A 72,089-nucleotide genomic window follows, 5' to 3' on the forward strand; every position below is an offset into this window, starting at 1 on the left:
AGGGTGGAGCCCAGAGCGTGGGAAGTTAGATCAGCCTCCAATCTGAACAAACAGTGTTCTTCAGTTCCCCCAGGAGATCCCAGTTTACCAAGTTCCACCTTTGTCAGAGGTTTTCTGATTCTTACTAGTAATAAAGTGTGCACAGCTGCCATATCCTGCAGCGCTGAGCACCCGGGCGGGGGCGAAACCTGCATCTGCACCTAAGGGCTTAGCAGCCTCAAAGGCCAGACAGAGGCTTGTCTACAGCCCGAGGCAGATAGGATCCTTCCGTCCTGGTTCCTCAGAGAACGTGCTCTGCCAAGACAAACAAGGAGCTGGGTTTTGGCCCGGAGCAGGGACGGGGCTGTTCCTCGGTCTTCCCTGAGCACACCTACGGAGCACGCAGCAGCACAGAGCTGTGGAGCGACCTGACCAGTGCGGGGAGAGGGTGGGCGGCCCCCCGCCTGTCGGGCAGGAACGCAGCCCCTGATCGTGGTGCTGGGAGGGGGTGCGACCTGCCCTCCTACCTGGCCAGTCTGCAACATCTGACTGCAGCATCGGGAGGGGCAGTGACCCGCTCGCCCACAGCAAAGGAGAGCTGCACCTGATCCAATGTTGGGAGGGAGCACGAGCTGCATGCTGACAGGCACTGGGAGCAGCACAGACGAAGGTGCCAAGGGAGGGCTTCTGGAAACAGTAAGCTGAGCTTCCAAAACAGGGCGAAGACAGAAAGACTTCACATTAAGAGCATACAGTCTCCAGGAGAACACCCCCCCTTTTTTTTTAAATCTGTTTTTACCTGTTCTATTTTCTATTACCCTTTTAATTTTTACTTCTTAAAACAATTATATATACTCCCAGTTTTAATCCCTTTTAAATTTTTTAAAAATATTTTTATTATTATTTTTTTTAAAAATCCATGTCATTTCATTTTTATTTCTCTTGGTTTTGATGTTCCGTTACTGATTATACACAGGTTTCAAATACATTTTTTCCCTCTTTTCTCCCATTTAAAAGGTTTTTAAAAGATGTCTCAACCAGATTGCTATTCTGCTTCAACTTGCTCTTCTATTATTCATTATACAGTTTTCAAACCCTTTTTTCTCCCTTCTTTTAAAATTCTCTCTCTCTTTTTTTTAAGTGTTATTCCTACATAGGCATTAGATAGATAAATAAATAAACTCCATAAGGACCACAATAGATAACTGATACTCCATAAACCACAGTGCCAGAGAGGTATGAGCAAGATGAAGAAGCAGAGAAACCATTCCCAAATTTTTTGTTTTTGGTAGGATGGGTTTGAGATCATGTTACTATCAGTTTAATAAAAACAGTTATAGTAATGGGCTAATAGACTTACCAAGAAGGGTAACCACAAGCCAAAAACTTACAAGGGAGTCACAAAAACTAAATAAAATCCATGATTAAAAAAAAAAGAAAAAAAAGAAAATAGATATAGACTAAAGAGCATAATAAGAAAATGACTTAGAAGTAGATTGCATCTTTATCTCTTAATAGTGGCCTTGTGTGAGGGTCAGCATAGCATAGCTGTTAAGAACATGGACTTTAGACTGAGTTTGAATCTTGCCACATGGTGACTTACCGTCTGTGTAACCCTTGGCAAACTCCTTAACTTTTCTGTGCCATAATTTTGCTTATATGAAAAATAGAGATGATAATAGTTATGCGTACCTCACAGGACTGTCATGAGGATTACGAATTAGTATTTGTAAGCACTATGCAAATGTAAAATTAAACATAAGTATCGTTCTTCCAAATGTAGACTCTCACTAATTCATATACATGATGTATATCAAATAGTTGTTTCTTCAACTCAAAGTGTCTACGTAAAACCCCACATTATTAGATAATTAATAAATTAGATGAAAATTCAAGTAAAAAAAAATCCATGATAATACAAAGGAAAATTACCAAACCACAAAAGGAAGAAGAAAGGAACAAAGAGGAAATACCAAATCAACTGCAAAGTTAAGTTCAAAATGGCAATAAACACACATCTATTATTAATTACTGTAAATGTTAATGGACTAAATGCTCCAGTCAAAAGACATAGAGTGGGGGGGACGGAGAAGATGGCGGAGTAGAAGGACGCTCGTAAGTCACCCTCTCCCACAAATACACCAAGACCCACATCTACAGACCCACTCAGCCAACCAGAGCACCTGCGGAACTCCAACAGATCATCGCCCTCTTCAAAAGATAAAGACACCAAAAATCTGGTAGGAGAAAAGGAAAAAAGAAAGAACAAAAGGCAAAGCAGCGCGGGACGGGTCCCGCGGGGAGGGAGCGGCAAAGGAGTACTGGCGCTCGCTCGCTGGGTCTCCCCTCTCCAACCGAGAGGCCAGCGGGACGGAGGGGGACCCTCCGAGGCTCGGATCTGTACAGAGCAGCCCTTGTCTGACAGAACTAAGTTAAACGGGCACAGAGCGTTCCCCCGACACCAAGCCTGAGACGCGGGCCGGCAGCGGCGGGCAGGGCCGGGCTGCACAAGCCGGGCGGAGGACGGGGGCGGCTGCAGGGAGGCAGCCCCGGGGGACTGCAAGGGGCTGGGCGCCGTGGCTGTGCGTGCACAGGGCAGAACAACCTGGGCCTCCATAAAACAGCAAGGTTGATGTGCTCTCGGGGGGAGGGTGCATACCCCCATCTCTGAAAACCCGCGGAAACTTTTCAGGGGAAGAGAGGCGGGGCCCAGGCACAGCCGCCATATCCTCCGGCGCTCAGCACCCAGGCGGGGGCGGGGGCGAAACCTGCATCCGCACAGAAGGGCTTAGCAGCCTCAAGGGCCAGACTGAGACGGGCCTACAGCCCGGGGCAGATAGGAATCTTCCATCCTGGTCCCTCAGAGAACTTGCTCCACAGGGACAAACAAGGAGCTGGGTCTTGGCTCGGAGCAGGGACGAGGCTGTCCCTCAGTCTTCCCCAAGCCCACCCGCGGAGCGCCGACCAGGGCGGAGCGCCGCGGAGCTCACAGCCACACAGAGCAGCGGAGCTACCGGCGGCGCAGGCAGAGGGAGAGCGGCCCCCCGCCTGTCGGGCAGGAACACAGCCCCTGACCGAGGTGCTGGGAGGGGGCACGACCCGCCCCCCTGCCTGGCTAGTCTGCAACATCTGACTGCGGCATCCGGAGGGGCAGTGACCCGCCCGCCGACAGCAGAGGAGAGCTGCACCTGACCCCCTGTTAGGAGGAGGCGGGATCTGCTTGCTGACAGGTGCTGGGAGCAGCACAGACGAGGGCGCCAACGGAGGCCCTCTGAAAACAGCAAGCTGAGCTTCCAAAACAGGACAAAGACAGAAAGACTTCACATTAAAAGCACACAGACTCCAGGAGAACACCGACAACCCCCCCTTTTTTTAAAAAATCTGTTTTTACCTGTTCTATTTTCTATTACTCTCTTAATTTTTACTTCTTAATTCATTTCTATTTCTCTTGGGTTTTGATGTCCTGTTATTGATTAGACACAGGTTTCAAATACATCTATTCATCTCCCCCCCTTTTTTTTAAAGGTTTTAAAAGGACGTCTCAACCCGATTAATACTCTGCTTCAACTCGCTCTTCTATTATTCATTATACACTGTTTTCAAACCCTCTTTCTCCCTTCTTTTAAAATTCTTTCTCTCGCTCTCTTTTTTCTTTTTTTCTAAATTCTATTCCTAAATAGGCATTAGATAGATAAAATCCTTAAGATCCAAAATAGACAACTGATACTCCATAAACCACAGTGCCAGAGAGGTATGAGCAAGATGAAGAAGCAGAGAAACCTTTCCCAATTAAAAGAAAAGAGAAATCCCCTGAAAGAAAGATCAATGAAATAGACATCAATAGCCTACTAGATCAAGATTTCAAAAGGAGTGATCAAATTGCTGAAGGAATTAAAAGAGATAGTGTTTAGAGATATAAAATATGTCAAAAGTGAAATTGAAGCTATAAAGAAGAGCCAAGTAGAATGGGTAAACTCATTGACAGAGATGAGGAATGATCTAATAGCTGTGCCAAGCCGACTAGATAATGCAGAGGAACGAATTAGTGATCTAGAAGACAGGGCAATAGAAAGCACCCATTCAGAAGAACTACAAGATAAGCAAATAAAAAATAATGAAAATAGCATAAGGGACCTATGGGATAATATAAAGCATCCCAATCTTTGCATAATAGGGGTCCCAGAAAGGGAAGAAGGATCAAAGGGGATTGAAAAGGTTTTTGAAGAAATCATGACTGAAAACTTCCCAAACTTAAAGAAGGAATCAGATATCCAAGTATAGGAAGCTCAGAGGGTCCCAAACAGGAAGAATCCAAATAGACCCACACCAAGACATATCATAATCAAGATGGCCAGAGTCAAGGATAAAGAAATGATCCTAAAGGCAGCAAGAGAAAAACAAAGAGTGAGTTACAAGGGAACCCCCATAAGGCTCTCAGCTGATTTTGCTACACAAACACTACAGGCCAGAAGGGAGTGGCAAGATATATTCAAAGCCCTGAATGAAAAAAAGATGCAGCCTAGGATACTTTATCCAGCAAGGCTATCCTTTAGGATAGAAGGAGAAATAAAGAGTTTCACAGACAAAAAAAAAGCTGCAGGAGTTTAGCAACACTAAACCCACACTAAAAGAAATATTGAAAGGGCTATTCTAAATAGAAAAGCAGCAGGATGCTACAGAAATGAGAAACTCACAACTGGAAAGGTGATAACTCATGAATTACAAATAAAAACACGAAATTATAAAAGAAGACATACAAATCGCTGAGAGTGGGAGAGGGAGGCAGGAAAATACAGAATTTTTTTTCTTTCTTTTTTAAATTTTTTGTTCTCGGTAGGATGGGTTTGAGATCATGTTACTATCGGTTTAATAAAAACAATTATAGTAATGGGTTAATAGATTTACAAAAAAGGGTAACCACAAGTCAAAAATTTACAAGGGAGTCACAAAAATTAAATAAAATCCATGATAATACAAAGGAAAATTACCAAACCACAAAAGGAAGAAGAAAGGAACAAAGAGGATATACCAATTCAACTGCAAAGATAAGTTCAAAATGGCAAAAAACACACATCTATCATTAATTACTGTAAATGTTAATGGACTAAATGCTCCAGTCAAAAGACATAGAGTGGCAGACTGGATAATAAAGCAAGAACCTTCAATATGCTGCATACAAGAGACCCACTTTAGGGAGAAGGACACATATAGATTGAGAGTGAAAGGATGGAAAAGGATATTCCATGCAAATGGAAAAGCCAAAAAAGCAGGTGTTGCAGTACTGATTTCAGACAAAATAGACTTTAAAACAAAGGCCATAAAGAAAGATAAAGAAGGACATTTTATAATGATTAAAGAAGTGATACAAGATGAAGATATTACACTCATTAATATATATGCACCCAATATAGGAGCACCTAAGTACATACAAGAATTACTAACAGAGATAAAGGGGGATATTGATGGGAATACAATCATAGTTGGAGATTTTAACACTGCATTAACATCACTAGACAGATCTTCCAGACAGAAAATAAACAAGGCAACAGAGAAATTAAATACTACAATAGAAAAACTGGATTTGGTGGATGTTTTCAGAGCATTACACCCCCCAAAAATAGGATATACATTCTTTTCAAGTGCACGTGGAACATTTTCCAGGATCGATCATGTACTTGGGCACAAAAGAAACCTCAACAATTTTAAGAAGATAGAAATTATCTCAAGCATCTTTACTGACCACAATGCCATGAAACTGGAAATCAACAACAGAGAAACAAAGGAGAAAAAAAGGAAAGCATGGAGATTAGACAATATGTTATTGAAAAAACAATGGATCAATGAGGAAATCAAAGCTGAAATTAAAAAATACCTTGAGACAAATGATAATGAAAGCACAACCACTCAAAACCTATGGGACACAGCAAAGGCAGTGCTAAGAGGGAAGTTTATAGCGATACAGGCCTTCCTCAAAAAAGAAGAACAATCTCAAATAAACAAATTAACCCACCACCTGAATCAATTAGAAAAAGAAGAACAAAAAGCCCCAAAAAGCAGCAGAAGGAAGGAAATAATAAGGATCAGAGAGGAATTAAATACAATAGAGATTAACAAGACCATAGAAAAAATCAACCAAACCAAAAGCTGGTTTTTTGAAAAAGTAAATAAAATCGACAAACCTCTGGCCAAACTCACAAAGAAGAAAAAAGAGAGAGCACAAATTAGCAAAATAAGAAAGGAAAATGGAGAAATTACAACAAACAAAATAGAAATACAGAATATCATACGAGAATATTATGAAAAACTATATGGAACCAAACTGGATAACCTAGAGGAGATGGACAAGTTTCTGGAAACATACTGTCCACCAAAACTGAATCAAGAAGAAACTGAACACTTGAACAATCCGATCACTAGAAAGGAAATAGAAATAGCAATTAAAAACCTCCCTACAAATGAAAGTCCAGGACCGGATGGCTTCACCAGGGAATTCTACCAAACATACAAAGAAGAACTCATACCAGTCCTTCTCAAACGCTTCCAGATGATTCAAAAGGAGGGAATACTCCCAAACTCATTCTATGAAGCCACCATCACCCTGATACCAAAACCAGGCAAAGACACTACAAAAAAAGAGAATTATAGCCCAATATCACTGATGAACATAGACGCCAAAATCCTCACCAAAATTTTAGCAAATAGAATCCAACAACACATAAAAAAGATTATACATCATGACCAAGTGGGGTTCATCCCAGGGACACAAGGCTGGTTCAACATATGCAAATCAATCAATGTAATACATCACATCAAGAAGAGAAAGGACAAAAACCACATGATCATCTCAATAGATGCAGAAAAAGCATTTGATAAAATTCAACATCCATTTATGATAAAAACTCTCGCCAAAGTGGGTATAGAGGGAACATATCTCAACATAATAAAAGCTATATATGACAAACCTACAGCCAGCATAGTACTCAACGGTGAAAAACTCAAAAGCTTACCACTAAAATCTGGGACAAGACAAGGATGCCCACTATCACCACTCCTATTCAACATAGTCCTGGAAGTCCTAGCCACAGCAGTCAGGCAAGAGAAAGAAATAAAAGGGATCCAAATTGGAAAAGAAGAGGTAAAAGTTTCATTATATGCTGATGACATGTTACTATATATAGAAAACCCTAAGAGGTCCACACAAAAGCTACTAGAGCTGATTGAAGAATTCAGCAAGGTAGCAGGTTACAAAATTAACGTTCAAAAATCAGTTGCATTTCTTTACACTAACGATAAATCAACAGAAAAAGAAAGTAAAGAAAAAATTCCCTTTAAAATAGCACCCAAAGTAATAAAATATCTGGGAATAAATCTAACCAAGGAGGTGAAAGAATTATACACAGAAAACTATAAACCATTGATGAAGGAAATTAAAGAAGACTTTAAAAAATGGAAAGATATTCCATGCTCCTGGATTGGAAGAATCAATATTGTTAAAATGGTCACACTGCCCAAGGCAATCTACAGATTTAATGCAATCCCTATCCAATTACCCAGGACATATTTCACAGAACTAGAACAAATCATAATAAAATTTATATGGAACCATCAAAGACCTAGAATTGCCAAAGCATTACTGAAGAGAAAGAAAGAGGCTGGAGGAATAACTCTCCCAGACTTCAGACAATACTATAGAGCTACAGTCATCAAGACAGCATGGTATTGGTACCAAAACAGACATATAGACCAATGGAACAGAATAGAGAGCCCAGAAATGAACCCACAAACTTTTGGTCAACTCATCTTCGACAAAGAAGGCAAGAATATACGATGGAATAAAGACAGTCTCTTCAGCAAATGGTGTTGGGAAAACTGGACAGCAGCATGTAAAACAATGAAGCTAGAACACTCCCTTACACCATATACAAAAATCAACTCAAAATGGATTAAAGACTTAAACATAAGACAAGATACAATAAACCTCCTAGAGGAAAACATAGGCAAAACATTATCTGACATACATTTCAAAAATTTTCTCCTAGAAGAAATAAAAGCAAGAATAAACAAATGGGACCTAATGAAACTTACAAGCTTCTGCACAGCAAAGGAAACCAGAAGTAAAACAAGAAGAAAACCTACAGAATGGGAGAAAATTTTTGCAAGTGAAACCGACGAAGGCTTGATCTCCAGAATATATAAGCAGCTCATACGACTCAATAAGAAAAAAATAAACAACCCAATCCAAAAATGGGCAGAAGACCTAAACAAGCAATTCTCCAAGGAAGACATACAAATGATTGAAAAGCACATGAAAAAATGCTCAATATCACTAATTATCAGAGAAATGCAAATCAAAACTACAATGAGGTATCACCTCACACCAGTCAGAATGGCCATCACTCAAAAATCCACAAATGACAAATGCTGGAGAGGCTGTGGAGAAAGGGGAACCCACCTACACTGCTGGTGGGAATGCAGTTTGGTGCAGCCACTATGGAAAACAGTGTGGAGAGTCCTCAAAAGACTAGGAATAGACTTACCGTATGACCCAGGAATCCCACTCCTGGGCTTGTATCCAGAAGGAAATCTACTTCAGGATGACACCTGCACCCCAATGTTCATAGCAGCACTACTTACAATAGCCAAGACATGGAGACAGCCTACATGTCCATCAACAGATGACTGGATAAAGAAGATGTGGTATATTTATACAATGGAATACTACTCAGCCATAAAAACCAACAACATAATGCCATTTGCAGCAACATGGATGCTCCTGGAGAATGTCATTCTAAGTGAAGTAAGCCAGAAAGAGAAAGAAAAATACCATATGAGATCGCTCATATGTGGAATCTAAAAAAAAAAACACACACACACAAACAAAACATAAATACAAAACAGAAATAGACTCATAGACATAGAATACAAACTTGTGGTTGCCACGTGGTGGGGGTGGAAAGGGATAGACTGGGATTTCAAAATTGTAGAATAGATAAACAAGATTATACTGTATAGCACAGGGAAATATATACAAGATCTTATGGTAGCTCACAGTGAAAAAAAATGTGACAATGAATATATGTATGTTCATGTATAGCTGAAAAATTGTGCTCTACACTGGAATTTGATACACCATTGTAAAATGATTATAAATCAATAAAAAAGTTTAAATAAATAAGTAAACACACTCGCAAAAAAGTGTGCAACTATAACTCAATAAAAAGTTATAAAAAATTTAAAAATTTAAAAATTTTTAAAAAATATGTGCACTTTCCTGCTGTGTCTCCTGTGTAGTGTGTATCTGGGGGCAGGTTTGCTCAGAAGCAGCAGTTTAAATCTGCCTCTTCCCTCCATCCCTCTGAGGTGAAGGAAAGGCCAACCTCATTCAGTACTGAAGGACCTCACCTCATCCTGCAAGTTACACAAGAACGGGAGGGCGGAGGGTATTCTACAGGGTCTTCACTCCACTGTGATTGTCCCTGCTCCCCTCACTGTCCAAGTCCACATGGTCCCTTGAAGGCGGGCATCTCGGCTACTCCTAGGCCCGTGGGGCACGAGAGGTGAGGTGAGGAGGGGGCTTCTGCCTAGGCTGGGAGCCCTTCTGCCTGGTGTCCAGCCTCCCTACATGCACCAAGAAGCCATTTCCCTGAGGCCCTGCCTCCCAGAGGTCCCTCGGACAGAAATTTCTCTCCTGCCTTTCTGCCCTGCAAGGCACTGTCCCCTCCCTCCTATGTAGAATTCCATCAAGGTTCTCAGGATTCTGGCTACCTGCCTGGTATAGAGACCGGGATGGGGCAGAGAACAGAAGCCATCCTGCCCCACCAGCATTCCCTCTTCCCTCAGAGTCGTAATTACGGGGAAGCCTTGGCTACTTGGGAGGGCACTGGGGAGGAAGGGGACCTTTGGGGACATCAACCCAAAGCTGGGTGTTCTGGGTTGGAGGCTGGTTTTGCAATACTCTTGTGTGCGCTGTTAGCTCCCTGGAAGTCTGGGAGGATGGGACACAGATGAGACTTGGGAATGTTATAGTACATTTTAATCTGTCAGGTCTCAATGCATGGTTTCTGAATCAGCAGCTTCAGGATCAACTGGGAACTTATTACAAATGCAAATTCTCAAGCTCCTCCTCAGACCTCCTGACTCCAGAAGTTCTGCAGGGTGGGGGCTAACAGGTGTTTCCAGTGCTTATTAAAGTTCTGGAACCTGTTTCTAATCCATAGTGTAAAGTGAAGAAATCACCCTGGATCTTGTGATGGTTGGTTCATTTAGGGCTTCACAACACACTCTGATGTCCATTGGAATGTCTGTAGCTCTATATGAAAGAAGACTCTCTGGGCATAACTCTTCCATAGCTCAATGTGATCACCTAATATTTCAGGGCTGACTTTTTTCATAGCAACCTGCATTGAATCTTTGTCCAGAATCATTGAGGCTGTCAATTATCCCTTCATTCTAGGCAGGATACATGCAGGTAAAGGCAGTAAGTTGTTTAAAGGAAGAGCCTGGGCTTTGGAGCCAGAGATACCTAGATTCATACACCTGCTTGGCCATTCACTAATTGTGTGACCTTGAACAAGCTACTGAATTTCTCTGATCCCCAAAAAGTGTTGGCTCCCTTCCTCTGCGCTTAGGGTTCTGCTTTGTGATGATGGGGTAATGGGCTAAAGGATACCCAGTGTGTGCCTTATACCACTGAGTGACACTCTATGGCCATTATCTCATTGGTGACCATCACAGCTCTGTAGAGATATAATAGATACTTCTATTAATAGCTCAAGGATGATATTTTACTCCCATTTTTACAAAGGTGGCAGCTCACTAAGTTACCCAGAGCCATTCAGTTGGGAGTTGGTGAAGCCTGGGTTCTAACCCCAGTCTGCCTGGCACCAAGCTCCCTGCCCTTTCTACTATATCACAGAGCTTCAACCTTTTACCCTTACCAATTAACAGCAGTTATCACGGTCTGTCAGTACCTTGATGGATGTAATTGGCTATAATGGAAGGACTCTGAGTCAAATAGGCAGTCTGGTGGAGAGGGAAGTGGAGATGGCAAGAGAGTCAGGCTTGGTTGCCGCGGAGTGTTGGTGCTAGAAAAGAAGGTGCTGGAAGAAGAGGAGCGTTGACATGGCTCCAGGGGTGTCAGCCTGGTAAAAGCAGCAGAGACAGAAATGCAGGAAGCGGAGCAGCATGCAGTGGCTGACATGTTCCCCGCCCACCTCCACAGAGCCCCTTGCCATCAACAGTTCCACTCCCATTTGTCTCACTCAGCTGCAGAGGCAGTGGCTCCAATCCCAGCCTTCCTGCGGGGGGCCTCTGCAGGCAGCATGTGGAAAGCACAGGGATGAGGAGAAGCACCTCTCAGGTGTCACAGGAGGCAACAAAAGACCGATGACAGATGTGCCTCTGTATCCTTGGCGAGTGAGATGTGCATGATGCATGGTAAAGGCAAGCTCTCCGGACTAATGAGCAATGTCAAATAAAACAAAGTTTTCTTTGATAAAAACAAGTTTCAAATGAGGGGAGAGCCCTGATACCTGGTAGGAGTGGATGCTTTGCTGTCTCACAGAGCCAACTTTTATTTATGAGCAGAATGCAAGAGAGAACCAAGGAGACTCAAAACCCACTCCCTTGAGAAATCATTTTCCTGAGGCCCTTTCTGATGATCAAAGTAAACTGGATTCACCAAAACAGAAGTAGGAAAGGCAATTAAAGCCAAGCACAATCCCAAAACCTGGAGGTGACTGCTGTTTAGCTTTTATTTACTTTATACACACATCTATGTATATGTATACACACATACATACATATGAAGACACGATATGGTACATACCTTTTTGTAGCCTCTTGAACTGTAGAAGTAGTGGCTCCAATCTGGATCTCATCTGTGGTGGGCTCTGCACCCAGCATCGGAGAAATGTAGGGATCGGGAGAAGCACCTCTTGGGTGGCAGAGCAGTTACAGATGTATATAGATTTATTTACCAAAACAGAGTAATGGTGCATATTTCTTTCCAACATTTGTTTTCCACTTAACAGTAAGACATGAATGTTGTCTCATATTTGTATTATTTGAGAATGTGATTTTAAATAGTCATGGAACATGCTCTCATGTCAGTGTTTCAACTTACTTAACCAGTTCCATCTTATTTGGCATTCAGTTTCCAAATTTTCATTTTCACTTCCAACGCCATGTTAGTGTGCACTTTTCTCTACCATGCCCAAGAGTAAATATCATCATTAAAAACATCTTAACCAGTTTGAAAGATGTCTTGTTTTGACTTACATTTCTTTGCTTATAAGGAAGATGGAATATTTTTTCAAATTACTTATCCATTTGTATTTCTTCTGTCATGATTTAGTTATTCATGTCCCTATTCGAGTATACTCATGGACTATTCATCTTATCTTGTTCTGTATTTATTTGATAGTAAGGATATTAACCTAACCCTTTGTAAGTATTTTCCCTTGTTTGTATTTATATTTAAATTTGTGTCTGGTGGCCTTTTGATGGTCAGATTAAATTTTTATACATTGAAATCTTTTCCAGTCACTTTTTTTTCTTTTCTTCTTAGGAAGGCCTTTATTTTGAGGTAAAATACAGCCAATCTATATTTGATTCTGTATCTTTTATAGTTTTTTTAAAATTTAACTCTTTAATCATCCTTGAATTTATTTTGGTACTTTTTGTGAGGTAGGTCTCAATGTATTTTTTCCCAAAATAATCTAGTATCTCAGCACCATTTTTCAACATTCCATTCTTTCCCCGTTGATCTGAAAAGAGCATCTTTATCAAATACTAAATACACACTGTGTGTGTCTGTGTGTGTATTGTCCATTAAATTGTTGCTCTATTATTATACCCATCTAACATTTGATCCTAGCTTTATAACACATTTTAATAAATGCAGTACACTCATTATTCACTTTTTTCTAAACTTTCTTGGTAGTCATCACCATTATTCTCAGCTGAAGCTTTATAATTTAACTCTATTCCTTTGAGTACCAAATGTACTCCCTTCAATTGGATTCTGTGAGACTTACCCAATCACTTCATAATTCTTTCCTCTTTTTAAACCTAGTTTGAGTGGATTTCTGTTCCTTAAGGCTTTATCTCAGCCCTATTCTCCCGCTTCACTTGCTCCTTCTGTGATCGTGTCTAAACATTTGACATCTATCATCTTTAGCAAGAAGGTCCCAATCTATCATTTTTTAAAAAGCTCATGTTTATTGCTTTCTACACATATCTGGTGGCATTATCTTATTTAACTCCCTTTAAAACCCTACAAGATAGGTAGTAGTACCATCTACATCTTACAGAGAAGGCTTAGAGAGGCTAAGTAACTTGTCCAAGGTCACACCGCTACTGTGTGGTTAAGAGCCAGGATTCAAATTCTGCTCTGATATACTTGCCATGCTATACTGTGTAGCATTTAAAAGAAGGAAACATGAATATTAAATATTCTGTCTCCTTTAAAATTGAAAATCATAGCAACCACAGATACAGACTTCTGTTTTTGGAACTGAAGATGACACAAGAAGCAGTATGTCACACTAAAGGGAGGTTGTAATGGCAGAGTGCTTAAAGGCATTGACTCGGACTGCTTGGGTCTGAATCCCAGATGCATTCAATGGATTAATGGTAGGTGTTATAATTCATGCACAACTCTCCATAGTGCCTGGGACGTAGTGACTCTAAGATGTACATTTTTTTTCACATTTTTGAAACCAGTTGGCCTCTTACAGTTTAATTGGCAGTATTTGTCTTACAACTGATGACATCTTAGATTTGATGAAATAAGATATTAAGTGCCTAATAAGTGTTTAGCTATTACACAAGATGACCACTCATCCATCAGTAAATGCTTATTCAGTGTGAACTGTGTCAGGCACTGTTCTAGGGACTGGGAGAGAGTAGTAAACACAGCACAAATTCCTGCTCTCATGAAGTTTACCTCCTAGTGGGAGACACGCGTGAAATACAGATTAACAAATAAAATATATCATGTCAGATGGCAGTAGGTAGTAAGTAATAAGTGAAACAGAGCAAGGGGAGTGGGACGTGGTGGGGGCAGGGAGGGCTATATTAGATTGAATGGTCAGGCAATGCTTCATGGACCAGGTGATGTGAAGAGACCTGAATGGGACGAGAGGGTGAGCCATGAGGACAGCTGGGGGAAGATATTTCCAGGGAGAAGGCAGAGCAAGTGTAAGGACCTTGAAGTGAAGGCACCCTTAGGGTCTTTGAGGAGTAGCAAGAGGGCCAGTATGGCAGCAGTGGAGTGAGTACAGAACAGAGGACGTGGGAGAGGGGATGTCGCAGATTATGGCTGGAAACTTCTAAGTATGTAGATAACGGTTTCTTGAACCCCTGTGAAAAAGGCTCTAGATGTAAGAGTAGGAACTGTGCATTGGGGCTCAGAGGTATCTAGCAAGGACTGCTGAGTGTCATGGGTACACTGCACTTAAAGCTGGGACACGGCGTGGGGGTTGGCATGGCATTAATTTAGGCAAAGTAAGGAGAGAGGCAGTTCCATTTAGTCTCTTAAACACACTAATGCACAGTCCAAATGATTCATGGTGCAGAACAGTTTGAGGGCAGAATGATAATGATACGTGATCAGAATAACTGGATGAGCCTACTCCGCAAAAAAGTGACATTCAGGGCTTAACATTACTGATGGCGTGTAGCACAAACCAGCCTTGGTTTGGTCTTTCAGAAGGCACAACCTCCGTCTTCCCCTCGAGCAGGCTGGACAAAATTCAGGTTATTTTAAGAATACTGAAGAACATGCATAGGGAGACTACGTGCAGGACAGAAGAGTACAGAAGTCAGGCTTCTGTCATCATTTAATGCAAGCCATAAGGTTTTTAAAAAATCTTTTTTCAGATTCCACATGTGATATCATATATTTCTCTTTGTCTGACTTACTTCACTTAATATGATAATCTCTAAGTTCATCCATGGTGCGAGGACCTACTCTATAGCACAGGGAACTATACTCAATTTCTTATAATAAGCTATAATGGAAAAGAATCTGAAAATATATGTATATATATGTATGTGTATGTATAACTGAATTGCTTTGCTACATACCTGAAACTAACATTGTAAATCAATAAAAAATAAAATTAAAAAAATCTATGGTTTCCTAGAAGCCAGGATGCACAGTGGCTAAGAGCAATGTTCTTTGAAGGCAGACAGAGCTGGGCTCAAATGTCAGTCTTGTCACTTACTCTTTGTGGGACTTTGGTTAAGTAACCAACTCAAGCCTGTTACCTCCTCTGTAAATTGCAAATGATACCACCCAACCTGAGTTGCTGTGAGGGTTAAATGAAATGTGTGTAAAGTGCACAGCACTGTAACTGCTCAATAAAACTACCGCTGCCTTTTCCTACTAAAAATGTGTTGTGTACCAGGATTTCTCCTGTTTATTATCTCTTGAAATAAAGGGACTCAAATTTACCCTGCCATCAAAATACATAGACATCAAGAGCAAAGAGAAAGCAAGTTTCCTTAGAATGCTAAAAGCAGTTGTAGCATTCACAGTATACACACTGAACTGTTAAAGATGGATGTCCAACTTGACTTTTTAGATACATGGCAACATGCGTAGAATCACTCTTCTTGCTTAAATCTTACAGTGCTTCTTTCAGAGGCCCTGTGAGGTGCAGTTGTGAAATATATTCAGCGAAGAAGCTGAGACAAGAAAGACAGGTTCTATTGAGAATTCCCTCCCTAGTCCCACAAATGCAAGGTAAGGCCATTTTTTGACTGAATTAAAAGCCATTAAACATTTAACAATCAGAAAATGAAACTCTGTTACTCAGGAACTATGGAGAGATCCAAAGTTTACTTCCTTCTCCCACCAAAAATGCCTCATGTAAAAAAGAATGTCATCATTTAATCCAAGCATATAACATTTGAGCATTAGACTGGATTATAAGGAATTTAAAGGAATTTTCAGAAAATGGATAGCTCTTCCTGTGCCCCTCCCATATCCCTGAGGTCTATCTTGCTCCAAATGGAATGAATTTCAACAGTGAGTAGTTTATCAATGCAGACATATGCTAAAAGTACATTTATTATGAAACTCTTACATTTGTTAGATTTCCATATTTTACTTCCAATGTTTTCTTGGAATTTTCATGACCACATAGGCCCCCACATTTGAAGTGTCTGCACTAAAGGTTCTAATGTCTTCTTAATGATGGCACTTGGTAATTTGCAGACCTAAGAGATCACATGAGTCCTACTGACAATTCAAGAAACAAGAACTTGAGGAACTTAGATGATACAAATTAATCCAAGCTCTTAATACTAAGAACATGGAATAAAAATAAAGTTATCCATAGTGATATAGATTATATCTTTATTATATTTTAATCCATCAATCTAAAAATCACACATATCAGATCAAACAGGAGTACCACAGTATGCTTTATTTAGCAGGTATTAATTAGTTCACTATATTGATACATCCAAAACTTTAGGTAGCAGCAAGCATCAGTCCTTCCAAAGAAGCTTGGGTGAAAAACAATTCTTTATATTCATGAGTTCAAAGTCCTACTATCTGATCCATTGTTGTACTGACATAAAAATGAACTCAGTGAGCAAAGCTAACTGAACACTCAGTTCGTAGATTTTGGGATTCCTATTTTATTGGAGTTGAAGCAACTTTTGTTTTAACCTTCTGTTAATATTTTGTGTTTTTCATCTTAATTCTCAAAGAAGAGTTAAACACACATTTGCTAATTATCTAAGATAAAAATCATGATACCTAATGAAGAATTACTTATACTAGTCTCCTACCCAAAAGGTAGAAAAAAACTTTTAAATGAAACCATAATTCTGAATGTATATGAACTTTCCAATCCACATACCTAGCAAGGTCACAAGCTGATTTAAATAATCGGGCTTTTAGACAATCATCTCAAAAATATTTATTGAAACGAAGCCACTGTTCTTTATGGTGCCATCTTTTGACAAAATAACAAATAAGCAATTGTTTTCAAAGGAGAACATTTTAAAAGAAAATATTCTTTATATACTTAGCAAATAGAGAAGAGCTTGAGTCTGCAAGTCAGAGTTCTAAGGGAAACATCATTGAGCAATCTGACTTCCTACTCCAGTTTGGAATATATGCTTTTGAGATGCACATATGAAGACAGTAAAGAAAGATGTTGATGAATTTTCTTTTTTTTTAAACAAAATTTTCCAATTCCAATTATTGCCAAAGAATTTTGGCATCAGTTAATGGCAGCAATACAGTGGTGAGCATCTGAATTTTGCTGAGAGGTAGATGGGAACCAAATCCTTGGATTTAATAACTAACTTAAGATTTAAGCTTAATTTTTTAATCCAAGGAACATTTTAAAAGTGAAGGCAGGTCTTTGGAAACTGTTGTTTTTTAGTTATATAGAGATAAAACAGCTCGATAAAACAAACATCTGCCTTATGCTAATAACAAGTGTGCAAAGCAACCATTTGGACACTACAGAAATACAACGCTGTGCTTCCAAATCAAAAGACAATTCACTAGCCTAGCCAATCAAGCAGACACTGGGATGAGTGGTCTCTAGTACCTTACTCCAGCAGCCAGAGCCATTAGAGGTCCCTTTAGGGATAGAAAGCTGTATCAAGATCAACAAATTACAGAATAATCCTGGTCCAGCTTTGGCCAGGCAGTCATCTCATGATGACACTTCAGGGCCCACTAGCCTCTAGAGTTAGCACTTGGCTGCTGCAAGAAAAAAAAAAGAAACCAATACATTAAAAATATCAGTCAAAACTTATTCATACAGGGGATGAGAGAGTGCAAGAGGCACACAAAACAGAGACACTTCGTTTTGTTTTACTGGAGGATGAATTAACTTTCTGAACAAGTTAAGGCTCTAAGAAAAAAAAAACTCTAAATCATAACTCTAAAAGACCATAACCCATTCTATGTCAACACCTTAAAAAAAAGCTGAAGATCTTAGCATAAATGGCAAATCTGTGATAATCGATATATTCCAAACTCCAGTAGGTCCCCCCACAAAAAGCATCATTGTTAAAATGTAGTAGCTACTAACTGTAATGAAAATAACCAGACTTTTGCTATTAAACACAGTACTATGAAGCCCTTTCTTTTCTTTTTTTTAACTAGCAGAAAAACAGATTTAAATCACCTTGATTAGGCGATGGAGAAACTGAGTCATATTATCACAAACCAAATTTTATGGTTGCCACCAATGAAAATGAATTCACTGTGTTCCTGAACTTATTTCCTGAAGCAAGGTAAATTCTCTAACAGCTTTGATTTTGCAAATAATGTCAAAGAAGCAAAATACAAGAAACTGCAACATATAAAATCATACTTCAGTAGAAATGCTTTCATAATTGCATCCAGAGGCTTAAAATCATTATTTACTAAAAACCATATTCTAAGCCACAATTTTTCTTTCAATTACACTTTTACAAAGGAAGAGAAAATAGGAAAAAAAAAAGGAAGAAATTGGTCCTAATACATTTTTTTTTCTTAAAGAGTGCTACTCATGCCCAAGCTAGCTAGCAACTCACTTAGGTTAATCTGTGTATCTTAAACAATCGATTGCACAGCATTTCCTGGCTTTTAGCCAATTGAAACGTAACTTGATGGCCAAAAAAAAAAAAAGCACTAGATTTAATTGATTACACAGACTGATAACCAGTACGACTTTTCCTTCTTCCAATCATATAAGAGATAAAGACAACAATTATAAGGAAGCCCAAGGCTACACCCACTGCAACAGGAATAAGAAAGTTGAGGTCAGAGTCAGCAGAACATTCTTCAGCTGTTAGAAAAGAGACAGAAAGCAAGGAAAGGAAATTAGTAAGGAATGCAATTAAGCAGAAACAAACAAACAAGGAACAAGCATTTTGAGAGTGTACATAGGTTAGTCTTTCAGAGCATTACCCCCTATTTTCTTATTTTCACTATATCCACCCAAATATTTCCAAGCAACTGATCTGCCTGTATCTGTCACTTCATCTCAAATCACACCTAATTCCTTAGTATAAAAAGCAGAAGGTAAGGGAAGAATGGGAAAGGGTCCAAAACAGAATTGTGCTTGCCTAATATGGGAAGATTTTATGGTGAATTGTCTAATGGCACCAGGGGGAAAAGGCTAACATCTTCACTTAAAAACCACTGCCTGCATATTTCCCCATTCCCTTTCTCCCCTGCCACGACCATCATGAAAATATAAATAATTCTGTATGGGTAATAAAAATAAAATTTAAGTTAAAAAGGATTTAGGATCAAGAAAATGCAGTATAATTTTTCCACACAAGTATTAGGTAGCTATCAGGTTATATATAATTCTTTTCAGCTGAATAGTGGCCTGGGCAGATAATAGCAAAGTTCAGTGGACATTGCAGTCCACTCCACTGGACCACCAGGAAGGCGGTGTGCACGTGCAATGTCGATTTTGAGCTCTGGATTCAGACAGAACTGAATTTGAATCTTGACTCTTTCAATTACTAGCTAATGGGCCTTGGTCAAGGTATTAACTGGGCTTCATTTTCCTCATCTGTAAAAGGGGGATAATAATACCTATATTATAAGATATCTGAGGATTCAAAACAACTTTATTTCTAACGTATGTGATGCATATCTCCCATGTTTTTGATCCCATCCAAGGTTCAGGTTTTGAAGTAGCAAACAGATCAAAATAGGAGCCACTGAAAAAGCCAATATTCAGTACTTTTAAAAATACTTAAGCAAACAAAGTTGGTATGATGTGTCATTTATTGAAGTAGTACTTAGTGCAGGAACTCAAAGTGCCCAATTCCGACCTCACAGTTTCAAGCTTAAACTAGTTTTACTACTGAGTGACTAGGTTTCATTGGGACAATTTTTATCAAAATGCTAATAATGGTTTTGTTGCCCACTAGATATGTAACCGCAGTGAAGTCACTCTTCTTTCTGTAAAAATTATGGGGTTAGAGTAAATAATCTTTAAGCTCCTTTCCAGCATAAGTCTAATGCAATTAACAAAATGTGATGTTTGGTGTGATTTATGATTGAATAATAACTTGCATTTTTTACTCTAATTTTATTTTTTCCTCCTCTTGCAATTTTGTCATTCATTAAAAAAAAGTTGCTAAGGTTCTGAGTATACATCATGAATTTCAGTAATGACATTAGCTTTTATTGAAATATTTACTGTTTTACTGAAAGCTTTCAGAGACTGACATCTGGGTACCAAAATACTGTAATCAGTGAGTTACAGAAACTCTGAACAAGCCAATATATACATAGAATGAATTAATAAAATAATCACTTCAATGTGAAAGTCTCCTTAAGTCTATTGATTAAGCTTCCTTCTTATTTGTCTCTATAGTCAACATCTGTGCTGCACTTTTAACACGGAGCATGCTTCAATAGGGGCTGATTATCAAGTTCATTTTAATGCCAACAGCTTCTCTCTACACCCCCATCTATGCTCTGCCCCACAGGGGCCATCCTGGCAAAAGCAAGAGCCTAGTTGCTACGCTTCACTGCCTCCCTTCTGAGATTGCTGTTAGCTTACATTTCATAAGTACTAGTCTGATGACAACACTAAATAGATTTTAATGCTCTAGAGATCAACAATACGAGGTAGAGAAACACAACACAATCTCTCCTAATTAGTTCATAGAATATTTCTATCTTTCAATGCTAATCAGGCATCCAAGGAAGAGAAAAACATAAGGGAAAAAAAAAGGCAAATGGTTAAACATGCTTGAACCTTTTCAGTCTTTTGCTGAAAAAGAAATACTTTTTAAAACTGAAGCCAGTTTAAGTTCTGTTGTGGCCTCTTGGGTCTGTTTTTTACCTAGGGAAAAATCACAAGCCTAAGATACTGAATTTATTTGTAACTTGAGAAATCAGCCAAAGTCACGTAAGCTAAAAAATGCTGATGGTCCTGAGGACATTCAACTAAAAACCAAGTTTAAGCATAGCTGATGGGCATTTAGACCACATCAATATTTATTTAATGAACTAGATGCAAAGGCACTATGATGAGTTTAAATCAGGATAGTTCTTATACATTGAAACAGAACACCGGTAGTGAAACAATATTTATTAATTCCATTAAGAGACAACTACATATTTTATCCTCATAATGGCCATGTTAATAAGTTTAAGGTATCTTAGGTTAGAATCAAAATTTGGCCAAGGCTTCTTATGACAGATCTTAAAACATTGCACACCGATGTTCTTTTTAACAAGTTTGTCTTCAGGACCAGTAAACACAACATTTTTTAAAATTTTAAGCTGTTCTATTGACAGTTTTTATTAATGAAGAATTATCCCAAAATGCTGGGACTGATTTGAATTAATGTTTCAATATATCCATCTTAAAGAACAAAGTGTTTCAAAACTGAAAGGCAAGAAAATCTTGTTATGTGCATGTATTTTTATATAATCAATCAGATTGCAGGTTCTAAAACTGCTCATATCCAGCATGATGGCGCTTGAGACCAATAAAGTAAGCCAGCAACACTAGAATAAGCACTCCTGCCAAGGCTGCTCCCACAGCTATGGGCACAAGGAAGTTGTCGTCATCTGCACTGCAGTCTTGAGCTAGATGTGGAGAAAGGACAATTGAGAACAGAAACAGTGACAAAATGTCAAATCTGTACATTTTAAGTTAAAATGATAGTACTTCCCAAGACATATATTTTGTTTTTTTATACCAAGGCAACAAATCACTGGCATTGATACCAGCAAATGAGATGGTCCACAGAAGTGACTTTCCAAACAACCAAATCATGCACTTTAAAGTACCCCCACCAAATGCAGTCGTTTTGGATGAAAGATATATAGTGATCGCATACTTCTCCGATTTCTTAAACAGAAGATAATGGAGAAATACAATTAGACTTTCCTTGATGATCAAGCTGTGAGCTTTCAGAGGCAAAGGGTAAAGATGTGGAAGCAGCACAGTGCCTGGAACACTGCAGACTGTGAAGCATTAATGAACAACCATACAAAGCAGATATAAGAACTCAATGCACAGCAATATGGGGGTCATTTAATAGTAGGAAAAGATACAAACTGGCCCTGATTGCATAACTGTTTGCCTTAAGCTGTTCAGTCTAGTGTAAGAATCAGACAAGAAATCAGCGGTTTTAATTTCAAAATGTGCTATAATGGGGGAAGGCAACACACAGTGTCATGGTAGTATTTCAGAGGCACACAACTCAGCCTTGTTACACAAGACGTAGTTTGAAAGAGGTGCCACTGGAGCTGAGTTTTTAAGAATGAATAGGAATTAACCAAATTAATCATGCAGGAAATGGGCTTCCAGGTATAGAAAACAGCACAGACAAAAATATGGAGGGTCAGAAAACATAGCACTTCGGGGGAAACGCAAGCAGGTTGTCATAGCTAAAACAATGGATCAAAAGGTACTATTGGAAAAGAGGCAGGAAACGGGTACTAGGATCAGCTCACAAAGGCATTGTATGCTCAAGGTAGTTTGGTGTTATACTGATGGCAAAAAAAAAAAGCGACAGAATTTTAAGCAGGGTATTTTTGTCAGAAGTTATGGCAGATGGAAGATTGGAGGTATTAAGTTAGGAAGCGCCTCTATTGCTAGAAGCCAGATGACCAGTAATATGGTCCTGAACTAGATTAATGAAGTGCAGACGCAGAAGGGACTGACTAGAGATCCAATTAGAAGACAGAATTGACCAAATGGATGTAGGGGGTGTGGTAGGAGGAGATAATAGAATGGCCTCCAATCCCATGCTTGAGTGGTCATATAGATGCTGGTGCCATTCGTGATAGGGAACACAGGAGGAATGCACACATTTCAGGTTTGTAGTTACTTTTGTTTGTATGGGTTAGTTCTTTTCAATTTAATTTAAAAATTTTTTGTGTCGGGGGAGGGTGGAGAGGGATATGTGGAAGAGGAAGACATGCAGTTTTAGATCTGCTGAGTTTAAGATACCTCTGTCCCAACCAAGTAGTTGATGTACATAAGTGATATTTCAAACCAGAACAAAGATATTTCTCAGCAAGGGCAGATGGAATAGTAAGAGGCCCAGAGACAAAACCCTTGGGAATACCAATATTTGAAGAATAAAGGAAGGAAAAAAATTAGGAAAGGCAGGTAGAAAATAGTGCCACAGAAGCCAAGGAAGGAAACAGTTTCAATTAGCGTGGGAGAATAGTGCTAAACATTAGAGACACCAGAGAAATGTCCATTGGATCTAGCAATATGGAGGGTGGGGAGCTGGGAGTCAAATTGCTACAGGTTTAGGAGTGAATGGGAAGTGACTGGTTAGGAGCTCAAGAACTTGGAATGGGGAACAGTTTAGAAGGACAAACGGTAGATAGTTAGAAGTGGGATGTACTGTCAAGAAAGACTATCTTCAGGTGGAAAAGGATGAGGGAAAAGAGCAGGAGCATTTTATAGGCTGAAGATGCTGAATGGTACAGTCTCCTAGGAGGTAGGAGAAATGGGATTCCAGAAGCACTGGCCAGGAAAAGAAAACCTACTGAGACTGGAGAAGAAAGGAATAGTGCAGATGGAGATACGTTTGCAGAGGGGGAAGAAGGCAGCGAGGGTGTTGAACCATCACTTCTCACTATTTTCCATTTCCTTGCCTCTTATTGCTTCTCCTGGCTTTCAATTTACCAGGGACTGATAAATCAGATAATTAAGCTTATCAGAATTTGCCGAAAATTAAAATGAATAGCTGCAAGGCAAATCTGATTGTGCTTGCATGTAAGAAACGTGCCAGTCTTTTGCTAGCCTCTGAGGCAATAACGGGGAACAAGATGCAACCCTGGAGTTTATGTATTTTATGAGACATTGACTCTGGCTGCCATCTCAATGGTCTTTTTTACTTGCTTCTTGGTTCTGTTAAAAATCCAGATAGCTGAGGTTGCCAGATGTGACTTGTGAATATACGGTGTTAAGAGCACCCAGGTAGCTTCTCCCCTTCAACTTCCCAAATTACCACCCAGCATATAAACTATCAGGTGACATGAACCATAAAGTATTATGCCTTGGATTTAATATAACTTGGTTTTTTAAAAATTCATTAGTAGATTAATTTCTTATTCTGGCAATGAATTCAAAGTCCTCTCTTTCTCAAATTGGGTTTTTGACCTAGTACTGAAATGACTCTCATGAATACTGCCAATAAGGCTTTTGTGCAAGACAAATATTACCAGAGTAGATCAAAAAGGCAATTCTGCTAATACAAAGATCTTTCTAGATTCTGTCACTTACTTAAAATGCTCTCAATTAGCATCTGAAGTATTAATTTATAACAACTATTGATTTTATTAATTTATTAACCTTTAAAAATTCTTTAGGTAATGGAAATTTGGGTAAAACAATAATTTGAATAGGATCACATCCTGAAAGAAAACCTCATTCTGTAAGTCATTTTGACCTATTTGCCTAATGTACACTTGAGACCATAATGAAGTCTATTTGTAGAAGAGTTTAATAGTCACAGAAACAGTGACATTTTTAAAAGATAAAGTTTCACAGCCACTGAAATTTCAATGAAAAGGTTCATGTAGATTTTTAAAATTCTGTTAATCTTCAATTTTCTGTTAGTTCAGAAACTTTTCAAATATGATTTTCAGTGTGAGAATTGGAAAGCTAAGATACACATTTATAAAATATAAAGGAAACCCTTCCTTAAAACCAGTGTATCTAAATTTCTCTTTGGAAGAATCAGTATTAAGAAGCACATTCTTATGTGGCATTTTATTAAACACCTTTTATCTATAGTCAAACTGAAGTACATTACATAACTCTTAAAAGATACTTGAAGCTATTCTGTACTAGCTTCAAACATGTCTACACTAGTTTCAAAAACAAGATATGGCAATTAATGATGCAGAAAGTTAGCTACCATGATAAAAGCTCAGGAGACAGGTAGTGAGAGAAATGAGCCCAAGACAATGTAACACTGTCTACCCAACTAAACAGATAAAATGCTATAATCTTAAAAATAGCTGAGTCTTACAAGAATTCCTCCTAAAAACTGCAAGAAACTTCAGATGGTGTGCTTTACACTGTATGTAAATATGTTCTTGATACCTAACAAGTGGCTTCTTACCAGATTCTTTCTAGATTTATCATCATTGAAATGAAAACTATCACTCAATACTGACTGGTATATATAAAATAAACAAGTTTAAACTGTATAGCACAGGGAAACATACTCACTATCTTGTAGTAGCTCACGGTGAAAAAGATTATGAAAATGAATGTATGTATATTCGTATATGGCTGAAGAATTGTGCTGTACACCAGAAATTGACACAACATTGTAAACTGACTATACTTCAAAAACAAAACAAAACAAAACAACCTATCATTCAAAGAAGTAAGAGTAACAGGACTTTAAAGTCCTCAGTCCCCAGATGAAAAAACTGAGACCTCTGAAGTTGAGTGGCTTGAACAAGGTCACATGGCAACTCAGCCGGTAGAGCTGGGAGCTATGATGATTAACTGGCAGTCACATGGCTTAACTGGGTCATCCAGAGGAAAGTTACTAGCCAGGCTGCTAAGATTTTTTGTGTGTGATATATGAAAGTGGGTTGGGAAGCTATCTGGAAATTGGAAGGTTCAAAAGCATTTTAGGGTGATCTGAGAGAAAGATTACACACAATCCTATTTTGGTTCAGATCAAGAGCTCGGTTTGTGTGGCTGCAATGTACAGCTGCTACATACAGATATTCAGTATCAGCCTCAGCTTAGGAGTTGAGAAAAGTGTATAGAGATACTCTGCCGCTTTTACTATGAAATAAATATTCTAGATCACTGGTTTCCTAATTAGCTACACATCAGATTCACCTGGGAAGCTTACACACTCACACACACACACATACACAATCTCATTCCAGACCTGCTAAACTAAATCCTCTAGGAATGGAGCTTGAAATTTGAATTTTTGTAACTAGCTTCCTGTGTTTCTTACTCTATAGCCACCCCAGCATCAAAAGGGACCGATCTATGGGACCACTCTTCCACACAGTAATACATGGATCATTCTGGAAATAATTTAGTTCTACTTCTAAGCATTTCTTAAGTTTTTCCTTTTGGAAGAAATTGCCATTATATAGTATATAAAATCTAGACTTTAACCAACTGGAAAAAAATGTGAGCAAATTTTCTTAAGAAATAAAAGAAACTTTATTGTTTTAGAAGCAATATTTTGAGCAAATGGACAGGCAAATATCTAAAGAGAAATACCATACATCAACTAGTGGTTTAAACATTTGCAGAAAAAAACATGAGAAGTATTTACATGGACCAGTTTCTTTATACAAATGCTAACACATGAAAAACACCCAGAACCAAATAGAGTGTTAGACCATTGAGGTGTAAACCCAATAAAACAAATAAAACTACAAAAGGTACAAAGAACACATGGCTATAGGAAATAACAGTGTAAATGACAGTATGTAAACTGGCCCATGTAAAATACAAAAATATTCAATGAAGTCAGATTTTCTATAAAACAGTGCTAATTAGAGGTATTTTAATTTGAATCAGATATATAATCTAAATGTAGAAACTTTTAGAAACATTAACAGCGTTAAGCCAGTGCCACCCACTTGTGCTTCCAATTTTTATTTTTTTAAAAAAGCTGCTGCTTTGTTTTGACTCATGAGAAATATCTAGGGCTCATATTCTTGTAAGCATTATCCTTTCTTATAAGGTTAACAATCTTACACTAAAATACTATTTAAATAAAAAATAATTTTTAAAAATCAGATTTCTACTTAGCCTTTAAAAAGTGCCTTAAGCTGGCAGTGCAGCTAAATGTAGCTTTAAGAGAGGGGCTAGTCAGAAGTCCGATTCTGAGCCAGGACTATTTTCAGGCTACTCTAAACAGAGAGCAAATTTAAGTGGAAGAAAACATTTATCATGCCAATATAACTCGAAAGATAGTTATAGACGTACACATGCTAACATGCAGTTGCCTCTGTGTGTGTCTGTATTGCTAGATTACCAAATTAATTCAACATAAATAATATTTTGGAATCCAGATATCTCATTTTCTAGTAAATGGGGGGAGACATAATCTCCCACCCTCCAAAACATGGAACCTTCCATATATGGCTGCATATTAACGATGTTTTAATACTTGCTCAGCCATCCTAATACCAAAAAGCCGCAAAAAACAAATCTCCTAGAAGCAGCAAGAAATACTTGATGTGTTAGCCATCAAGCTGAAATGTTTTGCTTTCTCATATAAACATCAGGTGGTGCAGAGTAAATGGACAATTGGCGCATCTCCCCAGAGCATAAAAGTGAACACAAAGTACATGAATTAATGATTCTACCATAATGAACAATAATAATGTAAGTTTTGATTAGTATAGAACTATGTAGGTGTAAACGCCAAATTAGTAAATGTTGTAGCAATCAATGCAAGCTAGAAACACAGAACAGGTTCCTAATGAACTAAGAGAAGACCAAGACTTTCGGGTTAGGTGCAAGTTACTTTCTAAGTGTAAGTGCACTTCCGTATTTAGGTTCTAGGACATACTGGCATTTCTTCTTTAAGGAAACAAAAAGAAAAGAATAAAACAATCTACCACCAACAAGGATACTAGAAGGGCTAAAAAGAAATCTACATTAGTTTTAGCACTGCATGTAGAGGCCAATTTATGGGTACAAAAGACTAATGCCCTAAATTGGCACTGCCTAGCAATTATCTCTAAAGCATCTAGAGAAAATGCATTGAAATGCCCAGTTGGAATAGTCTTGTGTCTTACAATTTGAAAGACTGAAACATCCAGTTTTTTTATGAAAAGGATTAAACAATAAGATTAGCATCTATTCTAAAATTTAAAAAGCTCTTGTATCTTTTGTCACTACAGCCACATTAAATACAAATCTATTCAAAAGGCAGTAGGAAAGCATTCATTGCTAAGAACAGAAAAATACTAGACCCTGTTCAAATCTACTGGTATAATCTCTCATAGTCAAATATGCAGCAAAGCCAAAGCAGCTAAGTTAACCTGCAAACAAAATCACCAAAAAATGCAAAAGGAGCAAGTACAAATCCACTGCAGAATGTGTTGTCTCAATTCAACTACATGAAGGGAGGACAGGGATCTCTTTTTAAAAACTTTTTCCTAAACTGTGTCTTTCTAGTTAGAATATCTAAAATGAAAAGACTGAAATACTAATTCAGAATAAAATAGAATTTATAAGCCACGTGATTTTTGCACATATTTTTTGCTACAGAAATAAGTTTTAAATTCCTTCATTGGGAAAACCAAGATCATGTGACTAATATGGATTTTATCGGTTTGGGGTATTTCCATCTATCTAAGTTTGAAATCCTCCATACTATCTGTTCTAAGATCAGAACTGCAACTAAATACACCTTAGATTGAACAGTATTGCATGTTGGAACTTGTACTTGCTTCATTGTTTTATAACAGAGTCACGTGTGGATTAGTGTTACAGAGTCTGATATCCAGCATAACTTTTTCTTCTGCCAATTAGGTAAGCAATCACTATAACGATAATCAAGCCTGAAAGGCCAGCACCAACTATAATTGGTATTAGAATGGTGTCATCATCCAGCGAACACTCTTGGGCTGTAAGTGAGAAAAAGTGTGTAACAAATAATGAGTATAATAAAAAATGATGTCCACAAGTAAAAAATGTTGATTTAAAAAGTCAGAAATGCTCTTATAAGATCAACTTTAAGTAATTAAGACAGGTATACTTCAATGATAAAGCTACTTCAAGTTATGGATTATTCTAGAATTAAAATCCTAAACTTATGTCCTTTCATTCATGTATGTGTGTCTAGGGATATTCATATCTATGAATACATACTCACATCTACGAGTAAAACGCATACACGTGTGTCTGTTTCTTTGTTTATATCCAAGTGCTTTCCAAAACAGGAGTGTTAAACAGAAATGAAGAGAGCTAATCTAGCTAGATTTCTACATAGGCAGACTTGACTCTTTGTGGTAGAGTAAATGTCTTTTGGGAAACTGAGAGAAGATTAGGAAGGTTTAATCATGGGATTAAACAACCAGGCTGGCTCTGGAATCCTTTAGAGCAGAGTTGGCAAACTATAATATAGCCCATGGGCCAAATCTGTCCCAAGGGCTAAAAATGCCTTTTGAACATTTTTAAATGATCAGAAAAAAACAAGATTTTGTGACTCATAAGAATTACATGAAATTCAAGTTTCAATATCCATAAATCAAGCTTTATTGAAACATGGCCACACTCATATTTATTGCCTATGGCTGTTTTCACAGCAGAGCTGAATAGCTGTGACAGACAATATGGCCTCCAAACTCAACACACTTAACTGGCTGTCTGGGCCTTTACAAAAACAATTTGCAGATTCCTGACTTCCAATATATATATGATTTTAGTGGCTGCAAAAGTCAAGAAACTGGGAGTCCTTACTAATTTGAGTGTGTTTACTACATTTGTCAATCTGCTCAGGGCTGGCAACCCACAGGGGATTTTTTTTTTTCTATTTCCAGAGTAGTCTGATCCAGTAAAATCTAATCAACACTCTTTGACCTTACTGAAAATCTCTTTCCTCTTCCTGTATAGTCAAGTTTAACCAGTGTGTTGTATTTATAGGTACCCACAGTCAGGAACCTGGCTCCACAAATAGATTACGCATTTGTTATCAGTATTAAATGTTGTCTACTCCTCTGGGTGACATTTTTAATACTATGAACATAAACACCAAAGTTTCAAATTAGAGGAGAAACACAGGTCATCTCTATCACAGCTGACTAGATAAACAGGCTTGAGCTCATTTTACACTGCAAATGATTTTAAATTCTAAACACAAATCTGGACCTAAAATTAGGGTAATGATGTAAGGGAGCTAGATAAAGACTCAAAAATAAAACTACTAAAGAATCAAAATAATGGAAGTCCATAAGCAAAACTGACAAAAGGGAGAGTGAATTCTTGAAAGTATTTTTAAACTGTGATTAACCTCTCTAGTCACAAGAATGGTAAGGTGAAGAGCCGGATTTACTTGCGCCAAACCAAGTCAGGCTAGGTATTCAGCACCACCACAAAACAGTTCAACAGGTCACAGCACATTCACTTTTAAACTCAGCTTCCACAATTCCTTCTAAACCATAGAATTAATTGTTAAAAAGGATGTGGACAACTGGAGCGGCTCTGCTCAGCCGAGCTGTGTTCCACAAACCCTCAATTTTAAGTAATTGGTTTAAAAGGAAAGTCAATTAGAGAATTTTATGTACTTTTTCTTCTTTGTGCAAATTTTAATCTTGTAATGCCAAATGCATCTTTCATATTCATATAAATACACTGTAATGAGCCCTTTCCAAAAGTTTCACTAAATATCTGATAAATACCACCATTAACTCTGAGTAGACCTTCAAAACACCTCATTCACACTGGCACACGCTTTTCAAACTCTCCAGATGATGCCGGCTGGCCAAAACATAGATCAATATATCTGAGGCTTACCTACCGCAATCTTTTGTCTTAAAATACAACCAAACTGCTTTAATTTGGGTATGAAAATGTTCCCAGACAGAAGATGGCCCCAAGAAGGCATATGCAAGATGCTCAAAAACTGCTGCCCCGAAGTGCCATCCTTCCCACAAACTAAAACCCAGAGGAGCATCTGTACATTCAGTCAAGATCACTTAAAGCTCCTATCAGTTTTTAGCTTTAAGAACTTTGTTGCAAAGGTTTTCAGATCACCAAAAAAAAAAAAAGAAAAAAAAAGAAAAAACCCTAATCTGAGCAAAATGATGAGCCAAATATAGAGTTACACAAACTTGCTCAAGGCTATGAGAACTCTACAACCGTGTCGAGAGGTGAATTCATATTTCTCCAATTTGATGATTAAATTTCCATGACTCAAAGGAAAAGCCACCTAGCAGTTACGATAAGAACATAAATTATTAATAAACCTTGCTTGATTCTTACCTGTAGAATACTTTCCTTCCATCACACTGAAAGGTTGAACCCTTAGATCAAAGGTATTTATCTGAAATGTTCCAGACACTGAAACAGTCTGCTCTTTGTTGCACATATAAGAGCTTCCCAGGGGGGCATCCCAGTAGCTGAGGTTGTTATTTGTAATGCTGAAAACTTTAAAGAAAAAAAAACACATGTTAGTAACTGCTTATCCTGTCAACATAAAAGTGGGACAGTCCTCAGGATTTTTCAGTGAAGTATGGAAACCTGGGGTACAGGGCCTACCCTATCCAAAAAGCAATCCTTAAGATCACTGGGTTCCCTATCTTTCTATAGGTGTTTCTGTAGTCTAAAACCCAGTCACATCCTTAACTCTTATCTATCCTGCTTTGAAAATATGAGATACTGCAAAAGATAGAATGCTATAGTTCTAAGTTACTGGTTTTAAGTTATGGTCAAAGTCCAGTTCTCACACAGAAGCTTCCGTTCCATTAAATAAGGTACTATTTGGTAATAAGACAGTAACAGTTGCCATTCCTTCAGTGTAACCCATACCCTTCTTCCTGAGCCGAAGGTTTTGCTTACCAGAGCCATTAACCAAGTACATGCTGACACTCACTTCCTTCAGATAGAATCGGTTTTCATTTTTCTGTGTGAAAAAGAGCTTCCAGTTAATCGACACAGCACAACTGTCTACAGGTACAGTTAATATCTATAGAGGAAAAGCAGGCAAATCCTATCACGCAGAAGGCAAAACCATGCATTAGACCTGGGCCAGCAGAATAACTGCAGCCAATGGAAAGGGACTCAAAATGCGACAGAAACCCTTTTGCTCTGCATTTTGTTTCCAACTTTTGGAGCAGGTGTACTCATGTGGTCCTTAGGACCTCAGTAATTCACTCCCTCCATTCTGTTCTCCCTGTCACTTTCTGAGCCCTCTCCATAACCTCCAGCCTGGATTACAACAGCCTCTTCCCGGGGCCCCACGTCTTTCAGCCTCTCCAACTCGGATCTTTCCTTCCCTGCTCTTATCTTTCTGAAGCACTCATCTGATCAGCTAGTCGTTCTAATTATTTCAGAACTCAGTATGAACAAGGTAACATATCTAAGTGTTCCAGGGAGCTAGCCAAATGAGCCTGGATCCTGCCCCCGTGTTTGCCATCTGCCAGGTAAAAGATAAATACATATATAATGAACTATATTAAAAAAAAGAAAGGGATAAGTTACGAAAATTAAAAGGAGAGAAATTACTTCCTAGTAGGGGAGGAGCAGAAGTAATAATACAAGCTTAGGGATGGGCCATTTGCACTGAGTAAGATTCAATTAAGAGACAAGCAGGAAGGCGTGTTTGAGAAGGCAACGGCACGAGGGAAGGTAGTCAAAACTAAGCCTCAGCACGAGTACTCTAGCATTTTAGAACTCACCAAGTGCCAAGTGCTGACCTTAAGACTTGACCTATGAGGCTTCACTGAATAATTACAACACCCATTTTGAGATGCAGTAATCAAAGTATGGAGGTGGTGTTAAGCAACCTCGCCAAGGCTATCTAGTTAGTAGCAGTCAGTGAGCTGGGATCCGAACCCAGGAGTCTGGCTGCAGAGCGCAGGCACTGGCTACCACTAGGCTCTCCTACCTCGCTGATGTGCACAGGGAACGGAGTGAGGGAAGCATGAGATTCTTGAGAAGGGAACGGAGTCAAAAAAGCTGGATATGCAGGTTACGTTGCATGGGGGGTGGGGTGAGGTGGGGACAGGCTTGATCTATCCTGCCAGGGAATGTAGGTTTTCTTGAGGGCAAAACAGAATCACTGAAGGTTTCTGAGGAAGGGCTGTGTTGCAGGAAGGTAAGCCAACGCAGAAGCACATGGGGGGAGGGAGGAAGAGGTGGGACTACTTAGGAGGCTATCTGAACCCTCCAGGTAAGAGGGAATGCAGGCTGGAATCAGTAGAGAATAAAAACGAGGGGGCAGACTAAAAACAATTTCAGGAGAAAGCATTGAGGAGGACTCGACAACCTCAACACATCTCTCCTCAGCTCGGCATTCAAGGCTCTCCACAATTTGTCCGAACTACTCTTTCACACTTACCTTTCACTACACGTGCCACACGTCTCATTCTCCAGCCTGGTCTTGACTGTGTATCCAGGGATAGCTTGTACTTTTTCACTTACTCTCCTTATCCCCCATGTGTACAAATCTGACCCATCCTTGAAGGTCCAGTTCAAATGCCATCTCTTCTGTTAAACCCTCCTGCCTCTCCTCCAGCCAGAATTAACTGTTCCTTCCTCTACACTCCCATAGTGCTTTGTATTCTCTGGTCTGGCACTCATCCCACTTTGCATGGACCTTCCACAGTCCTCTAACTGCCCACAGAATCAAATCCAAAAGCCAGCATGGCATTCAATGCCTTCCACAGAACCAGTGATCTTTTCTATATTGCTATCTTTACCACTAAATAAACTATGGGCATCTTAAGAATACAGGCCTTCTTCTTTGTATCCCACCATAGCATCCTATATTTGTACACCGAATTCAATAAATTATCCTTAGACACATCTCTCATGATAGGGTTGAAGGTGAGATGGGCCCCACTTAACTCTGGTAACATTGCAGGTGTTTCTTGATTTTTCACAGTGCCTGTAGCATGGTTAAAATGTCACTACTCTGGATTACATTTTAGAATTGTCTGCTGGGCAATTAAGTGACATAATTATTAAATATTACATATTTTCCCATTAGAGCCAGAAGAAACCATGTTCATTTTAGGATCCTATTTCAGCTAGAAAGATCAAACTCAACCACTCAAAAGGGAATGAATCTAAAATATTACTTTCTTCATTCTTATTGACTATAATATAATCTGTGTGTGATAACACGGGAAGCCTCCTCTTACCACACTCAAGATGACAAGCTTAACCATTTTTTTAATAGTAATTCAGTGGTCATTTAAAAAATAGCAATTCACTGATCATATATATACTATAACAGAAGAGTTATTTGAGTGCTGGGAAAGGGAGGTTTTTTGTAAACCTTTCTAAAATATAATCCTCAATTAGTCAGCATATATTCCAAAATAAAAAAGGCTTTAGACTCCAAGTTTCAACATGATACCAAGTTTACCAAGTTTTGACATGAAACAAATACATACCTAACTTTTTATGTATCACATGTTGAGAATGTTTCCCCATCCCTAGATGGAGTAATCTGATTTAAAAGCAGAACAGTTGTTTTATCCACATATACAATAGCTCTTAGTTTGAGAACTACTGGTGGTTGACCCTTTTCCCTCATTGATGGCTAGCCCCTCTTTCCCATTCCCATTTGCTATAACGTGTACACACACACACACACACACACCCCCTTCAAAAATTATAGGAATAACAATTGTTTCTTGAGAAGGTAGAATTAAAGGCCCCTGATGATTAATTTATGCTAGTAAGAAGTAGAACCCACGTGCTTAACCTAGAAACTTCTATTCAGGGTTCAGCCCCCAATAGAAGCATGAGCAACAAAAACCTGAATGCTGCCATTATATACCGCCTTGACTTAAAGCCTGTAAAGTCCTTACTTACCCAGAGCCCTGTACATATAGCAAGTACTCAACGAAAGCTAACTATCATGATGACTGATACTATTACAAGCAGTGTAGCCTCCCCAAAAGCCTAAAATATTATAATAGACAAACATGAGAATTTTCTAACCAATAATAGAGAAAATATTATGGAAATTACTTTGTATCTTTTATATATATATTTTCTTATTACATATATCTACATGGATAGACTAGACAATTTTTTGATATAGGTTAATTCTTGCTCCCACCCTAATGTCTATATTAACAGCAGAATAGCTGTTTTTGGTGAACATTAATGTAAAAGTCCAGCCCACAGAAATCAAGGTGACCCTGAGGGATTAACAGGGATCAATGGACTACACTTTTAAGTAGTGTTGAAATGGAAAATATGGTGAAAATGGTGAATATCCCCATCAATACACACACCCTTTTAGACTTTCAGATGTGTTTCTAAGAGAATGAACCTAATTTTAGATAAATTTGTTACTCACCACAGCAAAGACAAAGTCAAGATACTTGATGTTGCTGCCATTCAGCCTAAGTAGAGCAGTTTGAGGGTGGCAGCTGCCAGTCACGTCTGTTGTATTGGGATTGATGTTAAAAACTGAAGCAACCTTTAGGAGAAGAGGGGAGAAAGACACGGATGAACTAAAAAATCTACAGCAAAAGCTTATATTCTAATAACACCAACTTCACAGTGAACAAAACACCTTGTGTCTGGACATGGATATAAGCGTATGATGTCTTACTTTCAGAGTTGGCACAGGCCCCCAAGCTATGACTCAGAAGACTTTTTTTTTAAAAAAAAGAAGACAAGAGGGAAGCTTCCTCAAATAATGAGCCAAAAAAGAACACATTTTTAATGGAGCACAAAAGCCATCTGTCTGGCTTAAGTCGCAGGACTCTGGAAATGAGGTTGGTTGGTCAGCACGACCTCTGTGGTCTCAGTGAAGCATTGCAACCAGAAGTGCCATCGTGTACTCACATCTATTACCTATCTATCCAGCCATACCATTCAAGCCAGCAAATAGCTAGAGAAACAGTGGCACTGTTCCATACAACCTACAGTGTGGTTCAGATAAAAGTTTATATTTTAAACTAACTGAAATAAAGATCAACCACTTAGATTCTGATCTACTGATGGCAGACAGAATCTAAGCCCCCAAGAGCCCTTTAAACTGCTAGGTTTCCTGCTGGCCAAGACAATGCCTTGATAGCAACATTAACTCTTCATGGTTATAGTAACTCCTAACTAATCAAAACTCTACAAGTCAACATCAAATCTCTATTTAATTCTGCATCATTCTAATAACACTACTCTTGGGCTGAAGGTTGGACCCACTACATTTGAAAGGAGATATAAAAAGAATGTATCAATAAATGAGTCTTTATTTTATATCTGGGCTCCAACTCTACCTCCTAGCCTTAGATCAAATCTATTCTTTAAAATCTCTGATTCCACAGGGAACTATATACAATATCTTGTAATAACCTACAATGAAAAAGAATATGTATATATACATATGTATGACTGAATCACTATGCTGTACACGAGAAGCTAACACAACATTGCAAATCAACTATACTTCAATAAAAAGAAGTAATAAATACATAAAAATTTTAAAAAGAATGTATCAATAAAAATAGGCAACTATACCTTATCTTGAGTAATGTTCAGTTGCAGCCCCATGGTAGCCAGAAGACAGGTACCATTGCTATTCTTCACTGCATAGGATCCAACCTCGGGTTTTTCCTTTGGAGTGGGTGTTGTGGTAGGAGCTGGCGCAGTGGTGGGAATGACGGGCACCACTGTGGTTGCAGTTTTATCTTTATCACACAGAAATTCTGAGACAAAGAACAAAATAAGCTACAGTAAACTTTTTCTTAATTCATAAAGCCAGGGAAGAGCGAAATATTTCTCAAAATTGAAGACCAAAAGGGTTGTATTCAGGGAAGAGGTTCTCAAACCGCTGCTTCATATGTAGACAATGTGAAGAGTTATGACACGGCTGATAGGCTCCCAACACGTACAAATGCTGCACCTACTCACACACGGCCACACACGCATCTTTTCAGACCCTTGAGTCCTTTTGTTCCTCAAAAAATCACCTGCCTCTTGAGGTGAAAATCAGATTAAAGTTTGAAAACATTTCACTCCTACCTAGGCCTGCCCTCTCCTTTCCCACATACAACCACTCTAAGGAGGGAGAGTGTTTCCCTGAAAATAGTTTAGAAATCATTGAGGGATGTAAACACAAATAAACCTTTTACCTGTGTTACCCTTACAGCAAATCACAGGCATTTCAACCTCTTCTCAGGAAGTGCTGGTAGCTTTTCAGAACTCAATGAGAAATTATTGTTTATTTTCATGAAGCCATATACAAGTTATAAAATCAATTTATAAAAGTCAAGATTAGAACACAGAAATCCAATTTCTAAGCTTTTGTCTTGGATCTTCAAAAGCTAAAAAGGATCAAATGTTCTTTGAGGATTTGCTCAAACAATGATTAAGTTTTATCAGCTGAAAATTCGACAGGTAGAGCATTTTAAAAGACTCTCCCAACACATGTACATGAGAAACTTAAAACTGCAAGTTCCACAAGAATAAGAATTGCTGTTATTTATAAAAACTTTATAGTCCAGTGTAAATCTTAACATACAAATGCTCTGAGATAACAATTTCAACTAAAGCTACCCGGTATACTGTAATCTTAACTTAGGACCCATGCATCGAAATATCCACTTTAAGTACTCACCTTTTGTGCTCACTGTGCCGTTTTGGACAAAAGCTTGTACATGAACATCCCAGTAGTGCTGGACAACATTATTCTGTTCTATAGTTGATAAACTATTGCATCTAAAGATGTCATTCAATGGAATTGGGAACGTCACACGGTCATAAATAGTAAAAACTTCTGTAAAACAAGATTAACAATAGCTGTTTCCAAGAAGGTAAGAGGGATGTGATCATATAAAAATACACATTGGATTTTCATTTCTTCTGTCTGCCTGACCCCATCCCATCCCTGAAGTGACAAAGGACAAGACCTGTTCAGGGACTGACAAATTCACTATGGCTGAAACATAGATAGTAAGAGGAAAGACGTAATGGGGATTAGGAAGGAAAGGTGAGTTGCAGGTGGTCACATACTGATGCATCTTCTATGATCTAAGGACAGTCTGGGCTTGATTTTCTTAGCAATGGAAGGTTCGCTTCAGTTTTTAAAGCTGGAAATAACACATCATTTATTTTAAGGAAGATGGCAAAATTGTAGAGGACAGGCAGAGTAGAAAACTTTTAAGGAAAGTTACTTAAGAGGAAAACTAGTTAGAAGGCTGAGGGGCTTGGTTAAGGTGGAAAGTGAGTAGGGGTTGCCTAAATCAAGACAGTGAGGGGCAGCAGAAAGACAGCAAAGAGGCCAAATGTGAAGAAAGCACATATCTGAGGTAAAATCAATACTGACGAAGCAAGGAAGAGAGATGGAATATTCAAGGATTTTATAGTAAATCCTTATTTTTGTGCTACTATCCCAATGTAACTTACAGTAACTAAAATGACTTTTTGGAACCTCTTTCTGGATAGAATTTAAAGACTATTCCAATTCAGGAAATCGTCAGAATGTGAAAGCAGTAAGTTGCCGCCATTCTGTACAGAGTTATTATAATAATCCATGAGTGAAACTTCAAAAGGGTAAGATCACACTTTTCCACCCAAATGGCTTTAGTTCCTTTTGGAGAAACAGCAAGGAAGGAAGGTATTCAAGGTCCTTAATATAAGCTGCCTTCTGTGCCTTTCCATCATGTAGCAAGGCAGCTAACTTCTGCTGCCTTGGCACCCCCTACTGGCCAAAGGGGAAAACAATTTTTTCCTAACCAGTGAACTGGAATATTTTTCTCCAATACTGTCTCTCACTGTCAACATAAGTAAATAGATACAGGAACTGGCTGAATATAGACAGATCTCAAAAACAAATGAATGCAAGGGATGGGTATAGCTCAGGGGGTAGAGTGTGTGACTAGCATGCACAAGGTCCTGGGTTTAATCCCCAGCACCTCCATTAAAAAAAAAGCCTAACTACCTCCCTACAAAATAAAATTAATTAATTAATTTTTTTAAAGTGAGTGCAAAAACAAGTTGTAGACATACTGGAGTTACACATAAAGCTATGTCATTTTTTAAACAATGTGTTGTTTATGAACATATACATAGTCAAATATAAGGCTATGCCCCAAATTCCCAAGAGTGATTTCCTCTCAGGAGGCAGGGAGGAAAATGGCTCTGGGGAGTGGGTACAAAGGAAACTGAGGGCATCTGTAAGGTTCTATTTCTTTAAATAAAAAGATGAGGCATTCAATAAATATATATATATATATACAGATATCAAAAAAGATGAGGCAACTATGGGAAAAATGGCATTAATTAGTTCTGGGTAATGGGTACATGTGTGGATCTATTATATTATTCTGTCCTTTTCTGTAATTTAATCATGAAAAAAGTTTTTTATAGAAAACAGCAGCTTCAAAGTCACTTCAATTATCAGATGCCTAAAAATAAAACACTAAATTATTTCAAAACCTGTCAACAGTCCATTTAAGGAAACCATTTTAAATCTCAAATATTACAGAGAAGTTAGTAATAAAATTGCATCTTCCCCTGTTAAAAAGGAGGGAGATACAGGTGTTACCATTTCAGAGCCCACAGTTTTTCAATCAAACCATTCAGATTAAACCTCATCTGCTTTTACTGCCACCCCCCTTGGTCCAGGTACTCGTTACATCATCCCCGGGTTCCTATAACAGCCTCTTAACACTGGCATCTCTGCCTGAAGTCTCCTCACTTACAAATTAATCCTGCAGAACATTCTTTATAAACTACTGTCTGCTCCTGAGATATCATTCTCCTGCTTTAAAACCTAAAATGGTTCCCCAGTGCCTATCCCATCAAGCTAAATGCCTTTCCTTGGCTTCCAAGGCCCCCTATAATTTAGACCCACTGCACCTAGCCAGCTTGATCTTCCTTCTACTACGCACACAGCCTCTGTTTTAATTGGGCAGCTCTCCAATTACTGCTGCACATACTATGCTTCCCCCTGCTGGAAATATTCTGCCCAAAATTCTCCGCTTACTCAAATTCTACCATTGGGTCTACTTTCAGCTCAGGTCCTTCTCACACCAAGCTTTCTCACTCCTCTGATGCACGCTGACCTCTGTTCCTCATCAGGACCACCTGTCTACAGGCATCCACAGATGGGCTCAGGGGCTATGTACCATATGCAAAGTTTACTCTGTATTTTGAGAGGGGGGTGTCTAGAGCTTTCCTCACATTGTCAGAAAAGACTTATGAACCCTCCACCCCCAAAACACAAACAACAACTTCACATTGATCTTAATGCTTTCCAATTTTTCCATATAGCTCAGGGAAACATCTTCACTTTGTCTCTCCAACTAGTTTTTAAGCTCCTTGAAAGTTAAAAGGGCATTTTTTTTCTTTTTTGGGGGCAGCAAGGGGGAGGTAATTAGGTCTAATTAATTAATTTATTTTTAATGGAGGTACTGGGGATGGAACCTACGACTTGTGCATGCTAAGCATGTGCTCTACCACAGAGATATACCTTCTCCCTCCAGGGGCAAATCTTAACACTAGTTCTGAAAGAAAATATAGGGCAGAAAGCTTAATATACAAGATAGCCAATAACACACTTGTTTTAGCTATCCTCTCAAACTAAGAGATCAGTAAAAGGAAAACTAGGATTTGTAAGAGGATCTAGGATTTGATTTTTCAAGTCTCGGTGACACCTGCCAAATTTTACATGAGCTCATTCACTACTGGGTCTTTAAAATATGATCTTTTGATATCCATAAATCCAAATGAGTCCCTCATCCCCCAGTTCAGGAAACTAAAGGCCAGCTACCTGTGAGTCTGGAGTCAGAATGAAATAGTAACTGTGAGAAATGCTAAGCTACTACAAACACCATGTTCATAATCCAATCTCAGTGGGGCGGGAAGAAAGGAGAGAATTATATCCCTAACAAAATTGAAACCTCCATTATCCATATCTCAAAATATTTTAATACACATTTCAGTTCCAGTAGTTAAAAGAATGGCATAATTGCCAATGCCTTCCCAAGTTCACTGTGATGTAAAACTGTTTCAAAATAGCAGCAAATGTCTACTTCAGCCATCTTACCTTTTTTCACTTTTCAGTCAAAATCCTATCTAAATGGTAAAAAAGATATGAAGATGAAGCATTTCTGCTGGTCTCAGGCTACTAAACTTGTACACATTTAAAACAGTTATTACTAAAGGATTTTCTCATTCATTCAATACTTGTTGAGTGCCCACTATTGGATGAAATAAATGATAATAAATAATAATCGTTAAGTGCATGGACCCTACAAGCTCAACAGACTGCTTCAAACACCAGCTCACCCACTTACTCGCTTGTGTGACTTTTGGGAAAGACATCAAATCTCATCAAGCCTCATTCCCTTTACCTGTAAAACTGAGATAATATCTACTTGCTGTTAAGGATTGAGATTCTGCTGGCAACATACTTAGGGTACCATCTGGTACAGAGTAAAGCACCTGGCAGTGACAGCCAATATCATCACTGTGCCAAACACTATGCTGTGCAAGAGGATACAAAGATATGACATCTCTATTCTAGTTAGGAAGATGGATGTGTAAAAAAGATGGTCTTTAAATGATTTACATTTTTATTATTAATAAAGAACAAGAGAACACAACACAATCCAATTCTTAAAGTTACCTTTTTCTTTAGCATCAGGAAATGTTGTGCTATCATTAGTGTTGTAGGAAAAGAAGATGCTGTCAATTGAATAAGCAGACAGCTCCTTTGTAAAATTCACAGTCCAGGAAAAACCGGATCCAAACTGCACAGCGATTTTGGGACCATTGTGGTCATCCCCACAGAAGCTTCCGTTATATGTGGCAGTACCATGGTCTGAAATGGTTACAGTTTTCTAAAAGAAAAAGAAGTTAGGGGGTAAGGCACAAACAGGCAGCAATGTGCACAAGCATTTCCACAGGGGATGCCACTTCAAGACTATTTCACTCACACACGCACACACACGCTGCCAGGCTGCCCTCTGTCTGCGCTGACCAGTCTCAGATTCTTCAACCACACACCAGTCCCTCTGAACAAATTTATGCACATCTAAAAGGAAAAGGAAAACTGGCCTGAACTTCTGTTAAGCTGATTCCTTTTCAATCAGGCTTTAAGCAGGCAGGACTTCAACCAAAAGAAAAACAGGTGAAAGGATTGAAAGATACACCCCCCAAAAAGGAGATTTTTCTTTTAATGGAGGTACTGAGGATTGAACCCAGGACCTCATGCATGCTAAGCATGCGCTCTACCACTGAGCTATGCACGCCCCCTCAAAGGAGATTTTTTAATGGCAAGCTATTTTTAACAAGGGCAAGCTTTGATGTTAGTACATGTTTAAAACATTATAGAAGTAGTTAGACCTGAAACACCAGTCTTCAGATTATATGCCCTTAACCAACTACAAATAAACTCCAAGGAACTGATGAATTAAAATACTCATTCCAACACTAAATAGAATACTTTTAGGTGTACATGTTAAAATAGCTTCACAGAATTTACATGTTAAGTCAGTTAACATATGAAATCTTATTTGTTTAAATGTATGGAAAAGGATGAAAAAGAGTAGAATTCAATTCCTACTATATAAAACTCAGAGAAAAAAAATACTTACAAAAGTTTTGTTTGTGGTCTCATAGCGTATTGTGAAATTCATCTGCCATTTTGCATAAAGGCAAGTGGCTTTTTCCGAATTGGTCAAATTAAGTTCCAATGCATAAGATGAGACAGCTCCTAGATTTAGTAAAAAGATTAAGGTTTTTAATTGTGCTATATGCCAGAAATTGACAAAGCATTGTAAACCGACTATAACTCAGTAAAGAAAGATGAAAAGATTAAGATTTTTAAATTGGACTACAATATAAACTAAAAACAAGCTCTGTCTACTACTGAAGTTCAACCGGCTCTAAAATGAAACAAAAGTATATTTAACACATATGGTATCTACCTTGGTGACTGGTTTGATCTTTTATCAGAATCCTGTTGATAAAAGTCACCTACCCCACCCCAAAGGAAGGGTTACTCAACCTAGGATGTTTAGGTAATGGCATGGACTGGTGCCATTTGCCTTCTACCTCCTAGTAATCATTTCCACACTCATCTGTGCCTTGCTAGTTTTGTTTTAGGCAATTATAGTTTACTTGTTAGGATTTTCATTTTTTAAGGTAAATGAGGTTAAGGGGAAGTTGTGGGAGGGGTGTTAAACTCCTGCTTCTCTGAAGTCAGCTGGTGGCATTTTCTCTGCAAAAAATATGAAAGATCTATTTCTGTGGTCTTGTTGCTTTAAATCCTGTCACAAGCTACATGACCTATGACACTCAGATGTCTTGACAAACAATTTTATTCTGACGTGAATTAGATGTGAGATAAATCTTTCTAAGCGTGTGTACCATGTGACCAAAGGAAGTGTTGTGAAGGCTATTAGAGCCATAAGCAAAAGGTTGATTTTTATAAATGCCACGTACATCATTTTTGTTTCATTTAAAAATCCAACTGATAGAATGGCTAATTAATCTTTTGAGATGGGCTGAAAGTCACTTCCTACATTCTCAACCTGCTCCCTCTCTCTTAGCAGACAAACTTTTCAGGGACAGAAAAGTCTTGGGACTTTTCAGCTAACTTGACTCTGATCTTCTACACTAGGTTAAGCACAGGGACATAACCTATTACACGGAAGAGCCCCAGGACTCAAAATACGATACAGCAGCAAACACAAGAGCAGCATAAATGACGAGCAGCCACCTGAGGATTTTCTCACTGCCTCACACCCCACCCAAGGGGTGAGCTGTTTCCTGTTAAGAGAGCTGTGTGTCCCTGAATGATATCTGAGCACTCCAGCGTCACCTACAAGCAGGGACATGCTACAGACTACAGAGAATCAAGTCCTAAGAGGAATACCAAGAAGGCATGCCTCAGCAACAGCTTTCAAGCCGTACACAAAAGCCGCCGTCATGCTCCGGAGAACCGGCTGCCTCGCCAGGCCTGAGTCTCATATGCTAGACGGAGCTCGTGGTGACTGACAGTGCCTGGATGTATCGGCCGAGGCTTGAAAGGGCCTTGGGAAGCCTCGGTAGGCTTTCCAGCCATTCTACCCCACATCTAAGTACCATGTAGAATAGAGCTGTCATCACTGGTCCCCGGCTACCCTGGAGCGGTGCTGAGATCTGCAGCTTATATTTTTTCTAATCAACCAGAGGCCTGCTTTCTGTATGCCATCCCTCTTGGTCTGGTCGAAGGGCCTTGGCTTTAACATATCCTCCTTGCATTCAAAGCATTCAAAACTATTAGAAAACACAGAGAGAAGCCTGGCAGGCATTAATCATTTCCCTTCCAAAGATACTAGAGTAACAGGAAGAAAACAGTGGAAAACAGGGAGAGTATCAGTGTGAGGTGGGGGGGGTCAGCTTCACGGAGCAGAAGGCACAGGCTGTGGTTCAAAGTCACCAGGACATTAAGTAGCACAGCCTACCTGCCAGCCTATAAATGAGGCCTGAGAAACGCCCTGAGGGCCCAGCACCTTCTGTTCTAGAGCCTTCCCAGCCCTTCTCCCTGTAAGAGCTAGGCCTTTTGGAGCTTCCTCCACTCCTCCATCTCCATCTGCGATTGCACAGAGACCACTTTTACTCAATGCCTATCACCTCAAATTCGACAATCCCAAAACTAAAATTCATTCTTTGACTTCCTCCAAACTGGTCCCCTCCGCAGCCTCAGTAGCTCTGAAGGACAGGCAGGCCTCGAACAGCCACTTGGGCTCACAAGGTTTTGGGAATTAGCTTCTACTTCATCCTCCTCGTGAAGTCCTATTGACTTTGTTCCTTCAAATTCCCTCTTAAACCTAGTCTTTGCCTTTTATTTCTACTCCCAATCCACCACCTCACCCTTAACTTACTACAGAGGCCTTCAGCCGCCCCTAGAGGTGCTGTCGGGTTAATGGTCCTCAAATACCTCTTCCTCTCAGGACACTTGCTTGTTCAAAACCTTTTCCTGGCTCCCAAATTCCCACATTAAATTTAAATTCCTGTGCCTGACTTTCAAAGTAATCCTTAATCTTTGTCCCACCCTATTCCTTCAACTTCTCTCAAGCCACACTCCCAGAACACACCCTTTAATCTGGTTAAACTTGTTCCACTGGACCCATTCCCAAGCTCTCATCAACCTCTACCCCAGGCTTCTCTTGTTCCTACGCTTGAAACTGGCTTTCTTCTATGACCTAAATGTTTGCCTCAGGAGGGATTTCACTCTTTTTGGCTGCCCCCAAATGTAAAACAGAACCCCCTACTCTGCCTTTTTTTTTTTAACAATTTCTGGCAGATATCAGCATCTGCTAGAACAGTTGAAAATGTTGGATATTTGCTTTCCCAGCCTCCCTTGAGGCAAGGACGGGCACTTGTGTTAGGCTCCATCTAATAAGGGCATCCACTCCAGATTTGGAACAGGGCAGCGAAATGGAGGCCGGGATGAGTTATCACCCTCAGGTGGAAGCAGCTACAGCAGGATCAGGCTCCCAGGCAACAAGGGCAGCAAGCTAGCGGCAGTGGCCAGGGGTGCAGGATACAGTTTACTGCTTGGCGGTGGTAGTGCAGTTCAGTAGTGAGATTTGGGGTATCAAACTAGGCTTTGCAATATATAGTTAAGAGCCCCGGTAATTCTGAGGTACCTAATGTACATTCTTTAATAAAGTAAAACTTTATTGATGTGTAACATACATACAGAAAAGTACACAGCATACATGTAAAAGGGAAAAATGCACAAAGTATACAAATCAAAGAATTTTCACAAAATGAACCGACTTACGTCAGGAAACAGAACACTCCAAGAACTCCCCAAAGTCCCCTTGTTCCCTCCTCCAGTTACTAATTCCCTTTCAAGGGCAGCCACCATCCTGACTCTAACAGTATAGATCAGTTTTGCCTGGTTTTCAACTTGATGTAAATGAAATCATTCACTATTCTCTTTTGTAGCTGGCTTCTTTCACTCAATATTACATCTGTGAGATTCATCCATGTTGCTGTGTGTGGTTGCAGTTTGTCATTTCTCACTGTCTGTATAGCCTTCTGTCAGTGGGTAAATACTGCACCACTTGTCTATGCTACTGCTGATGGACATTTGGATAGTTTCCAGTTTGGTTCTATTACAGATGGACTCATTGGTGAACACGTGTATGTGTGCTGGTTTGATATGTATCTAGGAGTGAAATTGTAGGCTCAAGGCGAGGAGGTCACAAGATGGGCCAACGTGGAAGTGACCACCTGTGCAGAGTTGCTGAAAGCTAGTATGTGTATTAAAAAAAATTAAAAAGTGGGGAAGGTCTCTTTACATGTGCTCATAGGTCAACACAGATGCCTGGGTTTCTTGGCACCAAATTTGAAGCCACTGGGAATACTGGCTGCCTTGAGATACGGGGTCATCTGTTTCCTGGGAATAGGACTGGGGAAGAGCGGGTATGCACATGTCCCAACATCTTTTTAATAAATTTCTTTTCTGCTTAAAATCAATGAGATTTTATTCCTGTTGCTTACAGTTAATGAGATGCCGTCCATTTTTCAGCAGCCATTTTCTCTATAAAGATCTCCTTGACTATAAAAGCCCTCAAGGAGCAGTCATAATGCATATCCCCATATATTTTCTACTATCCTGAATTATTCAGTTATTTTATGCCTGTAAATCCTGTCTCCCCTATTATCAGAAGCTCCAAGACAAGTTTTCAACTGTCACTTCGCAACAAACTGATGTGCCATGGTAAATTACAGCATACAGGAAGTAATCTGTTAACTAATAAAAAACAGTGCCAAAGCCTGTGAATGAATGATATACATGGATATATTCAAGATTCCATTTTGATAAGGTCTCTGCCACTCATTTGAATTCCAATACGCTGTTAGACAGCTGATCTTATCTATGCCACAGGCCCTAGGAGTGTGTCTTTTATATGAATGTCATCTATCACGGATGTCATGGTGGGGGGAGACCAGGTCTGTTACTTTCATCTATCTCCTATCGTTCCTAGTAGCGCTGAATACATATTAGATTCTCAATAAATGCTGGTTGATTATATCAAGGTGGAAATACCATGCAAGGACCTGGAACACAGCTTAATGTAATTACAGGAAGTCCAGCCTTTAGCTCTTCCAAATCATGAACCTAACCTATCAGTCTTCTGGATACTCCCTCAATCCCCACGTCAGTTTTTCTCCTCAATAAATTTTGACATGGATTTCAAGCTAGGAATAATGCTTCTCACATAAGGTAAGTTTATAGTTGAAACATTAACACTTTGGTAAAAAATCTTCAGCAAATCATTCCCATCCTTATTGCTGTTTGATTTTAGAACAGCCAAACCATTTTTGTTTAAAAGGCTTTATGACATTAAAAAACCACAGCTGAGTATATCTTAGAATGTGTAATTACTGAGCTGAGGGTTTATTCTCCAAAGAAAACAGGCAAAATCAACTTTCTCAAATTCAAATATCCTCTTAATAGTGTTTCCAAAGAGATCATTCACAGGTTCTTTTAGAACTCAGGACTCCAAGCATAAGACACTACGAAAAGTGACAAGGTTTAAAAGAAAAAAGTGGCTAGGTTTTTACAAGTCTACTTGACCCCAAGTATAGTTGAAAAATACACATTTGTAAACAAGATGGGGGTGGAGTGGGAAGATAATACTAGTGGTAAAACAAAACCAGTGAAAAACAGACAATGATCTAAGAGGCAATATAATGAGGCGATTAAGAACCCCATCACTGGAGTTAAAGAACCAGAATTCAAATTGGACAGTCCAATTTACCAGCTGTGAGACCCTGGGCAAGTTAACCTCGCTAAGAACTGTAGTGTTTCTCTCTAATACATCCTTCAAAAGCATGTAAGCCCTTCAGAGCTAAGAGAACTTTGCCAGACAAATTAGAGATTCCAGCTTAAAAATTTCCCTTCTAGTAAACATAGCATTTAAAGGGATGCTTCCCAAATTTTAGGTATGCCTACTTTTATCACAATGAGTTATGGACTCCTGTCCTCAAACTCATCAATTCAGAATGGGTCTTTAAAAAAAAACAGACATAGGCTTACAATTACCTATTCACTTTCTTCTCAATTCATAGGTTATGTCAAATTGTTCCCCATTTACAATTCCTAATATAAGTACAATTACTGCATTCAGCTGCTGATACTCTTAATTTCTGGCAAATCTCTATAAAAAGAAATAATATGAGTTTAAGCTAGAAATAATTTTTTAAGGTCAGAGAGTGGGTAAGGAAGTAAGATTCAACACCATTCAACTAATGGAAAGTGCTTATTGCTGAGTGGAGTTTGGCAGACCTCCAGAATTCTTTTGCAATGCACAGCAGGATACCAACAAGTACTTATAAAGTACATTTTTGGATCTGAGGAGATCTCTGATCACTTTAATCTGAAATTATGATCGGAATGCTTTAGTCACTTCAGGAAGAAGGGCAGTCTTCCCGTACCAAGTTACCACTGAAGTCGGCTATAATGCTGTAAAACAATCCTTGATCACAAATTCCACCCAAGGATATAGGGAGAGAAAGCTGCACTCATGAGAAATATCTGAATATCTATAAATCCTATCAGATATGATTACCAGCGACCAATGGATGAATAATAAATAAGCCTGTCCTTTCAAGAATCTCTATTAAAACTAGAATAATTTCAGCAGAACCTTGAAATCAAAGTTATTAGTGGTAAGGCTACAGAAAAATCTCAATGATTACTTTTTTACTTTTCAATCACCTCCAAAAGAAGAGAGACTGGCTCTTTGTGAATGAAAACCTTATTCTCCTTCTGAGCTCCTTCACAGTTCTCCATGCAAACCTTCACTACTATGTAGGTATATGTGAAAGGGTACAGGTAAGATATTAGCATTATCATATGGGATTATACTTTAATAAATTGGTTTATACTTATGTGTGCTGCGTAGCACTGATCTTGAAGTTCTCAATCCAAAAACACACACACAAACAAAAAAAAAAAACCTTGTAAAATGTAATTTAAGGTTCAGAGAATAAAAAGACCAAGTTGGTCTGGTTCACTGTCAAATCCGCAGTGCCCACCAATGACTACCCTCAAAATTTTTACTAAGAGTTAACCGTGTACTACCAGGGCCTGGACTAGGCAGGCAATGGGAAACAACAATACATAAGACAGTCTTCACTCCCAGAGACTAACACCAGAGGGGAGACTTGACCAGTACCAGGAAAAAAAAAAGTGAAATATACACTAGCCTAATAACCTGAGTTTGGGAAAGACAAGATTTACTCCTATTCCTCCGGATAAGTCATCTGGCTGGCCTCCTTCCAACACTTAGGTCTCTGCTCAAACACCCTACAATGAAGGCCTTCTGACCACAAAATGTAAAGGAGGGCCCCCTCCCACTCCTATCATCTCCCTTTTCTTCTTTCTCATTACCTGCTTCATTCTTCCCCCAGTGCTTATCACTATCTGAAACTGTATCATTTACCTGCTGGGCAGTATTCCTCCACTAAAATGTAAGCACCCTGAGAGCAGGGACCTTATCTGTCTCATCTAGTGTTCCATCCATCCCTTTCACCTAGAGGCTGGTATACAACAGTCATTCCATAAACACTGTGGGAAGGAGGGACTCCTACTAGTGAAGTACACACTCAGGACACTTACCTTTTTCCCACCCAGAAAAGCCTCAACCTTATAAAAACCAGAAGTCAGACTAGTTACAGGAATCAACAACCACGGAATTCTGAAATCTGTGATGTCCCAAAGGGAACATAAGCAAGAATGCTTCTCATCCACTGCTCTCTTTACACTGCCTCCCTATAGTGTTTCTTCAGAAAGCTCTCTATTCAGTTATAATTCATTCAAATAAATACCAGCAAAATTTAATCTCTGTGAAAAAGACAGAGACTCTCAGAATTCTTTCCTATACTTACTCTAAAGCAGCTCTTCTTTAAAAGTTACCTGTTGGAGCTGGGACAGTTAAGCTACAAAGTGAAATTGGCTCAGCTGGAGCACTAACCCTAATGAGACTATAAATTCAGGAACAGAGCCTCCTTCCCCCGTCCCCTCTGCATTAAATTCATAGCAGGTACTTCACAAATATTTGTTTTCAAAAAACTATACTTGGTATCCATTTTAATAAAAGTAACCTGCAAAACCCAGCAAGCAACTTAAGAATTGCTACATTTCTTTTTTAATCAAGGTACTGGGGATTGAACCCAGGATCTCCTGCATGCTAAGGCACTCTACCACTGTGCTATATCCTCCCCCAAAGAACTGCTAAAATCTTAAGAAAAAAAAAAACACAGGAGTTTGAGCTCCACACTGAACCAACAGCTGGCAGAAAAAGCAGCTGTAGAGAAAAGGGGGTTTCATTTTCATCCTGGTACCTTTGAAAAAGCCGACCTAGGTACATTTTTAACTTCTACTTCTCCAAATCCTGTTCTGGACTTGAAAATGGAGGGAATCAATCTTGGAATTCTTCCAAGAGGATGAATCTAGTTAGTCCCAATCAATAAATGGCAAACTAGCAGATGAGCTGATGATAGGTTCTTTTATGTGCTTCTTTTTGCCTGTTTATTTTCTGCAATGAGCAAGCAATGCTTTTGTAAAAACAAAACAAAACAAAGCTTTCATTAAAAAACAAAAAAAATTGACATGAAAGGCAACAAGTAGGACAATGATTTTTTTTCACTTTCTCTAAACAGTAAGTGTTGTGTTTGTGCAGATCCAATTGGCACTGAACTACTGATTAACAGATGCCTTGGTCAGATGTGTTCTAGTCACTGATAAGGTGCTTTTCGTTGTAAACAATCCTCTCTTAGGGTCGTTTGGCCCTCAGCGAGTGCTTCACAGGGGAGTGAAGGCTTCGAATTGTTCAAGCAAAGCCTCCGTGGCCCCCTTTCAGAAGGGCTTCGGAAGAGATTCCTGCACCCTGCACCGTGTGCACAGCGAGACTCGCAAATGTTTTGGCGTTAGGACCTATTTACTCTCTTATCCACTGAGGACCTCAAAGAGCTGTGGTTTATGTGAGTTACATCTACTGGTATTTGCAGTATCAGAAATTAAAGCTGAGAAATGAATAAAACACATCAGAGCCATCAGAGTGGTGATGTCATCACACACTTCTGCAGCCTCTGGAAAACTCCACTGTACTGATAAAAGGATGAGAGTGAAAAAGACAATGTCTTAATGTTATTCCAAAAATAGTTTTGATATGACAGACACCCCCCACCCCGCCCAGAAATGATCCTTAAGAATCACTAGATCATCAAGATCCCTTCCAATGCTATGGCTCTGAGGCAGGTTTTCTCAACTTTGGCACTTACTGACATTTTGAGGTGGATAATTCTTTATTTGGGGCGGGGTGCTGTCCTGTGAACAGTAGGGCGTTTACAGAGGCACACCTGGCCTCTTCCCACTAGATGCCAAAAGCAATCTCCAACTGTGACAACCCAAAATCTGTCCAAATAGTGCCAAATATTGAGAATCCCCCATTCCAGGGTGTTGATTTGATTCGACTGAAATGTGAATTACACAATGTGTACCTCTCACTGCCTTCTCATCAGGCCCCTAACGTATCTATTTCCTCTCCACTCCCATCTAGGTGTGCTCCTCCTGTGCTCTTACTAGGTCACAAACAAGAGTCTGGTAGCAACAAGCACAGGATTTATCAGGTCAGGAAGAGACATTCTGGCCAAAGTTCACCTTTCAGGCATAAAAGGCCTCAGGGATCCAATGCTTGGGGATGGGAGGTAGGGCACACATAGCACCACCAGCCAACCTTCATCCAGCCATTCTTAGGACCTGGTAACAACCCAATCCTTAGGAAGTTACCTACCCTCCTCCCCTGAAAACGAGGTAATGGAGGTAACAGGCTAGTCGTGTGAGAGGAAAGAAGAAAAGGAGCTTCTGAAGGAAAGCCAAGAGGCAGTATACGAGTCTCAGATACACCACCCCTGAAACCTCAACCTCTGGGGACTTTTTCGTCAGTGTCGAGCTGGGAGGAAGTAACAAAACTGATAGAAAACCGACGTCCTCAGCACCTCCAAGCCAGATATTCACACCCCACCAAAGTTCCTACTCATCCCTTTAGTCTCCAGAGGTTGGGTCCAAGTTCTTTCTCCTGGAAACTGCCCCAGCCACCTTAGATCCCTTCCCCCTCAAAATTCCAAGTACCAAACTCAAATCCAGTATCGTTCCTCACCCTTCCTCCACAGCCACAAATCTGCACACCACCCCCACCCAACCCTCTCACTGCCCCTCAGACTGTACTCATATCTGCTGCTCCCCTCCCCCAAGCTTCTCCACGCAGGCAGTCTCTTCCCTCCCCAGTTTTCTCTCCCGCCCCGTAGTTTTCCACCATCTTCAAAACTCTTCCCTGATCCTAGGACTAGGACCCTCCTAATTGTATGTGCCACCCTGGAATCTGCACGTACCGTCCCCTTCTACTCTCATCACTCCTAAGCATCTCCCCCCAGTTACTTTCTACCCCGATCTACTCCACTCCTCGCTCTTCCTTACCTACTCCCTGGGCGTCCACCCCCCTTACTTGCCCCTTCCTACTCTCATGGGCCCTTCTCCCCCCGCCATCCCTCGGTCAGGCCTTCTCTAGGTCACTGCTCGTCCCTCGGGCCAAGCGCCAACGCCCAGTGTCAGTCGTTCAGCCTCTCAACCCCCTCCCCCTGGACCAGTCTTTCAGGTTGTGGCCTCTGAACTGTGCGCCCCGGGCCCAAACGGAGGGACTAAGCAGGAGGGCCCGACAACTCACCCAGGACGAGGCAGAGCAGAAAAAGCCCGGAGCCCGGAGCCGGGGAGAGGCGGAAGCACACCATGATACCGCAGAGCAGGCGGCGGCCGCGACGCGAGCAGCGACACCGGGGAAAAGGCTCGCGGGAACCGGAGTCAGAACGCCGCTGACCACCAACCACAACGCTGCAAAAGCCAGGACTCGGCGCTTCTGCACGGGTCATAAGACCAGGGGCGGGGCTCTTTCTTACCTTCAGCCAATCTCCGCGTTTGAAAGCGGCCAGAGGGGTGGTGATGCAGGGCCCGGTGGGCGGGGCGACCACGCCCTGGCTTTTTGGTTCACAATCATTCCTACGCTCCTAAGAGATGTACGCGGACGGCCTTTTCTGAAGCAAAAGAGAGAGGATGAACTTTTGAAGGTGGGTAGGTAGTGGAGATCATTTCAGTTCCGACTCCTCGAGGAAGAAAATACTTTGGCCGGAGTAAAAACGGTTGCTAGGCATCGCCACGTAATACCTACAGAAATAAAACATGATTAGATTCTCCAAACACTGTAGTTGGCCGTGCAGTTCATGCCATTAAATGGACAAGGGAGCTAGAGGGTAATATGGAGTTACTGAACGCCAGAGCAGGGCTTGGCCTTGAAATTCACTAGTTACAACACCCTATTTTTCAGATGGAGAAATTGAACTCAGAAAGAGGAAGAGTCTTCTTTAAATACAGAAAGAAACAAAATGAGGAAGAGAGAAATAAAATAGGACGGGGGAGGGGGGGGGACAAAAGATCATCCCTTTTCCTGCTACCCAGAGAGAGAGAACACTGTTATCTATGTATCCATTTCAGTTGTTTTTCCTTTCCCTATACACTTGTAAATATTCTTTAATTAGAGTTCATACTAAATATGCTATTTGGTATCGTTGACGGTTGAACAGATGAAACCTAAAATACTCAACAAATGAAAGCATTCAAAAATGAAAAATCTCAAATTGGGATAAAGCACTGATTCTCAAATGTTTCCAATAGAATCATCTGGGGATTTTTAATAACATAGAATCCTCAACCTCATTCCCCAGAGATTCTGAAACAATAGGTCTATGGCAGTCCTTGGAATCTGTTTTTTTTTTTTAAACAAGCACCGCAAGTGATTCTGATCTTTATGATCCCTGGACTACACTTTGAGAAAAACTAAAATAGAGCTTCTAAATCATCTAGTCCAGGAGATCTTAACCTGGTGTCAGTAGATGAACTGGGGGCCCGGGATGGGGGAGGGGGTACAGTTTGTGAATCCCAAGAAATTACATGCAAAATTTATGTATTTGTATTTTTCTGGGGAAATTTATATAGCTTTTCCTAGCTCTTAAATGGGACCTGTGACTCCTCACCCTAACACCCTCCCTGGCTCAAATATTAAGACCCACTGATCTACCCCCACTATCATCTGCTTTAATGTGATTAATTCCTGAAAGTGAAAACACTTAGCAATGAATGTGTTCTGTCACAGATGAAACTGAGTCATGAGCAAGTGACTTGCTCTACGAGGGACTAACATACACTGCAGGATTAGGCATGGCCTTTAGCAAAACAAGGAAACAAGGTCATTTGTCTGCCTCACTATCCATGAGGCTTGACAGGAGCTATGTCCTGGAGAATCCATGATTGAGTTCAGCACTCAGGAGTTGCCCCCCCAGTTTCTTACTGAAAGGACTCTGTCCCTTCTCCCTCAATTGTAAACTGCATAACTTTAATGTTCAGTGAAACCCTAAGTTCTAGAAGAAGAGACAAAAATGCATAGTGGAAAGATGGGCCATCACAAGAGTTGGGCAGAAAATACTGCTTACTGGCAGCGTGACCTTGGGCAAGTCACTTTGAGCTCTGTTTCTTTATCTATAAAATCACCTAGTATGACTAGAGCTGTTTCTTAATTCTGGCTGCACATTGGGATCACTTGTAGGGCACTGAAACTAGAGATGCCCCTTGGTGCCACCCCTTGAGAGTCTGATTCAGTTGGATGGAGTGGGGCCTTGGCATTGGAGTTTTCTCAGCACTCCCCAGGGCAGTATTAATGGGCCAGAGGTGATCTCGAAGGTGGCCCCAGCTTTACAGTTCGAGGATTCTATAAAAGTAAATGCATATTTGCTTAAAATAGAAGGAAACAAAGTGGTTCCAATTAGTCAAATACCCCATTTAACAAATTGTTGTCCTTAAGTTCTTGCAGAGGTCATCAAATGAAAAAACAGAACACAGTGAGGTAACAGCAGCCTTATAAGCTAAATGCCACCCCCCCCACCGTCACTGCCTTTTTCCCTGACAAAAACAAAGGCTGGTTTAACCTCCAAAACCTCGTTCTGTCTCCTAAAGGACTGTGTCCCAGTCAAGGTAAGTAAATGGGTTATTTTGTCAGAAGTAATAGGCAAAAAATTTTCAAATCTTAGTTTGTTCTGAGCTTCCAAATTCAAAATTGTTTTATGTTCCACCCCTACAAACACTGCGAGAACTACTCCCTTTCGTCGGCACCGTCTCCATCCGTCCCGCCCAGTCCAAGGAACTTGCCCCAGGCTCTTCTTTCGGAGACACAGATGGGGCTGTGGGACTGGGCGCTGTGTGTGGGGAACTCTGTAAGATCCCCTGGGATCTGAGCTTCACATCTGTGGACTGGGTTGTTGATCCTGCTGTAAACCGAGTGCTTTTACTGCTTCCTGTCCTTCAGTACCTCCTACCTCCCCTCTGTGCAAGACCCCTCAGCCCCCACCCCAGCCTCCTACCGCCCTAGGTAGGTTATGACTCTTCTGAGGAGCTTGGAGAGCTCAGGACTTTTTGGCCAGGGAGCCGGGAGTCACTGGCAAACACGTCCTTAAATGTGAATACGCTGAGTGGTAAATGATAGACAATAAAATATATGGGTCAGAGAAAGGAAATGGAAATAAAGATACAGATTTAGAATGGAAAAAGGATAAATGCACATCAAATAAGCGAATGAAGTATATTAGTGTCACCTACCAGCCATCTCTCAACTGAAGAAAAACTCACAGCCTCAAAGTTGTGAGTTCTGTTTTTTTCAGGGACCTTACTGAGGAACTCATCCAAAGAGGTCAGGGACGAGCCAGGATAAATGGGAGTTTTCACTGGAAAAAAATCCCGTAGTTGAACATCAACAGATAATTGCTAATCAAAAAAAAAAGACATCTCTGGTTAAAGATTTTAGTGTTTTTCTGTGTATGGAAAGATGCAAGAAGCTCTACTAGTTGAAATTACTCATCAGATATGCATCTTAACCACCTAGGGCCAGTGTCCTGTTTTTCTCCATCCTGAGTCCCCTCAGGCTCACTGTCAGGGCAGCGGCAGTGGCTGAAGGCTTGATGTTGGGGGTGGGCAACATTCTTTGTTTACTGAAATGGCAGGCAGCATTTTTTTGTCTGCACATCATACAGTTGTGCAAAAAGTGTTGCCTACACTCCTTTTTGCGTTCTCCCTCTAGCATGGCCCCCTTTTCCGGGTAAGCCTCCAACCTGTGACAGTGTGGTCATCACTCAGCCCCAGCAGAGAAGTCACAGTGGGCCCAAAGGCTGAGCTAGAGCACACTGGGTGGATGGAAACACGCCCTTGGGAGTTACTTGTCTTCCCCAGCAGGAGTCTTCTGGACCTCCCCTTAGAGGACCTGGTCGAATCTGCTAGCAGTTCTCAACTTGGGGCTTGTGTGAAAACCACCAAAAAGGCTTTTGAAAACACAGATGACTGGGCCCCACTATGGAGTTTGCGCAAGTCTGGGGTGGGGTGTGAGCATTGCATTTCTGGCAACTTCCCAGATGATCCTGATCTTTGCTGTTTTGAGTAAAGAGGCCCCAAACCGGGTGACCCATCCTCTGGGGAACGGGACTAAGAGGTGGGGGAGAGAGGACTTTCATTAACTTCCGCAGTATTTCAATTTTTACGGCAAGTGAATTGTTTGTGTAATAATGTTTTTAAATGAATGAATGCAAATCAATTTTTTAAAAATCAAATAATTTTTAAAAGTATAAAATCTAAAGGAAATACACTTTCCCCTACCCTGGACCACAGTCCCACTCCTCAAAGTAATAACTGGTAAAGGTCTCTTTTTTTAAACTCTCATGAAAAAATTATGCATGTACCTGCAGATACATTTATATTCTGGTTTTAATTAGAGAAATACAAGCATGCTCTACAGATGGTTTAGTGGTTTGCTGTTCGAGATATGTATCTTGAAGATGGTCCTTAAAAGTCATATAGCTTTACCTCATCCTTCTGAATAGCTGCATAACCTTTAATTGTGTAGCTGTACCATAATTTATAAAAATACCAGTGATCTAAAACCCCTCCGCCCAAAACAAATCCCTAGCTCTGTCTGCAGCATCGCCCTGTGGTTAACACAGGAACTGCATCACAAAACAACACCATTTATGTAAACAAATTTTAATAAATCATTTAGATTTATGTGGCCCTTTTGAAAAGTGGAAAGGTGCCACAAGAAAAGCATCACTGGTGTGGCTGGAGCAGAGTGGAGTCTGGCCGCTGTGATGCTGAAGTGGATTTCTGGAACCCACTCAGCCATCAGATTGTCATGTAACCTGGGGAAAGTCATTTCATGCTCTGTGTGCATCCTCTCCACACACAGATGAAGACGATTCTGGCCCCTGCTGCTCACTACTGGTCATTTGCGTGACCGCTGGACCTCAGCCCCCTCATCCATAAGATGGAGATGAGAATAGTACCCATCACTTAGGATTATTGTGAGGATTAAATGAGATATGGGGAAAGCGCTGATGCGTCGTGAGCGCTCGACAAGCACTCCCGTTACTGTTAGTAGTAGTAGTGATCGTAGCGTTCCCTTCTGCCCGCCAGTGCATCAGAGACCTCAGAGGTTTTCACTGGTGCTCACTGATTAAGGGAGGGCCACGGAGAGCCTTCAGATTTTAAAATTCTTTCTGTATAAATGTGTATATATCCAATGAAGAACAATTGTAAAACATGGCTAAACACAGAGAGGAAAATTAAAATAACCTATAGTCTAAGGGAAGGGCATAGCTCAAGGGGTAGAGTGCATGCTTAGCACGCATGAGGTCCTGGGTTCAATCCCCAGCACCTCCTCTAAAAATAGATAAGCCTAATTACCTCCCCCTCCACCAAAATAAAATAATTAAATAATATACTAAATAAAGCATTTTTAAACATAATAAAAATTAAAAACAATAAAATAACCTGTGGTCCTACTTCTGCCCAGAACATTCCTTCTCCTCCCACCTCCTCCAGCAGGCTGGCTCCTGATTCTCTTTCAGGTGACATGACTTCCTCTCAAGAAATCTCCTTTAACTGAATTAGGCTGAATTAATGGGCTTTCACCAGTGTGCGCCCCTGGTACCCCGGACTCTCCTCCTCACGGCGTTCATCACTCTGTAATTGTCTGTGCAGCAGCCCAGACCCCAGAGTAGCCCGTGAGCTTCTTTAGGGCAGAGAACATGGCCATTTTTTTCACTAATCTACACTCATAGTTAAGTGCTCAGTAAATGTTTATTGAATCCACAAATGAATGGCAGATCTAAGAATAGGTTCTTGGTTTTTGGAGATCATATGACCTAACTGCTGAGCTGGCGGAATGGTCTCCCTGGCAGCCTATTCCCCAGGTGTTTTCCATCTGTGTCACATCAGGGAAAGTGGTAGAATGTGTGCCTCTCTCCACTACACTAGTCAGCTGACCACTGCCTAACGTCTAACTTCCACTTCTGTGGCTTCCTCACTTTCTCCTGGTCTACATGTCCCTCTTTCGCTCTCTTTCTTTTTGAGTCTCAATCTCTCTCTCTCTCTCTCTCTCACACACACATACACACACACAGTCTTGCATGCCAGCATTACTCACCTTTTCACTGGAATCTCCATATCCTCTTTCAACTCAATAGATTATGAAGGAGAGTGATCCCAGGACATTAGGACCCATGAAGCCATGAGACAATTGTCACTGAGGAAATGTCCCATCCTTCCCTCCATTTGCAGTAAGAGTTCGGAGGGCCAGGTTCAAATTCAGAAATTCTTACCTCCTCTTAATGACACTGTTGATGAGAACAATAACCTGGTGCTTCAAGTGTCACTGAGAAGGCTGCAGCCTGCTCTTTGGCTTAAGATGGCAGCCACCTACCTCAGACTCCTGATGTGACGTGAGGGACACTGAAAATCCAAAGAGCTCTTGTCTGATTCAACCCTTTCATTTTGCCCAGAGAGGCCAAGTTACTTGGCCAAGTAGGCATCAGAGCTGGGACTAGAACTCTTACCTCTATATTTCTGCCCTGGTGCTCTATTCTCAGTTGACTCAAACCCTGTGTTCTAAAAGGCCCCGTTCATGAAAGCTTCATGTCAGTGAGAAAAGCCAGGGAAACACTCAGGGTCCAGTTCTGGTACAGAACTGATTACATGGAGACCTTAGCACCCTTATGAACTGAAATGTGTAAGTTTCCTAGCAACGTCACTCTTCCAGATGTTGTTTATTCCCTTTTCCAGCTGACTCCTCACAAAAGTCCTTGCTGGCTTTATAGCAGGCTTTAAGGAAGACAGTGCATCTATCTGGCCAACCCCTCCATGAGGGATTTAATAGAGGTAAAAAAAAAAACCCACTTCACTTGATTCCATCTCTTCCTTTCCGTCCATATTTCCCCACCCTTGCTCCCCAGACACAGTGATTTCTGAGAGCCAGGGTGGCTTCCAGGGGTAGACACACCCACGTGGAGACCCGTGAACCAGGATGGAGACACCAACCATCCAGATAAAACCTAGGTGATGGATGTCCCAGGGGCCCACTGAGGGTCTCGCATTCGGCCGCATCCAGCACCGGGTACACACCTAACAGTCACTCACTCTCCTCAGCATAAAACCCAGGAAAGCTGGTTTCTGATCCCAGTTTGGCCACTCCTCACTCTGTGGCCTGTTCAGGCCACTGACTCTCTTTAGCCACTTAATCACACTTTCCTCTACTGTCGAAGGCTTTGAACTACATCAGTCTTTCTCAAAGTGTGTCCCATAGGGTCCCTGGGCTCAGGGGAGGGTTCTCAGAGCACGTGAGGAAGAGATTCCGTGGGTAGGTCATCCTGCCTTTCATGCCACACCAACCAGAATGGCTCTAGTTTTCTCTGTTTTAGATTGTGGGGTTTTGTGTGACATTTTGTTTGAATAAGGAGCTCTGTGGCTAAAAAATGACAAGAAACTTTGGGCTAGAAAATTGCATGGTCAGTTTCAGCCATAACAGTCTAAAATCTTAGGTTCTTTCTGGGTTTCCAAGATAAGCCTGTCTGATAATGAAGGATTCTGATGTATTTTGCTCTAAAAAGAGCAGCTGAAATGAGAACACTTGACAAGCATGTCCATGGCACCTCTAGGGTCACCTCTAACAGGTGACACCCCCCCCCAAATAGTAATAGCTAGCATGTCCTATTTGCCAGGGACTGTTGCTCTGTGTCCTCACGAGGCAGAGAGAGCATCTCTCTCGTGTTTCTTCTCACTAAACCCATTCATGAGAGCTCCACCCTTGTGACCTGTTCACCTCCCATAGGCCCCAGCTCCAAACATCACTACTTAGGGCATTGGAGCTTCAACATATGAATTGGGGGTGGGGTGCGGACACAAACATTCAATCATAGCATTGCCCATGGTCACATGTCTGGTAAGTGGTAGAGTCAAGTTCCAGCCCTGGCAATCCAGTTCCAGTGTCCACGTTCCCAACCTTTACACTATTGTGCAAAGTGTCTAGCACTTGGTGCTGTTGTGATCTCTGAAAATCCATCTGCCCATTGGACATATCCACTCAAAGAGTTCGCTGTCACCTCAAACTTAATTTCTTCTAAACCAAACTCATCATTTCTCTTGTTCTCCAAGTCAGGTGTCCCTCCCCATTTCCTTTGTCCCCCCAAAGATTTCTAGACATTATCTTTAATGTCTTAACATTATATTTAATCCAACTCCTCCATACCCCAAACTAGCCACTCACCAAGTTCTGCTGACATTTCTTTGACTATTTCTCTGGGATCCATCCACAGCACTCTACTCCCTCCTAGACCAGGCCCTCATTGTCTAGCTGGCCTCCTTGACTCCAATCCATTCTACACACCAATGTCACAGTGATCTTCCTCAAATATTGCTTTTACCACATCCTTCTCCTTCCCAAAACCCTTCACTAGCTCTCTCTTTCTGACTCTATTATCTCTAGATGTTTCTGCTTGGACTTTGAGGCCTCCACAGTCTAATTTCTCTCTATCAAGCCAATTTTGCCTTCACATTAACATTCTCTGCTCTAACATGGGAAGTCTACTTATTGCTGCATAAGTTTTCATTTACATTACATCTGTGGCAGACACAGTTTGTTGTCTAACAGAGTACCCCTACTTCCTTAGTGGCAGAACCTTGATTACCTTACAGGTGACAATGTGCTCAGCCCCAAGAGATGAGTCACAATTGCTCTAAGCCACTCATGCAAGCCTTTGCTAGTGATGGATATACGGATGACCAAGTGACCTAGTTTTGGCTAATGACACATGAGGAGGACTACTCTGTGGGAGCTTTTGGGAGAGATTATTCCTCTCACGAAATGAGTTGAATGTGGGAAAAGGCTCCATAAACCTCTTGCTTGAGGTACTGGAGTTAGGATGTGATGTCTGGTGCTGTGGCAGCCATCTTGAAACCATGAGGGAAGAGAGCACTGTTGCACTGAGGATGTCAGAGCAAAAAGACCAAAATATTGATGATATCACTGAGTTGCTACAGAGACCCTGGGACTGCCCACCTCTGAACTTCTTGTTAAGTGGGATAATTAATGTCCTTGGAGATTGAAGTCACTGGTAGTTGGGGAAATTTGTTGCTTGTGCTTGACGTCATCTGAACTAATATCCTTCATCCAAGAAGCTATCCATTTGTTCTACCACCAATTCAAATCCTGAAATATTTTCAAGATGCAGCTCAAACCATACCTGCAGACCTCATCAACCTCCTTCTCTGCTGAGCTTCTAAACTAACATTTAACCTGTGTCCTACAATTCAGTGCTTCATTGTCATGAGGTTTTGTATGGCTTTTCACTCTATCTTTTCCCAGGCTCATTTCAACTCTCCAACTAGGCTAAGTTCCTTGAGGAGGGTGCCCCCTACTAGTGTATTTTTCTCCAGGGCTGCCACAGTGCCCAACCTGGGGCTGCCCAGAGTGTGCTCAGCAGCCTTCCTCATCTGAATACTAATGATGTCTGAAAACTATTGGAATTCTTAGTGCTGAATAAGAGGCACCTCGTGTCTCCTCACAATGACAAGTTCGTTTTTCACTCCAGCACAAGTAATTCAAAGTCCAAAGTAAACAGGTGACATTTTATGGGCTCAAAGGATTTTTTGAGAATTGACCAGTTGTTAAATATTATTTAACCCTCAAATCTATACTGTGGAACATACAAGTCAGTGTTTCTCAATAACGACTGCACATTAGCATCACCTGGGAACTTTTTTAAACATACAGATGCCAGGATCCCACCCGCAGAGATTCTGACTTAATAAGAGGTGTGGTCTGGGCGTCAGAGGTTTTAAGAGGTCTCTGAGTGGTTCTAATGTACAGCTAGGGTTGAGACCCACTGCATCACTGCGTTGAAGTCCTAAAGCAGGATTCTTAAACACTGATGTACATAGCAATAACCTGTGGTTTATGTCAAATCACCATTTCTGAGTCTCACTACCAGAAAATCTGAGAGTCTGATTGGGGTCCAAGGATCTGCATTTTTAGAAAATAGGCAAATGAGTCAGATGTATGAGGTCTGTAGGCTACATTTTGCGAAACTCTGTTGTAAATGAAATTATGTCTAGAAAAGTCTGTGGTCTACTTTTTACTTGCTTAAAATATACTTTTGGCAGAAAATTAATCTGTAGTTGTTATAAGTCAGACATAGGAAAAGCAATTATGGTCCTCTGCTCTAAAGAAAGAAAAAAAAAGAAACCCAAGACTTGTTTAGTGTTAAACTAATGATTCACACCAAAGGACAATGCTAATTTCCGATGCAATAGATGTGAGTATAAGTATGGGAAAAAAAAGAAAATTGTTTTAAACGATAGGAAGATTTTCCTGAAAACAAAGTGAACATAAGCTTTTTAAATGATCCAAATCTAGGAGACTGAACTGTTCTGATGATTCAGACTGAAGTGCATCAAGACTGCTAACTATGTGCAACAGACTGGAATAGTGGGTCCCAACCAGTGAGATATAAACTAAACAGAGATAAACATAGAGCCGGCTTTTCATTTAGTTTTGTTTTTCAGTCTATTTCACAAGTACAGGATGGAAGAGATCATACTTGGCGAAAACTTATATGAAAAAGATCTGCAGTTTCTTCTTATTACTGACGAACTCAATATGAGTCAACAGTGTGACTCTTAAAAGAAAAAAGGTGTAAAGTTCAAGCTTGGGCCACTTCGGTAGAAAACTTGAGTCAAAGGAGGTGACTGGAATCACAGTTCCAGTTCTGGGTACCACAGTTTTGAGACATTAAACTAGAGCTCCTCCAGGAACGGGAGACCAGGACGGAGAGGAACTGCAAAATCTCCCCTCCGGGGACAGCTCAGGCTGGAGAATGGAAGTCCTGAAACGGGGAAGAGCGGCGGGGACAGCACCTTGTGGAGCTCTGGAGAGAAAAGAGGAAGATTAGGTTGAAGTCCCTCAGAGCCAGGATTCAGTTCAGTAGAAAGGAAGCATTTCTAAGACCTTAAAAAGTAATAACCCATAGTGACTTGTTTCGAGTCACTGGAAGTGTTTATAAAGAAGCTGAACGCGTTTCAGCACTGGAAGAAAAGTTAGATACGGTGACTTCTAAGCGCTCTATCAACTTGGACCCCACAGCTTTCAGAAATCCCTTGTGCCTCAGTAGTGATTAGAGGAGGGAATTTGCAGTGAAAGAAAATACGAAGGACAGTGACATTATCAAAGGAAAGGAACCACGCAATAAGGGATGTAGGCAGCTTATATAAATTAGGAAAGGCAAGGAAACTAATCTCCCCTAGAGCCTCTGGAAGGAACACAGCCCTGCTGACACTTTGATTTTCAGACTTCTGACTTTCAGAACTCTAAGATAATAAATTTGTGTTGTTTTAAGCCACCAAGTTTGTAGTGATCTGTTAAAGCAGCAACAGAAAACTAATACAATACCCCCTGTATGAAAGACTGGCCAGTTTCAGGGAAAAAGAGCCCCTAAAGTTGGCATTTATAAGATTCTGATGGAAAAATGTTGTTTTTGTTTTTTGGTTGGTTTGTTTGCTTCCTTTCCCAGTTAAAAGTCCCAGAATACGACTACATGCCAGTTTCTTGTCCAGCTCTCTAGAAAGCTGCAAGTCTGGACAACGGTTTGTGGCGCAGTTGGAGGCTTCCCCATTCTATTTTACACGCCCTCTCCACCGCCCCTCCCTTCCACCAGTCAAGTTCCAGGAAATTTACCTAGAACCATCTTTATCTGATAACTTCTTTCCAGCTCAGCATCTGCTCAGGCATTCATACCTTCAATTTGCCATATGGGTAGGGATCTTTGCAAACTTGCTAACTTCTTGCTTTGCAATGGAGTGTCTGGCTGTTTATGAAATATCATTCCAGCAATATTCAAATTCTCCGCTCCACCGTGTTAGCTGCTTTGCTGTTTTTCAGGTCCAGTCCCACCCCAGGGCCTTAACACGGGCTGTTTCGTCTGCCTGGAACATTCTTCCCTCAGCTGTCCTTTTGGCTAACTCTGTCACTTCTTTCAGGTTTTTGCTTACATGTCACTTTCTTAACCAAGCCTAACCAGACTACTCTATTTAATACTGAAACACCCCCTACACACACACACACACACACACACACGCACACGCACTTTCAAGCTCCCTTTTCCTGTCCACTTTTTCACAGCACTTATCTCCTCCTAACATAAAATATAATTTATTATTATGTTTATTATTGAGGGTCTGTCTTCCGCCTTCAAAATACTAATGACACGAAGTGCAGGATTTGTGTCTTTCCTGCTCACTGATATGTCTTAAGCACCAAGAATAGTGCTTGGTACGTAGCTGATATTCAGAGATCCTCAGTAACTATTGTTGAAGGAATGATTTATACTCTTCCCTGTGCTAATCCCTAGGCCAGATGCTGGGGTAGGGCTGTGAAAGAACAAGACACCATGTGACTTAGAATCAGCCTGCCCGATATCGCACACAGGTTTGATTTTGTTTTGACCAGGCAGCCTATAAACACTTGGGGGCAAGTACACTCTTTTCCTTCCCTCTAGTGCCCTCTGCTCAGCCCGGCGGCCCCTCCTCCCCAGCCCAGATCGCTGTGCTGGGGCTTGCCCATTCTCTCCAAGCTTGTCTTCTCTACTCGGTGGAAAGGAATGAGTGAAAAGGGAGTTAAATCACTCTTCTCCCATCAGGTACTTATGGATATATGGTGTCGAAAAGCACTTTGGAAAAAACACCAAAGATGCTTAGAAAATAGTTTTGGGGGTTTTTCAAACATACATTTGTAGACAAACCTCAAACAACTCCCAAACTAAAAAAAAAAAAAAAGTGCCGGTGTGCTTTCCCTTAAGCAAACCCGAAGAATGAGAGTTCAAAAACTTCTGAGAGGAAGCAGAACACATCACCCCAAAATGTGCCACTTTGGCGTGTGGATTGTTTGGAGCTGAAGGCAATTAAAACCCAGCAGTCTCAGGAAGAGCTTTTTTTCCTCCCCCTTAACTCTCTAGAAGAATTGAGACAGGCGGCCTGTACCAGGAAGAGAGCTATTACCAGAGAGAATGTTTTCTATCAGAAAGACTTCTGTGCATGGCATGGCAGACATTTGTTTACTAAACATCTGCTCTTCTCATCTTCCTGTGAATTGTCTTCCTCCCTTTTGAAGCCCAAGACCCCTGCCATCTTCTCCTGAGCTCAGGAAGGTACACAAGCCTCAAGGACCTGACTGTGGGGGACTCTTCATGTCTTTGTGGGGCTTCTATACATAGGTAATTAAATGTAATTAAATTTGTTTTTCTCCTGTTAATCTGCCTTATGTCAATTTAATTATTAGATCAGCCAAAGAATCTAGAAGGGGAAAGTTTTCCACCCGTACACTTATAAAAGTAGATTTGATCTGGGAGTGGCTATTTGCATTTCAAAGGATGCCTCACTTCACAGAAAGAATTTACCAGAGGGCTATTTCAAATAGTTTGCTCAATAGAAAATGTTGAACCTGGATGTCTCAAAATGGAGGATTAAGTGAAGCAGGTTACATTCATACAATGGACTATCAAATGGTCATTAAAAGTTATGTTCTTAATACAAATGGGAAAGTGCTAACACTGAAACGGGAAAAGAAGTTGAAAACAAAATTGTATAATGACAATGGTTTTTAAAAATACATAGTAAAAAGACTGGATGGTAAGACACCAAATTATTAACAGGAATTGTTTCTGAGTGTTGAGATTGTAAATAGTTTCCTTTTTGTCTTTTGAATTGTCTGACTGTCCACATTTTCTCTAATAAAGGTGTATTATTTTATCATAAATATTAAACTTTTAAAAACAAAAGTCAAGTTTTGAGTTCTAAAAATTCATTTCGCACAAAACGTTTCAGAATTGTCACTACTGGGGTGTGCCTGTGGGGGGGACCTCTGTTTATCAACTCTTTATCTAATTCTTCCATTTGCTTAATAATATGTCTTTAATAATCCAGAACTAAGGTAGAAGAGTGGGGTGGGAGGATCCTTTTAAGATCCTTTTGAGAAAATGTGTGGCAGTTGCTTCTGCGGGGAATGAGGGAGGAAACTGTGTCAAGTGATTATTTAAAACCCCGATCTTATCATTTTGCAAGCTTGAAATGAATTGGTTAAATGAATTTGACAAGCGATTCATTTGTTCTTTTTATCGAATGCGGAGAACGTATTAAAGTTCAAAACTGGTAGGGAGGACTATACAAAAAAAGGTGAAGGCGGTGATGACAAACCAACAAATTAAAGGAGGCTGTTTAGAGAAATCGCTGAGTCAAGAGTCGGGCAGTCACGTGAAGTTTTTAATAAAAACGAAACTTAACCAGACATGGTTAGCTCTCCCTCCCCTCTCCACCCGCCCTGGGTATTGTTCCAGGCTCGGGGACTGGCGGTTTCTATCCTTAGGATCCTCGGCCAGGAGGACCGGGCGGGCCAGAGCCAAAGCGGGGCGGAGGGAGGAGGATCTGGGCCCGGCCGGCGCGCCTTTGGACTTTGTGGGTCAGCGTTTTGGGAACAGGAACACATCGATCGGGTGGAAACATTGGCTTTTTGTGTCTCCTGCGTTTGGTACCTTTGGAGGGCCGGCTGCAGCTGTGGGCGACTGTGCTAGCTGCCAGCGGTCAAGGCGACCTTGCTCAGCAAAGCCACTATTGTACTTTGAGCTAGTGACTCCGGAGGCTTTGCCGCTTTCCAGGCATTCCTCCAGGAGCTTTCTCCCCCTGGAGGCTTAGCCTTTAAACGCAGTTTGTTTTTTGCGGTGTGATGTTGCTTTATTCTTGGCTTTGGCGCCAAGAGTAGCCTGCAATTCTTACCAGTTAATTATGGCCTCTCGGAGAAAAGAACAAATAAAGTATGGTCCTTTATGTTTAAAGTTGGTGCTTCTGAGTTCACTGACCGTAGTTGCTTTAAAGTCTTTCGCCAGGTTCTTAGTCACATGGTATCCTTTACAGCCGCAAGAACCCTGCACCAAAGCCTGGTGCCTCTGCTGGGTTGGCTATAGATGACTTGGACACAGAGACACCACAGCTTTTTTGCGCATGTGTCAAAGTCCATCAAACTGTACAGTATAAATATATGTAGTTTATTGAATGTTAATTATGCCTCAATAAAGCTGTTTCAAAGGAACACACTCAGAGGATTAACAGAAATAGTAATCAAGATTAAGTATGGGCATACCTCAGCGATATTGTGGGTTTGGTTCTAGAACACCATAATAAAGCAAGTCACGTGAACTTTTTGGTTTCCTAGTGCTATATGAAAGTTATGTTTACACTATATTGTAGTCTATCAATTGTACTGTGAAGGAAAAGTCGGGCTGGTCTAACAAGATAACTCACAAGTCTAGGAATGTAAAGGAGAGGCTGGGCTGGTCTAACAAGATAACTCACAAATCTAAGTGTCGGAATACTGATCTGAGTTCTGCTGAACTAACTTGTAAATCTAAGTTAATTAGTGTTGGTTTGCTGTTTATGTTTTTTTGTTAGCCAGCTGGATTTTCAAAGATATATATCTGGCTTTGGAATGTTGGTTTGCTGCCTCCCCGCCTCCACTTTTGTGATAATGATGCTGCTAAAGCTGCTTCATGCCTATTGGCCAAATACCCAAAGCTCGTACTTTACCCTATAAAACCTCATGCGCACGTCTTGGAGGTGCTCAGAGCTTTGGAGCAGAAGCCTCTCTGAGCCCGCCGGCGTAATACATCTGAGTACTCCAACCCTCCAAGTGGTGCTTATTTCTTGGCTGGCCTGTCGTTTCCGTAACAGTACAACAGCATTACATCTGAAAAATAATGTACATATCTTAATTTAAAATATTGCTGAAAAATGCTGACCATCATCTGAGCCTTCAGTGAATGGTGATCTTTTTGCTGCTGGAGGATCTTGCCTTGATGTTGATGGCTGCTGACTGATCAGGGTTGCTGAAGGTTGGAGCGGCTGAGGCAATTTCTTAAAATAAGACAGAAATGAAGTTTGCTAAATTGACTGACTCTTCCTTTCATGAACGATTTCTCTGTAGCATGCAATGCTGTTTGATAGCATTTTACCCACAGTAGAACTGCTTTCAAAATTGGAGTTGTTGACTGAAGAAAATGCACAACCTCAAAGTTGAGGATTATGTTTTATTTGGCAGGCTTATTGAGAACTATAGCCCAGGACACAGCCTTTCAGATAGCTCTGAGGAACTGTTCCAAAGAGGTAATGGAGGATATGGAGGAGATAGAGAGAGATAGATATGGGCATATATGAGTTTTTGCTGGGAAAAAAAACAAACCCATGTAGTCAAACAGTAAAAGATCACAAAAAACAGGCATCTCAAGTTAATGATTTTAGTGCTTTTCTATGTATGGGAGGATGCAAGAGTCCTTGGGACATGTCCCATCAAGTGAGGGTCCTGGCTTCACACAGGAAAGAATTCAAGAGTGAGCCATATTTAAGCAAAGGTAGATTTATTCAGAGGGATGCACACTCCATATACAGAGTGTGGGCTGTCTCAAAAGGTCAGAGAGGCCACAAGGCCAAGGAGATACACGTTCCATAGGCAGAATGCAGACCATCTTATTCAGAAGGGAGAGTGGTGGCCTCAGAGCATGGAGTCGCCTAGGAAAAATGAGATTGGCCGTGAGGTGCGGGGCTGTTAGTTTTTATGGGCTCAGTAACCTCATATGCTAACAAGTGGGAGGATTATTCCAACTACTTTGGGGAAGGGGCTGGGATCCCAGGAACTGGACCATCACCCACTTTTTGACCTTTTATGGTCAGCCTTGAAACTGTGCTGGCACCTGTGGGAGTACCATTTAGCATGCTATTGTATTTCAATGACTGTATATTGAAGTTCAAGGTCTACTGGGAGTTGAATCTTCCACCATCTTGGTGCTAATTGCTGTGTCATTCTTTCAGTGGTTGTGCCCTGCCCCCTTCCCTCCTGTCTCAATTGAAATTATTCCTTTCATATGCATCTTAACTCTCTAGGGCCAGTGTCCTGTTTTTCTCCATCATGAATCTCCTCATGGTGCACTGTTGGGGGTGGCTGCAGTGGCTGATGGCTTTATGACCTCAACATCTTTTGTTTACTGATATGGCAGGGGACATTCTTTGTCCACAGAGTCAATCCTCTTAAAACTCTGCTGCTTTATCAAATAAGTTTATGTAATATTTTAATCCTTTGTTTTCGTTTCAACAATCCATTAAGTTATCTGACTTATATGAGTGCTGTTTGTGGAGCCTTAAAACAATTACAGTAGAAACATTAAAGATCACTGATCACAATGAGCTATCACCTCACACCTGTCAGAATGGCTATTATCAAAAAGTCTACAAATAACAAATGTTGGTGAGGATGTGGAGAAAAGGGAACCCTCGTACACTGTTGGTGGGAATGTATATTGGTGTAGCCACTGTGGAAAACAGTATGGAGGTTTCTCAAAAAACTAAAAACAGAACTACCATATGACCCAGCACTTCCACTCATGGGTATATATCTGAAAAAAAAAACACTAATTTGAAACGATACATGCACCCCAATGTTCATAGTAGCATTATTTATAATTGCCAAGAAATGGAGACAATTTAAGTGTCCATCAACAGATGAAAGGATAAAGAAGATGTGGTGTATATACAGTGGAATACTACTTATCCATAAAGAAGAATGAAATTTTGTCATTTGCATCAACATAGATGGATGTGGGGGGCATTATGCTAAGTGAAATAAGTCAGACAGAGAAAGACAAATACTGTATGATATCACTTATATGTGGAGTCTGAATAATACTACAAACTAGTGAATATAACAGAAAAGAAGACTCACAGATCTAGAGAACAAATCAGTGGTTACCAGTGGTAGGGGAGGGGCAAGATAGGGATTGGGGTGTGGGAGATACAAACTATTGCATGTAAGACAAGCTCAAAGGTGTATTGTACAAAATGGGGAATGGATCCAATATTTTATAATAACCATAAATGGAAAATAACATTTAAAAATTGTATAAAGAATAAAAAAAGTGTTCAACGATCACAGGTCACTGTAATGAATATAATAACAATGAAAAAAAATTAAAGTATTGTGAGAATTACTAAAATGTGGCAACAACACGAAGTGAGCCTGACAGACTTCCTTGACCTAGGGTGGCCACAAATCTTCAATTTGTAAGAAATGCAGTATCTTCAAAGCACAGTAAAATGAGGTCTGCCTATAACTGATAAAAGGCAAAAATTTATTTCTTTTATCTATGTCACTGAGTGGTGAAAAAGATTAATATGGATTTCCCCTTTTTGGTGAGTTAAGCCTTAGATTTGTATAAAGATAGACATGTGGTTTTATTTGTAAAGGTTTTCCTAGATGAGGGTATTTCATTAATGTTTTGCTTACAATGGCTGTGACACCTAAGAAAACACAAAGCCATCCTGCCTCAAAAACAAAGAAAAACAAAAAGAACAGAAAACATCCCAGACCAGTAGGAGGTAACAGTACCCGAGTCAAGAACAGGCTAGGGAGTCAGGCTGACTTGGGTTCGAACTCAAACTCTGCGACTCACCAGCTGTGGGAGCAGAAGTGAGTCCCTTAGTTTCTCTGAGCCTCAGGTTCCTCGCAGAGTCCTGAGGGACTCAGGGTCAGCAGGGGAGGAACAGAAAGAGGGATCGTTCAGCTGGAGCCCTGACTCTAGGGGGCCTCGAATCTGGACTGCTGGCTCAGAGTAAATTCAGGCCAAATTGCTGGGAGAATGACTATCACAAAAGTTGATCCTAAGTGAAATCCGTGGAACCCTGGCACCAGAGGGTGGGAGTCTGATCAATGTCTTCAAAATCTGAAAGCGTCCCAGGCCTTGAAGACCTTTCAGGAATAAATGAGTTAATCATGGATGTGAAGGCTCAGAACAGTCCCTGATACATCGTGAGGACTGCACTCAGTCCATGGTATCTTGATTTTTATTTTGTAATTATTGCTGGTGGAACCACCTACCCCGTAGTATCGTGAGCAGAGCGTTAATGAAATAAAGCAAGGAAAGTTCCTAGCAGAGAGCCAGAGCTGTCAGAGGCACTCAGTGGGTATTGGTTTTCTTCCCCTTTCTCTCGCCTCACTTTGACATGTTCAGCCTCAACTTCAGCCCACTCCGTGAAGCTTTCCCTGCTTCCTGTCGCCAGACTCAACACCTGTGGCCCTTCCTGTGGCTCTGGGCCAGGATACAAGGAAGAGTCTTGTGGGAGACCTGGACCATGTCACCTGGCACTGAAGTGCTGCCCTGGGCTTTGTGTACTTCGGTGTAGTCACGGTGAGGGCACAAACTGGGCTGTCACGACCTGGGTTTACCTGAAGCAGGTGGTGAGGTGGAATTGGGGATGCAAGCTGTTTTGAGATCGATACCTGTGAAAGGCAGCAGTGGGAGGCAGGATTGGGCACAGGGACAATCGGACGGTGATGCCAGCCTAACAAAGCCTTGGCCAACCCCACAGGGAGGGCTGGAGCCAGTGTTGTCCATCAGAGTCCCACAAGGGACTGACGAGGTCCAGTTACCCCTCTCTCTCAATCACTGGACGCAGGCTGCCCCAGCAGGAGCATGACCTGTGACCTGACGTGGAGGCGGACCCTGAAGTGGCTGACAGCTGGTGTCTGCACACCTCCCCAGCTGGGCGGCAGGCCCGTCCTTGAACGGGAGTGGGGCGGGTGTATTCTCCGTGTCCACCCTATTGCGGGTAAACCAACAACCTCGTATCATGTACCAAAGTGCTGAGTGATCGGAACAGTGAATTCCAATCATATCTCCACATGTTAAGGAAGAGGACGGGCCGCCATGTCTTGAGAGACGATAGTAGGGAAAGTGAGTTGAAATGTCTGTGCACCAGACAACTGTACACGGGCAGTAAGAGCAGCTGCCACTGAGAAAAGTTTGTTCTCCCCGAGAGGGAAGGAGATCAGGCTGTGGCCACATGGACCATGCAGGGTGAGTAGGGTTTTCTCTTGTGAGGGAGCAGCGAGAAGTTCAGATGAGGAGAGGCCAGGGCTAGAGGTAGTGGAAATC

The 72,089-nt window shown here is 40.6% G+C and overlaps 1 protein-coding gene across 2 annotated transcripts; it reads right to left on the reverse strand.

Moving 5' to 3' along the window:
* Window positions 1–21,047: 21,047 nt before the first annotated feature.
* LAMP2 (lysosomal associated membrane protein 2) lies at window positions 21,048–52,573 on the reverse strand. 2 transcript variants are annotated; one of them, XM_006215896.4, is made up of 9 exons: window positions 52,373–52,573; window positions 42,236–42,354; window positions 41,266–41,479; window positions 37,252–37,410; window positions 36,153–36,340; window positions 34,987–35,109; window positions 31,509–31,572; window positions 30,933–31,097; window positions 21,048–21,565 (listed from the first exon to the last, which is right to left on the reverse strand). In XM_006215896.4, the coding sequence occupies exons 1-9, from the start codon at window positions 52,434–52,436 to the stop codon at window positions 21,426–21,428; spliced, it is 1,236 nt and encodes a 411-aa protein (XP_006215958.1). In that variant the 5' UTR covers window positions 52,437–52,573; the 3' UTR covers window positions 21,048–21,425. The 2 variants fall into 2 exon arrangements, with proteins under 2 accessions (XP_006215958.1, XP_006215959.1); XM_006215897.4 differs by lacking the exon at window positions 21,048–21,565 and adding an exon at window positions 28,203–28,576 and having other exon boundaries at window positions 52,373–52,564.
* Between the last annotated feature and the right edge of the window lie 19,516 nt (window positions 52,574–72,089).

Source organism: Vicugna pacos, chromosome X, assembly GCF_048564905.1.
Source record: "Vicugna pacos chromosome X, VicPac4, whole genome shotgun sequence".
In the NCBI taxonomy this organism is placed as follows: Eukaryota; Metazoa; Chordata; class Mammalia; order Artiodactyla; family Camelidae; genus Vicugna; species Vicugna pacos.

What these genes read in the sequence shown, in the direction of transcription:
- LAMP2 (XM_006215896.4), bottom strand. Translation starts at nt 52,436, where the DNA reads ATGGTGTGCTTCCGCCTCTCCCCGGCTCCGGGCTCCGGGCTTTTTCTG. An exon ending in TCCTGATGCTAAAGAAAAAG is followed by an intron (nt 37,411 to 41,265) that starts GTAACTTTAAGA and finishes CTTGTTTTACAG; the next exon opens with AAGTTTTTACTATTTATGAC. An exon ending in GTACTTGGTTAATGGCTCTG is followed by an intron (nt 31,098 to 31,508) that starts GTAAGCAAAACC and finishes TTTTCTTTAAAG; the next exon opens with TTTTCAGCATTACAAATAAC.